This window comes from Bos indicus x Bos taurus, chromosome 6 (assembly GCF_003369695.1).
Source record: "Bos indicus x Bos taurus breed Angus x Brahman F1 hybrid chromosome 6, Bos_hybrid_MaternalHap_v2.0, whole genome shotgun sequence".
Lineage (NCBI taxonomy): Eukaryota > Metazoa > Chordata > Mammalia > Artiodactyla > Bovidae > Bos > Bos indicus x Bos taurus.
Genome location: NC_040081.1, coordinates 48,704,530 through 48,776,618, shown reverse-complemented (window position 1 = coordinate 48,776,618; position 72,089 = coordinate 48,704,530).

The window sequence follows — 72,089 nt, the reverse complement described above, 5'->3', positions numbered from 1 at the left end:
CTTTAAAGTATAAGTTAGAGGAATTCCTTCATATGGGAGAAAAGTTATGCCAGATGAAAATCTGTGTTTTACAAAGTAATAAAAAACACCACATAAAAGTAAGAATGTGTGGAAATACAGACTCTTTTTTTCCAGGGCTATTATCAATTTGAATATTAAAGAATGATAATTTCATTACTTGGAAATGTTTTAATTGGCCAACATCAATCCATTTATTCTCCTATATAAGTTCATTTTTAATGAATTCAACTTTCTTCAGGGATCAACAAATTTACTTAATTTAAGAGATTCTTAAAAGTCAAGCTTTGATGAAAATATATTTCACATTGCTAGCCATCTTAAATGTAAAGAAGACATATTAAATGTGATTCAAATCAACTATACTTCAATAAAAAATTGATTAAAAGTGATATCAGTCATATAAGCACCCCATTAACACCATAATTTATTTTTAAATGTCATAGGACTGACTTTCCATTAAGTGCATGTGCACGTGTGCTCAATTGCTCAGTCTTGTCTGACTCTTTTCAACCCTATGGACTGTGGCCCAGCAGGCTCCTCTGTCCATGGGATTTCCCAGGCAAGAATACTGGATTGGGTTGCCATTTTCTTCTCCAAGAGATTTTTCCAACCCAGGAATGGATTAAACTGGCATCTGCTGCATTGGAAGGCAGATTATTTACCACTGAGAAGCTCCCTTTACATTAAGATGTTAAAGTATACAAGTTTACTTGGATTTAGGTTAAATGCTCTAAGATTATTGAAGTATTTGTGTATTCTTTGAACAGTTTATTCCATACTTGTCTAATATTTTTTTTATTATGACTATTACCAATCTATAGAAAGTGAAAGTGTTACTCACTTAGTCATGTCCAACTCTTTGTGATCCCATAGACTGCAGCCCTTCAGGCTCCTTTTCCATGAGATTCTCCAGGTAAGAATACTGGAGTGGGTAGCCATTCCCTTTTCCAGGGGATCTTCCTGACCCAGGGATGGAACCCAGGTCTCCTGCTATGCAGGTAGATTCTTTATCCTATGAGGCACTGAGGAAAGCTAATATAGATCTAACAACTCTTCAGATCTCAAACCTCTTTCTTTTTCCTATGTACAATTTGCTTTTGACTTGAAAACAAACTAATCAGACATGTTAAAATTTTGTGAAAGATGAATCACCTTTAAGTATGTATGTTCTTACGAAGTCTTCAATGGTCAAAAATGCAGGGACTCTGCAAGACAGTCCTGACATTTAGAAACTTTTCTTTTGTAAGTATGTAATATTCTTGATCATAGTTCTGGGCTTTATAGAAATCTGAAAGAGTTAGAATTACATTATTTTGTATAAGCAAATTCTATACACAGAAGAAATCAGCATTTACAAGTTTTTATTTGTGTTCTACCCACTTTTATAATCCTTTAACCAGTTAATATTTCTGGAGTTAACAGAGGTTACATGTTGTTATTACCTAGCTAACATGAAAATACTACATTATGATACACTTAGCTTCTAAAAGAAATAAATGAAAATAAGAAGATTGTCCTTCTCTACAAAGATTAGATAATTTAGTACTGTTATTATTGTTTAGTTGAAGGCAAAAAATAGGTTACAGTGGTCCTAAGTTGAATCCATGTCTTCTAATTTTCCTAAATTTGTTTCCTAAGACATAGTTATCTACTTAATAAGTGTATGTTGATATACAGACATTTTTTCTAAGGCAAGGTTTTAAGCTTGGTTTTTATAGTCAGAAAGCCTGAGATTCCCTTTCTCAGTTTTAGTTTTCTTTAACTATACAATGGTTAAAGTAAATGGGAGAATCAGTATTGGATATTTTGATGTTACTGCCTGTGATGTACTTGACAGGGAACATGGAGCTGAGTTTGTTAGCATTAAGCTGGTAGAAGTGACTTTCAGAGGGATGCAACTACATGTGGAAACCCAGGGCTTCCCTGATGCCTCAGAAAGTAAAGAATCTGCTTGCAATGCAGGAAACCTGGATTTGATCCCTGGGTTGGAAAGACCCCTTGGAAAAGGAAATGGCAACCCCCTCCAGAATTCTTAACTGGAGAATTCCATGGACAGAGAAGCCTGGTGGGCTATAGTTCATGGGATTGCAAAGAGTCAAACAGGGCTGAAAGACTAACACTTTCAAAATAATTCTACTCATTGCTTTCCCATGAGTCTTAGTGTGTTTTTTTTTTTTTAATACAGAATTGTCTCTAATATGAATAATATATATAAATGCCTAATCAAAAATACAATCAAGCACAGTCTTTTCTCTCTGCTTATTTAGGATGCTGTCCAATTGGGAAAAGCAAATAATTTTATTCCTTTACTTCATTTTTACCTACACTTTTAAATTATTGTCTGAAAAGTTTATTGACTTTATTGAAATTATGGAGTTGAACAGGTCATAGCAAGAATTGCTCTTACTGCCTATAATAGCTTGAGGCTTAGGACATAATGATTTACAAAGACATGATTGGATCAAAGGTAAAATAATGACAAGTGAAAAAGTGAATGGGATTCAAGCATTGACTGAAACTCTTTTCTTTCTTTCGTTTTTTTTTTTTTTTCAAAATTATATGAGAGTTTCTGGTTTCTATGAAGTTGATTTCAGTAAATCCAGAAGGTCAAATTGGAGTGAGAGTAAAATAATTCTGGCTAGATAAATATCTTTGTACATGAATGTCTAGTTATCTTAGTGTAATATTACACTAAAGTGTTTTTTTTTTTTTTTCATTTTAACCTCAAATTGTAATATTGCTTCTTCAGTAACTTCCTGAGTACCTATCTATCACTATCATATCTGGCAAAGTAACATATGTAGGTTTTATTAAAATCTATAAGAGTTAAGTACATTATGAATAGACTCATTTTTGAAAAAATAACACTTTACTTCATGATTCCGAGATGCAGAATTTATGAAAACTAATGAAAAGACTTAGACTAAAGAATTGACAATGCTGGTCTAATCAGATTTTTTCACATGATAGAAACAGCAAATTATTATACAGAGAAGAGGCGTATATGCAAAGTTTACTTGTAAATGTTAAATGCATGTTATATATATTAAATACATTGTATAGGTTAGATACACACATACATGCCAAATTTCTAGTGACAGCATATATTACAAGCTTTAAAGCATTTTGTTGTGACAAATTTGATTTATTCAAAATAGACTTATATGCAAGTGTATGCAGTATTGTGCAAAATGTTTTTACCTTTTAGAATGAATGCTCATGAAATGTAAAGGGGGGAAAAAGGAGCACTGGAGTAAAGGTCCAGATACCTGGAATCATGAACAAGTTTACATATATTTTGACATTTTAAAAGGTGGCTTCCTTATTAGCCCTGTGTCTCTCAATAGATGATATTATTTGTGTCATTTTATTTTTTCATTGTTATTATTTACAATTTGGGTAATAATGAAAATACTTTTAAGAGTGTTCATAGGATTCTCCAGGCAAGAATACTGAGGTGGATAGCCATTTCCTCCTCCAGGGGATCCAGTAAATAGTTTGGAGAATCCAGAGACAGTGTTGTTAAAGCAAAAGTTAAGCTGGATAAAGTTAAACAGAATATTGAAATCTGGGAGAGAGAAGATATCTCAACTGGAACTCAGTTGAAACAGAGACTGGGAGAATTTTTAAGGTCCCGGGACAAGCAGAAACACAAGCCACCTGTTTGCTAATTAACATTCTGTACAGAAGAGGTACATTTTCTTGTATCTTTGTGACAGGAGGTAGTTTGCTGTACAATTTGGAACAAGATGCCCACAAAAGTTAGGCTCTTACATTTCAACACAAACTGAAAGATTAGGGGGTTATCTCCCTCAATATTTAGGTTTCCTTGATAGCTCAGTTGGTAAAGAATTCACCTGCAATGCAGGACATGCCTGTTTGATTCCTGGGTTGGGACGATCCACTGAAGAAAGGGAAGGCTACCCATTCCAATATAGTCCATGGGGTCGCAAAGAGTGGGACACGACTAAGTGACTTCCACTTTCCTTTAATATTTACATTCAAAGAAATGTATCTCAGATCCTTGTGGAAGGCATGTAGGGATTGTAAAACTCTAAGAGATCTTTAAAAAGAGGTCTCTCGAAGAGGGGGAAGGGAATTTACAATGACAATTTATTAGAGAAAACACTCTGTGAAAAGAGAGGTTAGGACTTTGAATCAGGAAGAAAGCTGTCCCAATTTTAATTACCTCAAGGGGAACTTTCAGTAATTATAACCAGTATTATTGGTGTAGACCATTGGCTAAGATTCTGCTGGTAGCTTTGCTGGTCGCTGGTAGAGACCACTCATAAGTTGAGGCTATATTAGGAGAGAGATAATAGTATGAATATACCCTGAGACTTTGTGTTGACAGACAATCTTTTAGACTAACAGTGAAACACTCTTTGGGTACTTCCAGGAATAAGTAGGGCAGAGAATTACTAACAACTCAACAATTAAACCAGACAAGAGCTGTGCTCATATACTTTGTGTCTAAAAAGAAAACCAAGTTATTTCACAGTCATAAGCTAGATAGGCCTGGAATTTATATAGTAAATCACACTGTTCTATGTTCTTCTATTAATGTTGGATTGTGTAAGGTGAATTATGCTCAGCAAAGCTGATTTCTTTATTATTAAATCATGGATTTCCAGTTACAATTATGTAAAGTGGGCTTCTCACATGGTGCAAGTGGTAGAGAATTCACCTGCCAATGTAGGAGCCTCAAGAAAGCTGGTTCAATTCCTGGGTAAGAACGATCCCCTGGAGTAAGAAATGGCAACCTACCCCAGTAATTCTTGCCTGGAAAATTCCATTGACAGAGGAGCTTGACAGGCTACAGTCCATGGGTTTGCAAAGAGTCAGACATGACTGAGCACGTGCACATGCGCAGACACACACGGACGTTATATAAAGAGTCTTCTTATATAGCTATTACTTGTCTGCTAGAGACTACATAGGGGTACTTGTATAAGTAACCCAACAATTGAACTTCCTCTATCATTTAAATCATTCTTTCTCAGTTATTCTAATCCTTTCTTAACATAGCATGAATTAGAAAAGAATTGTCTCTTTTTGTTAGAGAAGCAAGAACTAGACCAGATTTAAGGGACATTGTTAATTGCTGGGTAAAGAAATAAGCCGTTCTTAGTGGAAATGTCTTTCTTGTTTAAGAACTGAACAACAGTCTAAAATAGGTTTCTTTTGCACTGTGGAATTTCTCTGTGTATTTAACATACTCTTTAAATTTCCAAGAGAGAAATTTAAGATAAAATTTCTTAACTTATTTAATCACAACATTTGTTGTCTTAAAGGAGGCTTAATACACTGTAGAACCAGGATTATGTGGCCCACATTTAGGAAAATGATGTAGTTCAAATCCCTTAGCATCAATCCATAGAGAGAAATTTTTAAAGTTTAAGTAGTGGAGCTGACACAGCAAGTAACTTGCAAATAGAAAAAGCAAACCCCGACATATCAACGGCCAAGTGCTCTTGCCTCCTTCTGTATTAAAGAAGCTGGTCTGTAATATAAAAGAAAGAAAGATGCTTATGTTTGGAAAGGAAAGAAGCAAAAATCAGAACCCAAAGGACTCATTGATGGTCAAGTTCCTACTGATGGCCTTTTTTTTTTTTTTTCCTGTTTGGGGAACTTCTAAATTTGTTCTACATGTTGCTGATTTGAATTTCTGCAGCAAGAAATTACTTTTTTTTTCTGCCTCTGCTGATGGCTTAATTTTGCTACTATGTGTTCCTTGCATTTCCAACTCATTTTTTTAAATCCCTGAATCTCTTTGAATTCACACTGAATGTTTATAGATGATTTCAAGTACTATAATGTTTTGCCTTAAAATGTTTATAAGAAGTATCCATTGTCAGTTTGATCTCTTAGAGTTCAGGATACATTACAACAAAATAAAATAAATTCTACATTTTATTTATTCTAAGATGCACATTTTGCAGTTTATGATATACAATTGCTCTGCTCTGGTGGCAGTCAAATATAAATGGGTCTGTGAGTGTATGAATATCAAAACCATCTGTATCCAAATATTCAAATTACATTCCAATGGTTTCGAAAAAATCGTATGGTTAATAGTGGAATTGTCTTTCCTCACATAGGAATCATTGGTTTCTGGAGGTGATAAATCAGACCTATTTAGAAACATGTCAAGGTTGGAACCAAACGGTAATGAAATCTCCTTAAAGACAAAATTAGCTAAGGACACAGGAATAATGGCAGCAGCCCTTTTACGGATTATTTTAAGAAAAGCTTTATCCTAGTGGTCTTGATAGCATTCAGGATGGCATTATGTTTAAAAGTATGGATATGAAGTGCATGAGTTAAAGATTTTCAGAAATTTGTACGTTGATGGTGACAGTTTTCGGAAATCTTAATTAAGTTAATTTGCTTATATTGCCTTTTTAAAGCAAATGCAACAGTCTTATATGGTATGGTGCTGTGTGTTCAGTCATGTTCTACTCTTTGTGACCCCATGAACTGCAAGCCCATCGAGCTCCTCTGTCCATGGAATTTTCCAGGCAAGAATACCAGAGTGGATTGCCATTTCCTGCTCCAGGGGATCTTCCTAACACAGGGATTGAATCCATATCTCCCTGTGTCTACTGCATCGGTAGGCAGATTCTTTACCATTGCTCCACCATATGATAACTATATAATTAATTATCTTTCAGAAAATAAAATATATGATAAAAGAGACTATTTCATAGTTCAGTTGGCAGAAGTTTTTCCTTTGTTCAGTTGTTTTTAAAATAGTATTGGCCATTAAAGTTAATGTTTACTTTAAAGGCAATAAAATGTATAAATTGTAACAAAAATCAGCATGTTTATTTTTTATAAAATATGAATTAAAAAAATAATATATCTTCTCAGTTCTTAGAATATTGATCAAAATGAGAAAATCTTTAAAAATACATTAAATATTCTAATTTAGACTATTACAGGCTAAATAAACTTTTTTCCTGTTCAGTTACTATACAAATTAAATGCTTCATCAATCATACCTCCAAATTATTTTCTCTAGAACTCCAGTGCTTCTTATAACATTTAAAAATTTGTATGTATGAGCAAATATTTCTATGCAAAAGTAAATAACAAAATTGTACTCAAATACAATTTTTTTAAGAGGGGAAGCAAGAAGTAGGACTTGCATAAATGCATCATGCATCTATATAAAATTACTTAGTGTTATTCTGGTGGTAGGATAAATATAAAGATCAGTGAAGCAAAATTTAAAAAAAATTAAATATTATATGATAAAGTTGGTATCTTAAATTAGTGCAGAAGGAATATACTATCCAGTAAATTTTTTTTAATTACTGTATTTCTTATGTAAAAGTAATTCATATCAGTAGCTCATATTATTTTCAAAAAAAATTTGCAAGATCTCAGCATATAAAAATTATAAAAAATAAATATATAAAAATATATTTGGGGGGCAGGCCATCTAAAACAAAACAAAAGAAAACAATACATTCAAAAGCTAGAAAGGAGACAACAAAATTTAATAAATCAAAGCTTCAATCTTGTAAACAACCCAATTTTTGAGAAACTGTTTGCATTGTACATCAGGCAGAATACATAAAAAATTCTTATAAATCAAAATATAAATTGGAAGATGTTTGAAAAGCTTATCTTAAGAGGAAATGCAAATGACCAGTGAGAGAGTGAATGTTAGTAGCTCAGTCATGCCTGACTCTGTGACCCCATGGATTGCAGCCCACCAGGCTCCTCTGTCCATGGGATTTTGCAGGCAAGGATGCTGGAGTGGGTTGTCATTTTTTTCTCCAGGGGATCTTCCTAACCCAAGGATCGAACCCAGGTTTCCTTCACTGCAGGCAGATTCTTTACCGACTAACTTAGGAGGGAAGCCCCTAATGACCAGTAATGATATGAAAATAAGTTCAACCTAAATATTAATGGAGAAAGTATAATTAAAACTAAAGCAGTTGGAATTTTTCACCAGTCAGATTAGCAAATATTTTTAAACGTGATGATGTCAGATGCTGACTACAGTGTAGAAAAATCTGAACTTTCATATACTGCTATGGAATTTGCAATTTTTACCAATTTGGATTGCAATCTATTAGTATCTATAGTTTCTATGCTGCTGTAACAAATTACCAGGAACTTGGTGCTTTAAAACAACAGAAATTATCACACAGGTCTGGATGCTAGAAGTCCAAAATAAATATTACTGGGCAAAATCAAGGCCCCCAAATGGAGGAATGTGAAATTCCTTTTCCAGCATAGCACATATGATTCACCTAATTCTATATGGTTTATTGGCAGGGAAATATACCCTCTAGAGGCTCTCAGAGAAAACCATTTCTAGGTCTTTCAGCGTCTCTGGCTGCCAGCATTCCTTGGCTTGTAGGTGAATCTCTGCAGTCTTTCAAGGCTAGCATCTTCAAATTTCTCTCTGCTTCATCTTCACTTCCTCTCTGTGTGTTTGTGTGTAAAACTCTCCCCCTTTCCCCCCATTTTAACAATAGATGCCTTTAGGTCTCATCCAGAAAACCCAGGATAATTTTCTCATCTCAAGATTCTTAATGGAATATGTAAAATATACAAAACCTTTCCTTATATATGCTGACATTTATAGGTACCAGTTGAGTACCTATATATACCTATATATACCTCGAGTCACTAAATTTAAGACTGGAGTCACTGGAATCATCTTCAGTTTCCCTGTCTCTCATGTTTCACCTTTAGTGTGTTGGCAAATTATTTTGGCTCTACCTTCAAAATAATTCCAATCCTCTACTGCACTGGTTTAAGCCACTATCAATACTTACCTGGATTACTGCAGTAGCTTCTTAACTGAGCTTTCTGTTTGTATTCTTGTTTAGAGGTAATCAATTCTAATACACAAAGTCATCCTTTAAAGTTTTAAGGCAGGTTGTGGCAATATGCTAATTAAAAGTTTGCAAGAACTCCTCTTCCTAATGAGAATAAAAACAAAGTCACTACTGCTGCTGCTGCTAAGTCACTTCAGTCGTGTCTGACTGTGTGTGACCCCATAGACGTCAGCCCAGCAGGCTCTCCTGCCCCTGGGATTCTCCAGGCAAGGACACTGGAGTGGGTTGCCATTTCCTTCTCCAATGCATGAAAGTGAAAAAGTGAAAGTGAAGTCGCTCAGTTGTGCCCAACTCTTAGCGACCCCATGGACTGCAGCCTACCAGGCTCCTCCATCCATGATATTTTCCAGGTAAGAGTACTGGAGTGGGGTGCCATTGCCTTCTCTGAAAGTCACTACAGTGGTCCATAAATCTGACATAATCCTCTTCTCATTCCATAACTCTGATCTCCTTTCTTACCACCCTCCCCATTCATTCCACTCATTTCACTCTTAGCTACACGTCCTTGCTGATTCATTTCAGGCATATCCTTGATTTAGAGCTTTAAATTTTATACTCTTCTGCTCAGAATTTACTAACACCAGCTATCCACTTGAAAAACACCCTCACTTACGGAAGCCCTGACCCAATTGTCACTCTATGATGATATCAACCTATGGCATCATATTTAAATCTGAAATTCCTTTCCTGACATAGCACATATGATTCATATAGCGCTTCTTTTTTCACCTTTATCCCACCATTCTTTCCAGTTTCTAGCAACTGAAAATTTATATCTTTGTTATTTTAATTGTGGATCATCTAATTTCCACTAGCAGAATAAAATTTCCATTAGAGCAAGGATCAATTTTATTTTACTGGCGTATGCCCCCAAAGGAGAACAATGTTTCATATAGAGCAGATTTTTAATATGTGTATAAGTTAACAGATTGTTCAGTGTTACCATGTGACTTACAGTGGCATGTCATTTCATTTTGTGTCTTCTTATTAAAAATATTTGTACTTTTTAATTCACAGTTGTAGCTTCTTCTCACATTTGAACCATTCTTTGCTGTAAATCTCCAATGACTCAAGCTACACAGGAGCAGTACTCAGAGAAATGTATTTTCTTTTAAAGCTTCATAAGTGATTCTATAGTAAACTCAGATTAATTAGTTCTTTTAATTGTAAAATTCTAAGGTGATTTCCTCTTTAAACTGCTCTACTTTACATATATACATATCAAAAAGTACTTTGGAATTTCTGTTAGAGAAATAAACAAACATGTTTGGACAAGAATATCAGTGAAACTATAATTAGAAAGAAAATTCACAAAATTTTAAGATAAAAAATATAGACAAGGAGGCTTCCCTGATGGCTCAGATGGTAAAGAATCTGTCTACAAGGCAGGAGACCAGGAGACCTGGGTTGGGAAGATCCCCCAGAGAGGGGAATGGCAACCCACTCCAGTATTCTTGCTTGGAAAATCCGATGGACAGAGGAGCCTGGCAGGCTACAGTCCACCGGATCGCAAAGAGTCAGACACGACTGAGAAACTAACAATAAAGATATAGAAAACTAGTATGTGTAGACTTTCTTACTTAATACTTTTACTACTGATATTTTACTTAATATACTTACTTTATATATTTTCTGTAAGATAATTCAATATATCAAGGTGATATAAGTTAGATGAGCATATACCATTTCAGACATAAATAATGACAAGGAAGATTTGTTCCCTTTTCTCAAGGACATTATAATTCATTGGAGGGAAGTGCTTTAAATAGAAGCCTCATATGAAATAGGCGCTCTTACAATGTGGGCATATTCTGTTGTAATATCAAAGGTGACAGAATTGTTTTATGTAAGCTTACACATTAGGAAATTCATTGTTAAAATATATTAGTTACAAAAGAGGGCCAAAGGCATTCTGAGAGAAAATAATCTGAGTGCAATAATCATTGAACAGAGGTCAATATAGCTTAAAGATGGGATATATATATATATATATATAGGATACATGTTGACATATTGAGAGGAGAGAGAAAATTGGGACCAGGATTACCTAATTGGGAAGTGAATCTGCTATAAAACTCTGCAAGATTTTAGTTCTTTTGTTTACAGCTTTAGAAGCAATATTAAAAGTTGAATTTCAAAAACCTCTTAATTATAAATCTTTTCTTTTCTCCATAAACATATAATTATTTCTCTGAACAAAAGCTTAATAATTGCTGACAACTGTCAACCAAGCAGCACATTTTTCTATTCTGTTTTCTGTCAACAAAGAATGGAGATGTTTGAGCAATAATATTTCATATAAAATTATACTCTTTCAGAATTGCAGACTCAAATCCAGAGACAACCACCTTGAGTTAAGAAAATAAAGCATACATTGGAACCAATTTCAACTTATTTATTGCGCAAATTGTTTAGCATATTGCCCAAACATCAAGAAATATCAGTACACAAATATCAGTATATGTCCACATATGAATGTTCTGAGCATTTTCTACTGTTTGTAAAAATTAAGCAGTAGAGAACAATTACTGAGAGTAGGACATAGAAACCTGAAACAGTATTTCCACTGAAAAATACATAAATAATATTATAAAGACTCTCTCTTTCTCTTCCCTTCTTTCCCCTTCCAATCTAATGCTACTGTCATACTGACATCACAAAGATGTTCAAAATAGCAAAGTGTATTAGCAGTTTGTTCTTCTTCTTTTTTTTTTTTTACTTAAATGTTCTGTATTTTTGAGATCAAATGGTTTTACCTTTTTAAAATCATTGAGCTAAAGAATCTTTTGTTGAGCTCTTGTAAGTCAAAAAAGTTTTTGGTATAAAAGTGATAGCATTTGCTGGAGGGTAGCCACTGGGGATGGGGCTAGAAACCACAACACTAACTGATCCAACTCCTAAAAAATGGTTCTATAAGTTATCAAAAAAGTATTTTAAGAGCAACTGGGGATACAGTTTTATAGGCACAAAATTGTGTGCAAGAGGATCTTCTTAATCAAGACCCAGGGGGAGACGAAGACTAGTGAGAAGTTCTTTGCTAAAGGCACAAAGGACAGAAATATTACATCTCACCTTGCTGGAAGGCACAGGGAAGAGAAAATGTGGACACTGATACAGTGATTTTTATCATGAACATACTGGACTGTAGCAAAGCATGCAATTGTATTATTCAAGATTCTCCAGATAAACAGAAATATGATAGAAACAGAACCTATAGGAAAAAATTATACATATGGAGACAGAATTTATTTTAATATATTGGCTTAGTAATTATGGGGACTGGCAAGTATGAAATTCATAGGGAAGGCATATTTCCATCACAGGTTGGATATTCAGGAAATTATTAATGCTGCATTCTTAAATATGAAGCCAGAGGATGCCAGTCTGGAAACTCAGGAAGGGGTCCTATGTTACAGTCTTGGGAAAATTCCTTCTTTAGGAAACCTGTCTTTATTCTTCAGGTTTTTGACTGATTGGATGAGGCCCACCAATATTATGGAGGATAAGCTGATTTACCAAAGGCCACTATTGAAATGTTGTTGTTGTGGTTCAGTCACTCAGTAAGTCCACTCTTTGCAAGCTCATGGACTCCAGCACACCAGGCTTCCCTGTCTTTCACTAACTCCCTGAGTTTCCTCAAACTATGTCCGCTGAGTCAGTGATACTATCCAACCATCTCGTCCTCTGTCATCCCCTTCTCCTACTGCGTTCAATCTTTCCCAGCGAGTCACTTGTTCGCAACAGGTGGCCAAAATATTGGAGAGTCAGTCTCAACGTCAGTCCTGCCAATGAATGTTCAGGACTGATTTCCTTTAGAATTGGATGGTTTGACCTCCTTGCTGCCCAAGGGACTCTCAAGAGTCTTCTCCAACACCACAGTTCAAAAGCATCAATTCTTTGCTGCTCAGCCTTCTTTAAGGTCCAATTTGCACATCAGTACATGACTACTGGAAAAACCATAGCTTTGATTATATGGACTTCTTTTGGCAAAGTGTTGTCTCTGCTTTTTAATATGCTGTCAGGGTTGGTCATAGCTTTTCTTCCAAGGAGAAAGTATCTTTTAATTTTAGGACTGCAGTCACCATCTGCAGTCATTTTGGAGCCGAAGAAAATAAAGTCTGTCACTGTTTCCTTTTTTCCCCCATCTATTTTCCATGAAGTGATGGAACCAGATGCCATGATCTTAGTTTTTTGAATGTTGAGTTTAAACCAGCTTTTTTTCACTCTCTTCTTTCACCTTCATCAAGAGGCTTTTTAGTTCTTGTTTACTTTCTGTTATTAGGGTGGTCTCATTTGCATATATGAGAATATTGATATTTTTCCTGGCAACCCTTACTCCAGCTTGAACTTAATCCAGCCCGGTATTTTGGATGATGTACTTTGCATAGAATTTAAATAAGCAGGTTGACAATATATAGTCTTGACATACTACTTTCCCAATTTTGAACCAGTTTGTTGTTCTATGTCCAGTTCTGTTACTTCTTGACCTGCATACAGGTTTCTCAGGAGGCAGGTAAGTGGTCTGGTTTTCCCATCTCTTGAAGAATATTCCACAGTTTGTTGTGATCTAAACAGTCAAAGGCTTTAGCAAAGTCAATGAAGCAGAAGTAGATGTTTTTTCTGTAAATGTTTTTCTGGAATTCTCTTGCTTTTTCTGTGAACCAACTAATATTGGCAATTTTATCTCTGTTTCCTCTGCCTTTTCTAAATCCAGCTTGAACATCTGGAAGTTCTCAGTTCATGTACTACTGAAGCCTAGATTAAAGGATTTTGAGCATTATCTTGCTATCATGTGAAATGAGGGCAGTTGTGTGGCAATTTGAACATTATTTGGCATTGCCCTTCTTTGGAACTGGAATGAACTTTTCCAGTCCTGTGGCCACTGCTGAGTATTCCAAATTTGTTGCCATATTGAGTGAAGCACTTTAACAGCATCATCTTTTAGGATTTCAAATAGCTCAGCTGGAATTCCATCATCTTCTCTAGCTTTCTTTTTGTTTTTGTAATAATGTTTGAAATGTTAATTCTAACTGAAAACTAACTTCAGAGCAACATCCAGACTAATATTTGACCAAACAACTGAGCACACAGCCTAGCTAAGCTGACAAATTAAATTAACCATCATGGCACTAAAATTTAAAAGATCTAAGATTCAAACTAACATTTCCTGACTTATCCAGCTTGATATAACCAATTTATCTAATAATTCACCCATCATTCGAGTCAGCTAGTTCAACTTAACTCTTTCTGTGAGCCTCAGAGTAGTCAATAACTCAAACAAAGTTTCCACTATCAGTTATAAAAAGTCGGGTTATTTCTTCAACTTGATTCCCAAATTCTACTTTCTCACACTTGGATTTACATACTCCTTACACGTGGTCTCCTCAGATATGCAGATGACACCACCCTTATGGCAGAAAGTGAAGAGGAACTAAAAAGCCTCTTGATGAAAGTGAAAGAGGAGAGTGAAAAAGTTGGCTTAAAGATCAACATTCAGAAAACGAAGATCATGGCATCTGGTCTCATCACTTCATGGGAAATAGATGGGGAAACATTGGAAACAGTGTCAGACTTTATTTTGGGGGGCTCCAAAATCACTGCAGATGGTGATTGCAGCCATGAAATTAAAAGACGCTTACTCCTTGGAAGGAAAGTTATGACCAACCTAGACAGCATATTGAAAAGCAGAGACATTACTTTGCCAACAAAGGTCCATCTAGTCAAGTCTATGGTTTTTCCAGTGGTCATGCATGGATGTGAGAGTTGGACTGTGAAGAAGGCTGAGCGCTGAAGAATTGATGCTTTTGAACTGTGGTGTTAGAGAAGACTCTTGAGAGTGTCTTGGACTGCAAGGAGATCCAACCAGTCCATTCTAAAGGAGATCAGCCCTGGGATTTCTTTGGAAGGAATGATGCTAAAGCTGAAACTCCAGTACTTTGGCCACCTCATGCGGAGAGTTGACTCATTGGAAAAGACTCTGATGCTGGGAGGGATTCGGGGCAGGAGGGAAAGGGGACGACAAAAGATGAGATGTCTGGATGGCATCACCGACTCGATGGACGTGAGTTTGAGTGAAGTCCGGGAGTTGGTAATGGAGAGGGAGGCCTGGAGTGCTGAGATTCATGGGGTTGCAAAGAGTTGGACACGACTGAGTGACTGAACTGAACTGTACACGTGGTCTTCCCTCCTAGGTTTCTAATCACTGTTGCTTTAGCTGTATCTTGACCAGAGGACACACCATGAGCCTGATGAAGACCAGGCTTTTGCCTTTCTTAGATACAACTCCCACTCAAGTGTACTCATACCTCAGAATGAATGCTCAGTACATTTCCGGGTGAACATTTTGTGGTTTGCCTGAATTCTGAATCATTTGTGTACCTTTGCTACTGAATTATTATAACATTGCTTTTTATTTTGAAAACTTGTATTGAAATTATGCAGTAGCATCAGTTTGAATCCTTTTTCAAAAGCCACTTTCTTTAGCCTTTCAAATGTAAACTGAAGCCTACATGAGGCACTATTTACCATGTTTTGGGAACAGGATGTACTTTAAAATTTTGCTGCAGCCTTTCATTATGAACAATTTCCTCTAAGTAATGTTTTGAATCATAGGATAATTATTTGAAAAAGAGTTGGGAGAGAGGAAAAAGCTCTGTCTTTTTAAGAGCAATTCTCTTCATTTTAATTTTGAAATATCTCCCAAGCTCCAATTTTTATTGTGTATATTACATATATATATAATGAAATCTTATTTTTATATTATACATGTTAGGTTTATATCATAAATATTATATTTACAACTTATATGTGCACATATATGTACATTGTATAAAATATATTTGTTTTTAGTGCTAGGAGATGAATGTATGTTTCTTAGATAGCTAAAGAAATGCTTGTGCTTCAATTCACATTGATTTTACTCTAATTTTAAAAACATAATAGTATACAGTGACTATAGCACACATTACTATATTTAAAATGGATAACCAACAAGGACAGGAAAATATGTTCAATATTCTATAATAACCTAAATGGAACAATAATTTGAAAAAGAATATATATATATATATATATATATATATATATATATGTATATGTAACTGAATAACTTTGCTATACACCTACCTGAAACTAATACAACATTGTTAATCTATTATACTCCAATATAAAATAAAAATTTAAAAGCTGCTGATAAAATTCTTGTGATTTTACATTTCATTCAAACCTCTTAATAACTTTTGAACATTCCAGCTGTGAACATTTATATTTATCTGTCTCTGGCCTAGGCAAAAAATAAAATAAGTATAAACACCAAGATTTAGAGACATATTTTATTTCTTTTCTTGTGATACAAGTATTTAACACCGTGCTGAAATAGGGACTTTTCTACGACATGAGTTTGGAGAGGAATAAATGAGAAAAATCTTGGGAATATATTAGACTGTTGCTGGTCATTCAGTTAGTATTCGTTTAGTTTAGTTCAGTTCAGTCACTCAGCCGTGTCCAACTCTTTGTGACCCCATGGACTGAAGCACACCAGGCCTCTATGTCCATCACCAACTCCCAAAGATTACTCAAATTCATGTCCATTGAGTCAGTGATACCATTTAACCATCTAATCCTCTGTCATCCCCTTCTCCTCCTGCCCCCCATCATTCCCAGCATCAGGGTCTTTTCAAATGAGTCAGCTCTTCACATTACACAGCTAAAGTATTGAGGTTTCAGCTTCAACATCAGTCTTTCCAATGAGCATTCAGGAATGATCTCCTTTAGGATAGACTAGCTGGATCTCCTTGCAGTCCAAGGGACTCTCAGAGTCCTCTCCAACACCACAGTTCAAAAGCATCAATTCTTCAGTGCTCAGCTTTCTTTATAGTCCAACTCTCACATCCATACATGACTAGTGGAAAAAACATAGCATTGACTATATGCAACTTTGTTGGCAAAAAATGTCTCTGCTTTTTAATATGCTATTTAGGTTGGTCATAACTTTCCTTCCAAGGAATAAGTGTTTTTTAATTTTATGAATGCAGTCACCATCTACAGTGATTTTGGAGTCCCCAAAAATAAAGTCATCCACTGTTTCCACTGTTTCTCCACCTATTTGCCATGAAGTGATGGGATCAGATGCCATGATCTTAGTTTTCTGAGTGTTGAGCTTTAAGCCAATTTTTTCACTCTCCTCTTTCACTTTCATCAAGAAGTTCTTTAGTTCTTCACTTTCTGCCATAAGGGTGGTGTCATCTGCATATCTGAGGTTACTGATACTTCTCCGGACAATCTTTATTCCAGTTTGTGCTTCATCCAGCCCAGGGTTTCTCATGTTGTGCTCTGCATATAAGTTAAATAAGCAGGGTGACAATATATAGCCTTGACATTCCTTTTCCTATTTGGAACCAGTTTGTTGTTCCATGTCCACTTCTAACTGTTGCTTCCTGACCTGCATATAGGTTTCTCAAGGGGCAGGTCAGATGGTCTGGTATTCCCATCTCTTTCAGAATTTTCCACAGTTTATTGTGATCCACGCAGTCAAAGGCTTTGGCATAGTCAATAAAGCAGAAATAGTTTTTCTGGAATTCTCTTGCTTTTTTGATGATCCAGCAGATGTTGGCATTTTGATCTCTGATTCCTCTGCCTTTTCTAAAACAAACTTGAACATCTGGAAGTTCATGGTTCACATATTGCTGAAGCCTGGCTTGGAGAATTTGGAGCATTACTTTACGAGCATCCGAGATGAGTAAAATTGTGCGATAGTTTGAGCATTCTTTGGCATTGCCTTTCTTTGGGATTGGAATGAAAACTGACCTTTTCCAGTCCTGTGGCCACTGCTGAGTTTTCCAAATTGCTGACACATTGAGTGCAGCACTTTCACAGCATCATCTTTCAGAGTTTGAAATAGCTCAACTGGAATTCTGTCACTTCCACTTGCTTTGTTTGTAGTGATGCTTCCTAAGGCCCACTTGACTTCACATTCCAGGATGTCTGGCTCTTGGTGAATGATCACACCATCATGATTATCTGGGTCATGAAAATCTTTTTTGTACAGTTCTTCTGTGTATTCTTGCCACCTCTTCTTAATATCTTCTGCTTCTGTTAGGTCCCTACCATTTCTATCCTTTATTGAGCCCATCTTTCCATGAAATATTACCTTGTTATCTCTAATTTTCTTGAAGAGATCTCTAGTCTTTCACATCCTATTGTTTTCCTCTATTTCTTTGCAATGATCGCTGAAGAAGGATTTCTTATCTCTCCTTGCTATTCTTTGGAACTCTGCATTTAAGTAGGTATATCTTTCCTTTTCTACTTTGTTTTTGCTTCTCTTCTTTTCACAGCTATTTGTAAGGCCTCCTCAGATAGCCATTTTATTTTTTTGCATTTCTTTTTCTTGGGGATGTTCTTGCTCCCTGTGTCCTATACAATGTCATGAACCTCTGACCACAGTTTATCAGGCCATCTGTCTGTCACATCTAGTCCCTTAAATCTATTTGTCACTTCCACTGTATATTCATAAGGGATTTGATTTAGGTCATACCTGAATTGTCTGATGGTTTTCCCCACTTTCTTCAATTTAAGTCTGAATTTGGCAATAAGGAGTTCATGATCTGAGCCACAGTCAGCTCCTGGTCTTGTTTTTGCTGACTGTATAGAGCTTCTCCATCTTTGGCTGCAAGGAGTATAATCAATCTGATTTCAGTTTTGGTGATGTCCATGTGTAGAGTCTTCTCTTGTGTTGTTGGACGAGGGTGTTTGCTATGACCAATGCGTTCTCTTGGAAAAACTCTATTAGCCTTTGCCCTGCTTCATTCTGTACTCCATGGCCAAATTTGCCTGTTACTCCAGGTGTTTCTTGACTTCCTAGTTTTGCATTCCAGTTCCCTATAATAAAAATGACATCTTCTTTGAGTGTTAGTTCGAGAAGTCTTCTAGGTCTTCATAGAACCATTCAACTTCAGCTTCTTCAGCATTATTGGTCAAGGCATAGGCTTGGATTACCGTGATATTCAGTGGTTTGCCTTGGAAACGTTTTGGGACTGCATCCAAATACTGCATTTCGGCCTCTTGTTGACTATGATGGCTATTCCATTTCTTCTAAAGGATTCTTGCCCACAGTAGTAGATGGTCATCTGAGTAAATTCGCCCATTCCAGATCTTAGTTAGCTGATTCCTAAAATGTCAACATTCACTCTTGCCATCTCCTGTTTGACCACTTCCAGTTTGCCTTGATTCATCGACCTAACATTCCAGGTTCCTATGCAATATTGCTCTTTACAGCATCAGTCCTTGCTTCTATCACCAGTCACATCTACAACTGGGGGTTGATTTTGTTTTGGGTCTCTTCATTCTTTCTGGAGTTATTTCTCTGTTGATTTAAAGTAGCATATTGGGTACCTACCAACCTGGGGAGTTCATCTTTCAGTGTCCTATCTTTTTGTCTTTTCATACTGTTCATGGGGTTCTCAAGGCAAGAATACTGGAAGTGGTTTGCCATTCCCTTCTCTAGTGGACCACATTTTTTCAGAACTCTCCATCATGATCCATCTGTCTTGGGTGGTCCTATACCACATGGCTTATAGTTTCATTGAGTTTGACAAGGCTGTGGTCCATGTGATTAGATTGGTTAGTTTTCTGTGAAGGTGGTTTTCAGTCTGTCTGCCCTTTGATGGAGAAGGATAAGAGGCTTATGAAAGCTTCCTGATGTGATAGACTGACTGAGGGGGATACTGGGTCTTGTTCTGATAGGCGGGGCCATGCTCAGTAAATGTTAATCCAATTTTCTGTTGATGGGTAGAGCTCTGTTCCCTCCCTACTGTTTACCTGGGGCCAAACTATGGTGGAGGTAATGAAGATAATGGTGATCTCCCTCAAAATATCCCAGGCATGTACTGCTACATTCCATGCCCCCAACCCTGTAACAGGCCACCACCGACCCACGCCTTCACCAGAGACTCCCGGACACCCACAAGGAAGTCTTCTGTGGGGTCATTGTTCCTTTCTCCTGCGTCCTGGTGTACAAGGTTCTGTTTTGCCCTCCAAGTGTCTATTTCGCAGTTCTATGTAAGTTCTGGCAGCTCTATAGTGGGGTTAATGGCAACCTCCTGCAAGATGACTTATGCCATACCCACACCCAGAGCCCCTGTCCCTGCATCAGACCACTGCTGACCTGTACCTCCACAGGAGATGCTCAAACACAGTTTTGTCTCAGTATCTGTGGGGTCCCTGGGTCCTGGTGCACACAAGGTTTGTTTGAACCCTCTGAGTGTCTCTGGCAGGAATGCGGATTGATTCTAAACACGAATTCGCCCCTGCTAGCATCTTGCTGGGTTTCTCCTTTGCCTTTGGACATGGGGTGTCTCCTCACAGCCACTCCAGTGCCTACCATCTTACTGGGGTTTTTCTGACCTTGGACATTGGGTATCTCCACATGGCTGGTACAGTGAAGTGCAGGCGCTGCTCCTGACATTGGACGTAGGGTATCTCCTCTCGGTTGCTCGCCGCTCCAGTGCCACACAGCTGACACTAAATATTATCATTCACTAAATATTATCATTTGTTAAATATTATCATTAACTTTGTTATTGTAGACTTTATTAAATTTTTTTTGTTAGAAAGTAGCATAAAATATCATGGTCTAACTTAAACGCTGAAGTAACATTGTTATAAAGATTTAAAGGATTTCATTGGAAAATAAAGCAGGTGCACTCATCTGGCTTCAGAAACCACAAGAACCCACAAGTGTTAAGGACATTTTCCTTTATTGCTTTTTTCTGTTTATCCCCTTGGGCCTTCTTCAGTCTTTTCTCTTTGGGCATTTTCTCAGCTCCTATACATGTTTTTTTGGTTATTCTGTGTCACTACTACAAACTCTCACTTAAGAAGCACTGATTGGCCCTATGTGGCTTAAAAATTTAGTCCTTGACTAAGAGCTACTGTGGCCTCCTGCTTAGGGTGTTTGTGAGGATCATTTAAGCAGATGAAATAGATGCATAAAGTACTCAAAGACATATATTTTTTGGCATTTGTACTATAGACACTGAAAGCTCCTGAGCTTCAAAATTCCTGTCCTTCAAAATCTTTACTTCTTTCCATGCCAAACAAAGCTAATTGTCATAGGAGATGGGTGAAGGTTATACCACTTTAAATTTAATAATGAAGACAGGTAAGGAAAAAATTCAGTGTAGTATAACAACACAGTACCAGTGACATTAAACCGCATTTTAAATAAAAATCTAGGTAGTTATGCATTTCTATAATCCATGGCAAAGTCCCAAGCCTGGATTTCAGATCAGGAATATGCCTTTATCATCAAAGTTTATCTCAGAATAGAATAATAAGTTGCTCTTTCTCTCTCTTCATGCAAACAAGACATATTTCCCCTCTATTAATTGTATATTTGTGTGCAATTTTGAATTGTCAGCTTAATCTTGCTCTCTCTTTTTTTTTTTTCAGTTTACTCAAAGAGGAGATAGAAGGAAAATGAATTGCATTTTTGTAAATAAAGACTAATCTTGATTTTTTCCAAGTAACTACATCCTTATTCATAAATTGGATTTTGATAAAAGAGAGGAGGGCAACTTGACTTTTTTGTGGTTTAAATAAATCATCTATCCTATAAAAGTTAAAAATCACACACACCATGTAATCACACAGAAAAGAAAAGCAAATAAAAAATGCAAACAGTGGTAGCAGACAGCACAATTATTCATTGCCAACCCACAGAAAGAAAATGTTAGACACTCAGTCATGTCCAGTTATTTGCAACTCCATGACTATAGCCCATCAAGTGCCTCTGTTCATGGAATTTTTCTGGCAAGAATATTGGAGTGGGTTGCCACTCCCTTCTCTGGGGCATTTTCCTGGATTGAACCCAGTCTCCTGCATGGCAGGCAGTTTCTTCACCATCTGAGTTACTAGGGACCCACAGAAAGTAAATACTTATTCCAAAAGGGTGAGGTCTTATTTCCATTCTTCAGGTTGTCTTCACAGCTAAGACCCAGGGTCATTACATATATCATAATGGTCAGGGAAATTAGAAAGGATAAAGTAGCATGACTAATCAGCTCATCATAAGTTGATGCTAATGCAAGAATATACAGAAAGGATAGTTTTAAATGAGATTTTAAATTTTATCATGCTTGTAGACTGTGTTGAGTGTGATACTCTTGATCAGACTTTAAACATTGGCACTATTGACATTTAGAGATAGATATTTCTCTAGTATGAGGAAATGTCCTATTCATTATAGGATGTTTAGCAGCATCCCTGGCCTCCACACATAGATGGCAATAGCAACCACCCCTTTCCTCCCTCCACACTTGTTATAACAACCAAAATTTTCTGTATACATTACTAAACTAACCCTAGGGGGAAAAATTAATCCATTGTAGAATCACTTTTTTAGAATAATTCCAAAATTAATCTTAAAAGTTAAGCCATGTGACTAAGGATAAAATTATGAAATTAATGTTATCATTAAATAAGAAATTATGATGAAATTAATGTTATGTTAGATTTGTCAGAAAACAGATATGATATATACTTCTTCAACAATCATTTTTTGAGACGATTAATATACAGGTCTAAATCTACCATGGGCTTCTCAGGTGACTCAGTGTTAAAGAACCCACATGCCATGCAAGAGACACAGGAGATAAGAGTTTGATGAGTTTGATGCCTGAGTCGCAAAGATCCCCTGGAAGAAGAATTGGCAACCTACACCAATATTCATACCTGAAAAATCCCACGGATAGAGGAGCCTGGCAGGCTACAGTTCATGGGGTTGCAAAGGAGTGGGACGCAACTGAGCATGCACCATGCAACATCCACATAAAACCTGCCAAAAATCTCTGAAAAACACTACAATAAAAATTTTCAAAATTTGTATGAATGTTTCACTAGCATATGAAAAGCTGAAAAACTTCTGTAAGTAAACTTTAAAACCCAGAGAACGTGCTTTCTCCAAAATATAAAAGAGCTTGTCAAATATTTCAAGAAAGAGAATGCAAAGAAGCTACACATTTTTCACAGTATTATCAGTTTAGAAAGATAAATGACAAAATATACTCTAATTATATCAATTAACCACAAATTGAATGATGAGTCTTGTTTGAAACCATTTATTTTCTACTTTATATAAAGGGCAGTGGTTAAACAATAACTATTCTGACATGAAAACCATGAAGAAAAGCTTGTTTATAATTACAACTCTGGACTTAAAAAAATAATCAATAAATTATATGTTGAGAGAGTTCGTGTTTATGGACAGATTGGGAAGAAGTTCATTTATGAGGGACATGGTGAGGAAGACATTGTAAGTTATTATTTGCAACATTTTTAAGGATTTTTCCATTCCCAGCCAATATAATGACCAATCCAGTTAACAGAGATTGAAGACATATTATTAATTTCAGATATACATATATATGTTTACATAGCCAAGTTAGCATTTTCATTCTGAAAAAAAAGTTTTTTTAAAAAAAAGCAATACAAGCTTTGTTTATCTGTTTTTTAATCTAATAACAAATAGTTTTAATGGATTGACATTACAAAGAATCAAGGAAAAAGAATTTTTGTTTCATATATGATGTTCATCAGCAAGTAAATTATTTTGAATAGAACTATTCAAAAGATAACCTATTTCTCTAACTGTAAAAAGTTCAAAGAAAGTGGATAAAAGACAGTAAAATCCTTTCCAAAGAATTTATAATCCATGTACTGATTTCTTATTTCTTTTATGCAAGCCACATGTCAAGTCAATTCTTCAATATGTTCTTCTCTGGTTAGATCTTAAAAAAAAAAAAAAAAAAAAAAACTTTATATAAGCCTTTAACAAAACTAAAGATAGTTCAACTTGGTCATGACTTGAAGAATTCTTCAACAATAAGAACGGTGTCTAGTATGGTCATGTATTTTTGCTATTAACATAACTAATCATAAGAGATCATAACAAGGGGGGATGGTTGCTCATCGTAGAACAAAAAAATATCAGTCAATTATTTATGACTAGATTGAAAGATTTTTCAATTTATATAAAACCTGAAGTTTGCCTTTCACCAAAAATTCATGGGCTATAAACCCCTTCTACCGGTCCAGCACTACAAAGATCAATTCCTTCAAATCATACTTCAGACCAGAAAAATATTTTTGAAAAAGATGGAAAAACACTCTGAAGTTGGCATTTTGAAGAGTACAAACTAAAAATTTTACCATGGATAATAACTGTGTTAATACAGAAGATGAATAATTAGAACTATCAAAACAAAATTCACATTTGAAATATAAAAGAATAACAACTGAAGAAAGAGGAAGATAACTCTGCAATCAAATAAAAAAATATCTTATAAAAATAAGAAGGGAATGAGGCAGGAAAAACAATAAAGAGATCATTACATTTTTAAGTAGCTACTCAGATCATGACATCAATGTATTATCCAGAACCAGATGAGAAAATGAAAACTGATTAGCTTATAGGCACAACTTAAATCACATCTAACTGAGCTTACAATTGAAATAAATTGCACCAATTTTAGATTTGATAATTTTTGAAAAACATGCACGTGTTTTTCATATATAAATATATGAAATTATATTTATAAATATTATACATATATATGCATATGCAATACATATATACATACACACATACATATATATATATATATACAATATAAGTTCTTAAACAGATAAATCATACATTCTAACTCGATTGTGAGGATTTGACAATATGTGAAGAACCCATTTGAAATTTTATAGATATTTGAATGAAGTACACTAGTTGAGGCTATTGCACCAAAGACTGTGGTACTCAGAATGGAAAATTCAAGGATATTATCCCACAGAATTATTGCATAATAAAATAATCTTTATGTGTTTTCTGTATTATATCAATGTTTCTCCAATTGTGCCACCACAAGCAACAGTGGCACCTGGGGAATTGTTAGATATATAAATATCAGGATTCACTCTGGTCCTGCTAAATCAGTAACTCTGTGGTCAAGGTCCAGTGATCTGGGATTTAATGAACACTTAGGATGACTTTGATACATGCTACAGTTGGATGGTATGATCACTAACCTAGAGCCAGACATCCTGGAATGTGAAGTCAAGTGGGCCTTAGAAAGCATCACTACAACCAAAGCTAGTGGAAGTGATAGAAATCCAGTGGAGCTATTTCAAATCCTGAGAGATGATGCAGTGAAAGTGATGCACTCAATATGCCAGCAAATTTGGAAACCTCAGCAGTGGCCACAGGACTGGAAAAGGTCAGTTTTCATTCCAATCCCAATGAAAGGCAATGCCAAAGAATGCTCAAACTACCACACAATTGCAGTCATCTCACACGCTAGTAAAGTAATGCTCAAAATTCTCCAAGCCAGGCTTCAGCAATATGTGAACCATGAACGTCCAGATGTTCAAGCTGGTTTTAGAAAAGGCAGAAGAACCAGAGATCAAATTGCCAACATCTGCTGGATCATCGAAAAAGCAAGAGAGTTGCAGAAAAACATCTATTTCTGCTTTATTGACTATGCCAAAGCCTTGGACTGTGTGGATCACAATAAACTGTGGAAAATTCTGAAAGAGATGGGAATACCAGACCACCTGACCTGCCTCTTGAGAAACCTGCATATTGCAGGTCAGGAAGCAACAGTTAGAACTGGACATGGAACAACAGACTGGTTCCAAATTGGAAAAGGAGTTTGTCAAGGCTGTATATTGTCACCCTGCTTATTTAACTTCTATGCAGAGTACATCATGAGAAACACTGGGCTGGAAGAAGCACAAGCTGAAATTAAGATTGCCGGGAGAAATATCAATAACCTCAGATATGCAGATGGCAGCACCCTTATGGCAGAAAGTGAAGAGGAACTAAAAAGCCTCTTGATGAAAGTGAAAGAGGAGAGTGCAAAGGTTGGCATAAAGCTCAGCATTCAGAAAACGAAGATCATGGTATCTGGTCCCATCACTTCATGGGAAATAGATGGGGAAACAGTGCAAACAGTGTCAGACTTTATTTTGAGGGGGCTTCAAAATCACTGTAGATGGTGACTGCATCCATGAAATTAAAAGACACTTATTCCTTGGAAGGAAAGTTATGACCAACCTAGATAGCATATTGAAAAGCAGAGACATTACTTTGCCAACAAAGGTCCATTTAGTCAAGGCTATGGTTTTTCCAGTGGTCATGTATGGATGTGAGAGTTGGAGTGTGAAGAAAGCCGAGTGCCGAAGAATTGATGCTTTTGAACTGTAGTGTTGGAGAAGATTCTTGAGAGTCCTTTGGACTGCAAGGAGATCCAACCAGTCCATTCTGAAGGAGATCAGCCCTGGGATTTCTTTGGAAGGAATGATGCTAAAGCTGAAACTCCAGTACTTTGGCCACCTCATGCAAAGAGTTGACTCATTGGAAAAGACTCTGATGCTGGGAGGGATTGGGGGCAGGAGGAGAAGGGGACGACAGAGGATGAGATGGCTGGATGGCATCACTGACTCGAGGGACATGAGTCTGAGTGACCTCCGGGAATTGGCAATGAACAGGGAGGCCTAGCATGCTGTGATTCATGGGGTTGCAAAGAGTCGGACACGACTGAGCGACTGAACTAAACTGAACAGTTGGAAACCAAAGTTTTATAAAATAGTTTGGGACATACTAATCCCCCAAAACATATTATAAAGAAGCTTGATGCAAAACGTGCAGTATCACATAAAGTAACCTGCAATAAACATAATAGTTCTGCCCTTCTGTAATGCTCTAGTTCATGGTTTTTAGCATATTTAAACTAAAGAGCTCCTCCTCAGTAACAAGGGTTCTTAAAATTTCCTACAGAAAGATGTTTTTGGGTGGAATCTTTATAAAGTACCCCAAAGGTAACACATGACATAGGTTGGGCATCACTTCCATTGAGTAGATGGCTGGGTCAAAGAACAGTTTGACTAAACAAATGAGTTTTCCACTCACAACAAGAAGAGGCATTTAGTGCCATTCTATTAGATTCCAGGCAAGTTAATTTTCCATGTTTTTTAGTATAAGGAGATTAGCTGGAATGGATGCTGAGCCAGCAAGGTTCAAGCAGTGGTTACTCTTCTTGGCAGCTTAACTGGATGAGATCCCAGGCTGAGATCTCCTAATATTGGGGCAGTTCATTTCTTTTTTATTTATCCCTTGAATACCTATAATTTCCATTACATACATCTATCAGAAAAGCCCTTCATGTTCAGTCAAAGAGCTCCTTAATGGCCCACTAAAATCAGGGCATTTTAACACACTGAATCTTTAAGAACAGCCAAAACAAAACAAAAAAACCTATATTTCCCTCCTTGTATTATTGGAAGTATTAAGTCTTCATATTACACATTTGGTTATTCAGTGTGGATTCATTCTGCACTAGAAAAAGTCACTTTTATTATAAATTGGGCAAAGTCAGTCTTTTGAATGAAACAAAGGAAAAGGAAAAGTGCCTTTATATATATATATATATATATATATATATATATATATATATAATTGTGCAAAAGTAGTTTTGTACACAGTACTGTATAAAGTACGGAGAGGGTAATGGCACCCCACTCCAGTACTCTTGCCTGGAAAATCCCATGGATGAAGGAGCCTGGAAGGCTGCAGTCCATGGGGTCGCGAAGAGTCGGACACGACTGAGCGACTTCACTTTCACTTTTCACTTTCATGCATTGGAGAAGGAAATGGCAACCCACTCCAGTGTTCTTGCCTGGAGAATCCCAGGGACAGGGGAGCCTGGTGGGCTGCCGTCTATGGGGTCGCACAGAGTCGGACACGACTGAAGCGACTTAGCAGCAGCAGCAGCATATAAAATAGATATGTAGTATGCGGGATGTTCTTGGAGATCTACTGTATAGCACAGAGGGCTATAGTCAATATTTTATAATAACCCATAAGGGAAAAGAATCCAAAACGGTATGCGTGTATATATATATATATATATGTAACTTTATTGTCTGCCTGAAACTAACACAACATTGTATATGAACTAAACTTCCAGTTAAAAAAAAATAATGGCTCTTCATATTATGCATGAATAAAAGCACATATTATAATTAAATACAGTCATTTAAAGTTAGCTTTGGCATGAACTTGGGCAAATTCTTGAAGTTGGTGAGGGACAGGGAAGTCTGGCCTGCTGCAGTCCATGGGGTCATGAAGAGTCAGACAGGTCATGGTGACTGAACACCAAAGTTAGCTAGAAGAGGAAAGAGAATGGAAACAATAGAAGGATATCCAGTTAGTTGTTACAAAGTTCCAGACTTGAGGTATTTGTGCCATGAGATTGTCTATTGTGAACAATACAAAAGAACATTAAGTTAATTAAATAACACTTTCTAAGTGTCCATTATGTACCACACTGTGGTGTTTGGATTCTTGCACACATTCTCTTATTTAGTGTTCATAGCAATTCTTTTAGATAATATTATTGCCACTGTATACAGAGATCAAGCAAAGTTCAGAAAAGTTAAATGAAATAGAAAGGGTTTTAGTATTTATTAGAAGCAAATTTTTTGTTTTGTTTTGTTTTTTAACCGTAATGGCCTGACTTGAAAGATTATACTCTTCCTCTAAATTAGAGTTCTGCAGACGTTTCCTATAGAGGGTGAGATAATGAATACTTAGACTTTACAAACTATATTGTAAACTATATAAAACAAGCTGTAAGCCATATTTGACCAATGCAGCACAGTTTTCAACCCTGCTTCAAAAAATATTGTATATATCAAGCTTGGAGTGAAAACAACCAGTACCCTATCTAGATTTCCATCACCAGCCACTGCACTCATCTCCCAATTCTTAATTGGTCACAACTTCATCCTTCCTTGGGGTATTTCTCTGTTGGAACACTTCAAACTTTAAGTTCAAGAAGTACTGTGAATGCCAAGTAAGCTCATCATTATGCCAAAAATCAAAAGCAGAGGGAAAAATCATAAAAGGCATTTTATTAGCAAGGAGAATCAGTAATATTAATAGCTGGCATCAATAGAAATGATGAAAATGGGCAAATGATAGAGTAAAATGTTTTAAATATGGAAAGAAAATATGCATCAAACTAAAATTTTACATCTACAACAAATAATGCTGAAAAGTGAAGTCAAAATAAGGATGCATGTATGTAAACACAAACTTAGGGAATCACTTACCTGCAAAGCTTCACCTACAGAAATATTGAGACAAATTTATTTTTAAATTAAACATCTGAACAAATCAGGAAATGAGTCACGCAAATATCTTGGGAATAGAACTCTAGGCACTGGAACCTAGCCAGTACAAAAGCCTTAAGGTGAGTTTATGAAAGATTATGGTTTGAATGGAATAAACAATTGGGAGATTAATGAAAGATGAGGTTACAGGAGAATTTTGCCACCATGATGTTTGCTCCAATTACATGGAAGCCAGAAGAGGGTTTTGATCAAAGGGATCAAACAATCTGGCTTATGTTTTAAAAAATTTTCCTTTATTATTGGAACTAAAAGTGAGATGTATCTTTCAAAATTTTAAACTGATATGGATAAAATGTAGCTTGTTAATAAGACTACACCCATATCATCACATGCAAACCACACATATTATACAAACACACACAAAACATAGTACTTAGTAGTCACAGCTGGTAAACTGACATGCAAATTCATGTAATACCTAATATTTCAAATAATTCCATGCGTACTGATCTATTTTTCCAAGTAAGTTTTACTATGTTAATTTAATAAGGTAAAATGGAGAGTTTTAATGTGATCTGTTAGAGACAACCAAACTAATGGAAAGACAAAATGTAATATTTGTTATGAATGTTGTCTAATTCTATTTCCACAAAGTCATATTGCCATATATTTGATATTTATAAAATGTTAAACTATATTATGTAAGTTGAAAGAAATGAGGAAATATATAGTCAACCATATTTGAGTTTTAAAACCTTTTTGAAGACTTTACTATTTAATCATACAATGAGAATGCACATATGATAAAATCTGAACCAATGTTTTATAACTGACATTACATTTAAATTTTACAAAGAACTACTAAAGTTTGCAGTATAATTACACAAAAGTGAAAAATATCAAATTATTAATTATGTTTCAAAGTAGCCATTTATTTTTCTCTTTAAATTTCAGAGACTGAATTTAAAATCCCTTGTTTGATTTTCATTTTTAAACATATTGATGTATGTGGTCATACATTATTAAACAAGTTACAAAGTAATAATAATTGTAGAGATACTCATAAGGCAGGGCTCAGCAAACATTTTCTGTGAAGGATCAGTTATAAGGTAGCTATTTCAATGACTCAATTCTGCTTTTATAGCACAAAGCATCATAAAATAGGTGTAAATAAAAAACATTGCTGGTTTTGACTACAAATTATTTTAAACACCAGATGACAGGTTGAATTTGACCAGTGGGTATAATTTGCAAATTGTACCATGTAGCATTAAGAAATAACCAATCAGTGTACTTGACGAGAACTCTTATTGTGCAATAGGGATTTGTTTTTGCAATAATTGTGATACAATTTGATGGAGATTGAACATTTTATGGTCATTGACTTCAGAAAAACCTTTTAAAAATGAAATTAATTTAAATATTTTATTTTTGAATTTTAATCATGAAATTTTTGTAATATTTTATCAACAACATCAAGCATTAACCACCAAAATATTTTCCATATATTTGTCTAGCATTCAAAAGGAAGATACACACAAAAGTAAGCTGGAAAACAAAGTAATTGAATTAATATTCATGTTAAATAAATTTGTATTAATCAGATATATGATATCTTGACCAAACCTAGCCTAAATAGATTATTAGCAATGATTAAGAAGGAATGGGTTAATACTATAAAAATATTCACTCACAATCAGTTTATACATGATTCAATGCCATTCTCTCAAATCTTCCCACCCTCTCCCTCTCCCACAGAGTCCATAAGACTGTTCTATACATCAGTGTCTCTTTTGCTGTCTCCTACACAGGGTTATTGTATTGGTGTTTTTCTTTCTGGCTTACTTCACCCAGTATAATAGGCTCCAGTTTCATCCACCTCATTAGAACTGATTCAAATGTATTCTTTTTAATGGCTGAGTAATACTCCATTGTGTATATGTACCATGGCTTTCTTATCCATTCATCTGCTGGTGGACATCTAGGTTGCTTCCATGTCCTGGCTATTATAAACAGTGCTGCGATGAACACTTGGGTACATGTGTCTCTTTCCCTTCTGGTTTCCTCAGTGTGTATGCCCAGCAGTGGGATTGCTGGATCATAAGGCAGTTCTATTTCCAGTTTTTTAAGGAATCTCCACACTGTTCTCCATAGTGGCTGTACTAGTTTGCATTCCCACCAACAGTGGAAGAGGGTTCCCTTTTCTCCACACCCTTTCCAGCATTTATTGCTTGTAGACTTTTGGATCGCAGCCATCCTGACTGGTGTGAAATGGTACCTCATAGTGGTTTTGATTTGCATTTCTCTGATAATGAGTGATGTTGAGCATCTTTTCATGTGTTTGTTAGCCATCTGTATTTCTTCTTTGGAGAATTGTCTATTCAGTTCTTTGGCCCATTTTTTGATTGGGTCATTTATTTTTCTGGAATTGAGCTGTAGGAGTTGCTTGTATATTTTTGAGATTAGTTGTTTGTCAGTTGCTTCATTTGCTATTATTTCTCCCATTCTGAAGGCTGTCTTTTCACCTTGCTTATAGTTTCTTTTGTTTTTCAGAAGCTTTTAAGTTTAATTAGGTCCCATTTGTTTATTTTTGCTTTTATTTCCAATATTCTGGGAGGTGGGTCATAGAGGATCCTGCTGTGATGTATGTTAGAGAGTGTTTTGCCTATGTTCTCCTCTAGGAGTTTTATAGTTTCTGGTCTTACGTTTAGATCTTTAATCCATTTTGAGTTTATTTTTGTGTATGGTGTTAGAAAGTGTTCTAGTTTCATTCTTTTATGAGTGGTTGACCAGTTTTCCCAGCACCACTCGTTAAAGAGACTGTCTTTAATCCATTGTATATTCTTGCCTCCTTTGTCAAAATAAGGTGTTCATATGCGTGTAGACTTATCGCTGGGCTTTCTATTTTGTTCCATTGATCTATATTTCTGTCTTTGTGCCAGTACCATACTGTCTTGATAACTGTCACTTTGTAGTAGAGCCTGAAGTCAGGCAGGTTTATTCCTCCAGTTCCATTCTTCTTTCTCAAGATTGCTTTGGCTATTCGAGGTCTTTTGTATTTCCATACAAATTGTGAAATTATTTGTTCTAGCTCTGTGAAGAATACTGTTGGTAGCTTGATAGGGATTGCATTGAATCTATAAATTGCTTTGGGTAGTATACTCATTTTCACTATATTGATTCTTTCAATCCATGAACATGGTATATTTCTCCATCTATTAGTGTCCTCTTTGATTTCTTTCACCAGTGTTTTATAGTTTTCTATATGTAGATCTTTAGTTTCTTTAGGTAGATATATTCCTAAGTATTTTATTCTTTTCATTGCAATGGTGAATGGAATTGTTTCCTTCATTTCTCTTTCTATTTTCTCATTATTAGTGTATAGGAATGCAAGGGACTTCTGTGTGTTGATTTTATATCCTGCAACTTTACTATATTCATTGATTAGTTCTAGTAATCAATGGTGGAGCAGGGTTTTCTATGTAGAGGATCATGTCATCTGCAAACAGTGAGAGTTTTACTTCTTCTTTTCCAATTTGGATTCCTTTTATTTATTTTTCTGCTCTGATTGCTGTGGCCAAAACTTCCCAAACTATGTTGAATAGTAATGGTTAAAGTGGGCACCCTTGTCTTGTTTCTGACTTTAGAGGAAATGCTTTCAATTTTTCACCATTGAGGATAATGTTTGTTGTGGGTTTGTCATATATAGCTTTTATTATGTTGAGGTATGTTCCTTCTATTCCTGCTTTCTGGAGAGTTTTTATCATAAATGGATGTTGAATTTTGTCAAAGGCTTTCTCTGCATCTATTGAGATAATCATATGGTTTTTATTTTTCAATTTGTTGATGTGGTGTATTATATTGATTGATTTGCAGATATTGAAGAATCCTTGCATCCCTGGGATAAAACCCACTTGGTCATGGTGTATGATCTTTTTAATGTGTTGTTGGATTCTGACTGCTAGAATTTTGTTAAGGATTTTTGCATCTATGTTCATCAGTGATATTGGCCTGTAGTTTTCTTTTTTTGTGGGATCTTTGTCAGGTTTTGGTATTAGGGTGATGGTGGCTTCATAGTATGACTTTGGAAGTTTACCTTCCTCTGAAATTTTCTGGAAGAGTTTGAGTAGGATAGGTGCTAGCTCTTCTCTAAATTTTTGGTAGAATTCAGCTGTGAAGCTGTTGGGACATGGGCTTTTGTTTGCTGGAAGATTTCTGATTACAGTTTCAATTTCCATGCTTGTGATGGGTCTGTTAAGATTTTCTATTTCTTCCTGGTCCAGTTTTGGAAAGTCGTACTTTTTAAGAATTTGTCCATTTCTTCCACGTTGTCCATTTTATTGGCATATAATTGCTGATAGTAGTCTCTTATGCTCCTTTGTATTTCTGTGTTGTCTGTTGTGATCTCTCCATTTTCATTTCTAATTTTATTGATTTGATTTTTCTCCCTTTGTTTCTGATGAGTCTGGCTAATGGTTTGTCAATTTTATTTATCCTTTCAAAGAACCAGCTTTTGGCTTTGTTGATTTTTGCTATGGTCTCTTTTGTTTCTTTTGCATTTATTTCTGCCCTGATTTTTAAGATTTCTTTCCTTCTACTAACCCTGGGGTTCTTTATTTCTTCCTTTTCTAGTTGCTTTAGATGTAGAGTTAGGTTATTTATTTGACTTTTTTCTTGTTTCTTGAGATATGCCTGTATTGCTATGAATTTTCCCCTTAGGACTGCTTTTACAGTGTCCCACAGGTTTTGGGTTGTTGTGTTTTCATTTTCATTCATTTCTATGCAAATTTTGATTTCTTTTTTGATTTCTTCTATGATTTGTTGGTTATTCATCAGCGTGTTGTTCAGCCTCCATATGTTAGAATTTTTAATAGTATTTCTCCTGTAATTGAGATCTAATCTTACTGCATTGTGGTCAGAAAAGATGCTTGGAATGATTTCAATTTTTTTGAATTTACCAAGGCTAGACTTATGGCCCAGGATGTGATCTATCCTGGAGAAGGTTCCATGTGAGCTTGAGAAAAAGGTGAAATTCATTGTTTTGGGATGAAATGACCAATAGATATCAATTAGGTCTAACTCATCTATTGTATCACTTAAAGTTTGTATTTTCTTGTTAATTTTCTGTTTAGTTGATCTATCCATAGGTGTGAGTGGGGTATTAAAGTCTCCCACTATTATTGTGTTATTGTTAATTTCTCCTTTCATACTTATTAGCATTTGTCTTACATATTGTTTTGCTCCTATGTTGGGTGCATATATACTTATAATTGTTATATCTTATTTTTGGATTGATCCTTTGATCATTATGTAGTGACCTTCTTTGTCTTTTTTCACAGCCTTTGTTTTAAAGTCTATTTTATATGATATAAGTATTGCTACTCCTGTTTTCTTTTGGTCCCTATTTGCATGGAAAATCTTTTTCCAGCCCTTCACTTTCAGTCTGTATGTGTCCTCTGTTTTGAGGTGGGTCTCTTGTAGACAACATATGTAGGGGTCTTGTTTTTGTATCCATTCAGCCAGTCTTTGTCTTTTGGTTGGGGCATTCAACCCATTTACATTATTAATTATTGATAAGTATGATCCCATTGCTATTCACTCTATTGTTTTGGGTTCAAATTTATATACTCTTTTTGTGTTTCCTGTCTAGAGAATATCTTTTAGTATTTTTTGGAGAGCTGGTTTGGTGGTGCTTAATTCTCTCAGCTTTTGCTTGTCTGTAAAGCTTTTGATTTCTCCTTTGTATTTGAATGAGATCCTTGCTGGGTACAATAATCTGGGCTGTAGGTTATTTTCTTTCATCACTTTAAGTATGTCTTGCCGTTCCCTCCTGTCTTGAAGAGTTTCTATTGAAAGATCAGCTGTTATCCTTATGGGAATTCCCTTGTGTGTTATTTGTTGTTTTTCTCTTGCTGCTTTTAATATTTGTTCTTTGTGTTTGATCTTTGTTAATTTGATTAATATGTGTCTTGGGGTGTTTCACCTTGGGTTTATCCTGTTCAGGACTCTCTGGGTTTCTTGGACTTGAGTGATTATTTCCTTCCCCATTTTAGGGAAGTTTTCAACTATTATCTCCTCAAGTATTTTCTCATGGTCTTTCTTTTTGTCTTCTTCTTTGGGACTCCTATGACTCGAATGTTGTAGTGTTTATATGTTGTCCTGGAGGTCTCTGAGATTGTCCTCATTTCTTTTAATTCATTTTTCTTTTTCCCTTTCTGGTTCATTTGTTTCTACCATTCTGTCTTCTAATTCACTAATCCTATCTTCTGCCTCTGTTATTCTACTATTTTTTGCCTCCAGAGTGTTTTTGATCTCATTTATTGCATTATTCATTATATATTGACTCTTTTTTATTTCTTCTAGGTCCTTGTTAAACCTTTCTTGCATCTTCTCAATCCTTGTCTCCAGGCTATTTATCTGTGATTTCATTTTGATTTCAAAATTTTGGGTCAATTTCACTATCATTATTTGGAATTCTTTATCAGGTAGATTCCCTATCTCTTCCTGTTTGGTTTGGCGGGCATTTATGCTTTTACTTTACCTGTTGGGTATTCCTCTGTCTCTTCATCTTGTTTATATTGCTGAGTTTGGGGTGTCCTTTCTGTATTCTGGCAGTTTGTGGAGTTCTCTTTATTGTGGAGTTTCCTCGCTGTGTGTGGGTTTGTACAGGTGGCTTGTCAAGGTCTCTTGGTTAGGCAAGCTTGTTTCAGTGTTCTGGTGGGTGGAGCTGCTGGATTTCTTCTCTCTGTAGTGCAATGAAGTGTCCAGTAATGAGTTATGAGATGTCTATGGTTTTGTAGTAACTTTGGGCAGCCTGTGTGTTGGAGCTCAGGGCTGTGTTCCTGTGTTGCTGGAGAATTTGCTTCGTATGTCTTGCCCTGGAGCTTGTTGGCCCTTGTGTGGTGCTTGATTTCAGTGTAGGTATGGAGGTGTTTGATGAGCTCCTGTAAGTTAATGTTTCCTGGAGTCAGGAGTTCCCTGGATTTAGGGTTTGGACTTAAGCCTCCTGCTTTCAGTTATTGGTCTTATTTTTACAGTAGTCTCAAAACTTCTCCTTCTATACAGCACCATCAATAAAACATCTAGGTTAAAGATGAAAAGTTTCTCCACCATGTGGGTCACCCAGAGAGGTTCACAGTGTTACACGGAGAAGAGAAGAGGGAGGAGGGGGTTAGAAGTGACCAGAATGAAATGAGGTGGAATCAGTAGAGGAGAAAGTGGGCTAGCCAGTAATCACTTCCTTATGTGCACTCCACAACTGGACCGCTCAGAGATGTTCACGGAGTTATACAGAGAAGAGAAGAGGAAGGAAGGAGACAGAGGTGGCCAGGAGGATAAAAGAGGGGAATGAAAAGGGGGGAGACAGATCCAGCCAGTAATCAGTTCCCTAAGTGTTCTCCACTGTCTGGAACACACAGAAATTCAGAGTTGGGTAGAGTAGAGAGGAGTTAGGGAGGAGACACAGGTGACCTGGTGGAGAAAAAGGAGAGTCCAAAGCGGGAGAGAGCAGTCAAGTCAGTAATCTCGCTCCCAAGTGAAAAATGGGTATTGAAGGTTGGGTTCTTAAAGGTACAAAATTGGTAACAAATACCTAAAAGCAAAAATTAAAAATCTAGAGTAGAGTTTGCAATTTCAAAAATACAATGTTAAAGAAAGGAAGAAGGAAAAGAATGAGAGAAAAAAAAAACAAAGTCACAAAAATTATAAAGAAAACATAGGTAGAAAACTGATAACAAATATGAAAAAGCATAAATTAAAAATCTAGAGTAGAGTTTAGAATTTCAGAAATACAATATTAAAGAAAAGAAAAAGAGAAAGAAGGAAAAAAGTCCCAAAATTATTTTAAAAAAATATAGGTACAAAATTGATAACAAATACCAAAAAGCTCAAATTAAAAATCTAGAGTAGAGTTTGGAATTTCAAAAATACAATGTTAAAGAAGAGAAGAAAAAAAAAGAGAGAGAGAGAGAGAAAGAAAAAAAAAAAAAAACAAGGTTACAAAAATTATAAAGAATATATATGAAGTTTGCTTTAAAAAAAAATAGGGTCTTTCTTTTTTTTTTTTTTTTTGCATAGTAATAGTAGGTTATAAAAGTGAAAATTAAAGGAGTAATAGAGGACTTAAAATTTTTTAAAAAATTTAAAAAAGAAAGAAAGAATGATTGTAAAAATAGTAAAAATATATCTAGGACTTTCTCTGGTGTTGTGGATATTGTGGGGTCAGTTCATTTTCAGCCAGTTCCTTGGTCCAGCTTATATTTCTCAAGATCTATAGGCCCCTTCCTATGTAGTCGGTACTAACAACAGGTTTTTAATCTATTTCCTGTGGCTTCCAAGGCGGTTCCCTCTGTTATAGCTTCTTCTGTTTGCTGGTCTCTTCAGTGTCTGATTTCTGCCCTGATACAAAGGGGGCGGTGGTGGACACTTTTTTTTTTAGGCTCACTTGTTCAGTCGCGCTGTGGGGAGGGAGGGACGCTGCAAACAAGTAACACTGGCATGTGCTCACAGTGCCTCACCCACACTGGGCCTGCCCCCACTCACTGCACGTGTAGCCTCCCTGCCCACACTGCTCAGGCTCTAGGTTGCTCTGCCGGGAACCGTCCGAGGCCGGCCCTGGGCTGCTTGCACCTCCCAGGTCTAAGCCGCTCAGGTTCAGGCACTCGGGTAGTCCTCAGAGGCGCAGACTTGGTTGGGCCTGCTTTTTGTGCCCTTCCCAGGTCTGAGCAGCTCAGGTGATGAGGTGTTTGGCGAGTGCGGGTGCTGCGACTTATCGCCTCCCTGCCACTCGGTTTTCTGGGTGTACAACCGGCACACCTTCTCAGGTGGATGTTGACTGTCCAGAACCCCAAGAAGTCTTAGCAAAGAAGCCTGCTTACAGTTTTGTGGATAATGTCTCTCTGGGGCTGCGATTGCCCCCTTCTGGCTCTGGCTGCCTGTCACCGGAGGGGGATGACCTGCAGCTGGCTATCTCTGTTCAGTCCTTTGTTCCGTGTGCGGGCCTGGCAGTGTCTCAGGTTAGGGCTGGCTTTTCGCATGGTAGTTATCCCACAGTCTGGTTTGGTAGCCCAAATTAGTTTGCTCAGGTAGTGCTTGGGGCATTCAGGCCAGATCCTTACTCTAAGCGATGCATCCCACGCCTCCCTGCCCAGTTCCCACTTGCTAGTGGTGGGTGCCGGCATCTGCGCTGCTTCTCCGCTAGGGGAGTTACTGTGGGGCTCGTAATCTGTGGGTTTTAATTGTTTATTTATTTTTCCTCCCTGTTATGTTGCCCTCTGTGCTTCCAAGGCTCAGCACAGACCTGGCCGTGAAAGTGTTTCCTGGTATTTGGAAACTTCTCTCTTTTTAAGACTCCCTTCCTAGGACTGAACTCCGGCCCTCCCTCTTTTGTCTCTTTTTTGTCCTTTATATTTTTTCCTACCTCCTTTCAAAGACAATGGGTTGCTTTTCTGGGTGCCTGATGTCCTCTACCAGCATTCAGAAGTTGTTTTGTGGTATTTACTTGGCGTTTAAATGTTCTTTTGATGAATTTGTGGGGGGAGAAAGTGGTCTCCCTATCCTATTCCTCTGCCGTCTTCCATGCAAGGACCTCCTCTTTCACTTTCATCAAGAGGCTCTTTAGTTCTTCACTTTCTGCCATAAGGGTGGTGTCATCTGTATATTTGAGGTTATTGATATTTCTCCCAGCAATCTTGATTCCAGCTTGTGCTTCAGCCCAGCGTTTCTCATGATGTATTCTGCATATAAGTTAAATAAGCAGGGTGACAATATACAGCCTTGACAGACTCCTTTTCCTATTTGGAACAAGTCTGTTGTTCCATGTCCAGTTTGAACTGTTGCTTCCTGACCTGCATGCGGGTTTCTCAGAAGGTGGTCTGGTATTCCCATCTCTTTCAGAATTTTCCACAGTTTATTGTAATCTACAGAGTCAAAGGCTTTGGCATAGTCAATAAAGAAGAAATAGACGTTTTTCTGAAACTCTTACTCCTTCGATGATCCAGCAGATGTTGGCAATTTGATCTCTTCTTCCTCTGCCTTTTCTAAAACCAGCTTGAACATCTGAAAGTTTACAGTTCATGTATTTTTGAAGCCTGGCTTGGAGAATTTAAAGTGTTACTTTACTAGCGTGTGAGATGAGTGCAATTGTGTGGTAGTTTGAGCATTCTTTGGCATTGCCTTTCTTAGGGATTGGAATGAAAACTGACCTTTTCCAGTCTTGTGACCACGGCTGAGTTTTCCAAATTTGCTGACATATTGAGTGCAGCACTTTCACACCATCATCTTTTAGGTTTTGAAAAAAAGCTCAACTGGAATTCCATCACTCCACTAGCTTTGTTTGTAGTGTTGCTTCCTAAGGCCCACTTGACTTCACATTCCAGGATGTGAAATTATGGAGCCACAAAACAGAAGCATTCTGAATTGCTGGAGGAATATTACCCTATAGACTCCCTTGGACAAGCAGTGCAATTTGCACAAGTGAGAACTAAATTTTCCTTATATTGTGATCATGGTCTGCCTGCTACCACGTTATAGTCTCTTCCATCATAACTAGTACGGTGTAGACATTGAAGAAAAGATTTTTAAAGCAGTGAAACAGAATTAAAAAAGAAAAAATAAAACACCCTAAACATGTGATACATATGAATTAAATGACATTTTTGTTTACACAGTAATATTTAATCTGCTTCTTTGGTTAACATTGACTCCTGATCATTTTCCAAGCCATTAAATATCATTCTACAATATAATGTTTGATAATTGCATAGTCTTATATAGAACAGTCTATGAAAATTTATTCAATCATTTTCTATTCTTAGACAGTTAGGTGGTTCACAAAAATTTTCCATTGCAAACTGTATTGGGATGAACAATATGGTTAGATCTTATATCCACAATCACTTCTATGAAATAAATGCCTAGAAATAAAATTTCTGACATGAATGCTAAAGAAATCGTGACTTTTATGTAGACTATTTGTCATAAATGTACTAATTTAGACCACCACTTATAATTAAGAGCAATTTTTGTCACTACTTTAAGTCAATTTAAAAAATTTAATTTCAATAATGCTAATTATGTAAGAAACTGAGCACTTTATTTTTTCCATGTGCAAACATTTTTAACTCTGCATCTTATATGTATTTTTAATTATTTTTATTTTTAATTGATTGATGATTGTTTTACAATACTGGTTTGATTTCTGTTGTACATCAACATGTATTAGTCATAGGTATACATATGTCTCCTCCCTACCTGAACCTCCCACCTTCCACCCTTTCCCACTCCTCTATGCTGTTACAGAGCCCTGGTTTGCATTCCCTGTGTCATACAACAAATTTCTGCTGTCTACATATTTTACATATGGTAATGTATATGCTTCCATGCTACTCTCTCCATTCACCTCACCCTCTTCTTCCTCTCCCCCACTCTTGTTCATAGGTCTGTTCTCTATGTCTGCATCTCCATTGCTGCCTTGCAAATAGGTTCATCAGTATCATCTTTCTAGATTCCATATATATGCATTTATATATGATAATTGTTTTTCTCTTTCTGACTTACTTCACTCTGTATAATAGGCTCATAGTTCAACCACCTCATTAGAACTGACACAAATGTGTTCCTTTTCATGGTTGAGTAGTTTTCCATTGTATATATGTACCACGGTTTCTTAATCATAGGCATATAGGTTACTTCCATGTTATAGCTATTGTAAGCAGTGTTGCAATGAACATTGAGATGCATGTATTTTTTTCAGTTTTGGTTTCATCCAGGTATATACCTAGAAGTGGTATTGCTAGGTTATATGGTGGTTTTATTCCTAGTTTTTAAAGGAATCTCCATACTGTCTTCCATAGTGGCTTTATCAATTTACATTACCACCAGAAGTGCAAGAAGGTTCCCTATGCATCACACCCTCTCCTGCACTTGTTGCTTGTAGATTTTTTATGCATACTTTAAAATTCAAATAAACATGCCAAAAATTTTTCAGGAATGTTGGGAATTGGCTTCAATTTAATTCAACTCAATATCTGTATATTAAGTACTTACCAATGTTTGGTCATCTCCAAAGCACTGAGTGACTCAGTGTTAGAGTATTGTATGAAAATTTCAACTCAAAATCTTCAAGTAAACTTTCTTAAAATAGATATTTTTAAAATTGGGTCAATCAAGTTCTAAGTCATTTACAATTCAATTTGCTCTTAAAATTATATATTAGAATCTGTAACCAAGCAATTATATGTATAATGCCTATAAAATTTTTTGAAAACTCCTTTTTTTATATATTTAAGTTATATGACTGTCAATACATTTATTTTTATTTTTATCTACATGTACTAGGCTTCTCAGGTAGCTCAGTGGTAAAGAATCTGCCTGCCAATGCAGGAGATGCAAGTTCAGTTCCTGAGATAGGAAGATCCCCTGGAGAAGAAAATGGCAATCCACTCCAGTACTCTTGTCTGGAAAATCCCATGGACAGAGGAGCCTGGTTGGCTACAGTTCCATGGGATCAGAAAAGAGTCAGATAGACTTGGCAACTAAACAATAAAAACAACTAATCTCAAAAATATACAAGCAACTCCTACAGCTCAACTCCAGAAAAATAAATGACCCAATCAAAAAATGGGCCAAAGAACTAAATAGACATTTCTCCAAAGAAGAAATACAGATGGCTAACAAACACATGAAAAGATGCTCAACATCACTCATTATCAGAGAAATGCAAATCAAAACCACTATGAGGTACCATTTCATGCCAGTCAGAATGGCTGCGATCCAAAAGTCTACAAGCAATAAATGCTGGAGAGGGTGTGGAGAAAAGGGAACCCTCTTCCACTGTTGGTGGGAATGCAAACTAGTACAGCCGCTATGGAGAACAATGTGGAGATTCCTTAAAAAACTGGAAATAGAACTGCCTTATGATTCAGCAATCCCACTGCTGGGCATACACACTGAGGAAACCAGAAGGGAAAGAGACACGTGTACCCCAATGTTCATCGCAGCACTGTTTATAATAGCCAGGACATGGAAGCAATCTAGATGCCCATCAGCAGATGAATGGATAAGAAAGCCATGGTACGTATACACAATGGAGTATTACTCAGCCATTAAAAAAATACATTTGAATCAATTCTAATGAGGTGGATGAAACTGGAACCTATTATACAGAGTGAAGTAAGCCAGAAGGAAAAACATAAATACAGTATTCTAACGCATATATATGGAATTTAGAAAGATGGTAACAATAACCCTGTGTACGAGACAGCAAAAGAGACACTGATGTATAGAACAGTCTTATGGACTCTGTGGGAGAAGGAGAGGGTGGGAAGATTTGGGAGAATGACATTGAAACACGTAAAATATCATGTAGGAAACGAGTCGCCAGTCCAGGTTCGATGCGCGATACTGGATGCTTGGGGCTGGTGCACTGGGACGACCCAGAGGGATGGTATGGAGAGGGAGGAGGGAGGAGGGTCTAGGATGGGGAACACATGTATACCTGTGGCGGATTCATTTTGATGTTTGGCAAAACTAATACAATTATATAAAGTTTAAAAATAAAATACAATTAAAAAATAAATAAATAAATAAACAAGAAAAAAATCAGGTGTCTAGTATTGTCAACTTCATTTCAGAAACTGAATACTTGAACAAAATCTGTAATCAATGTTCAGGGAAAAGTTTTTGATTGTCTCAGGTTGTATCAAGTTTCTGTCTCTGATGGTATCAACTGTGGCTACAAAGCTGGGTTGTATTGTATGAAAGCAACTTTCCTTGAGGTGTTTTTCTCAAAACTGATGCATGCACAATGAGCAAGAGAAAGCATTCCTGACCATGTGCCACAAAACCCAGCACCATGGATGTTTAATGATCATCCTTCTAATGTATTATATATCTTTCCTCTCATTACAAACACCATGTTTTGTATTATTAAGAATACACAGAAGAACTGTGCAAAAAAGATCTTCATGACCCAGATAATCACGATGGTGTGATCATTCACCTAGAGCCAGACATCCTGGAATGTGAAGTCAAAGGGCCTTAGGAAGCATCACTACAAACAAAGCTAGTGGAGATTATGGAATTCCAGTTGAGTTCTTTCAAATCCTAAAAGATGATGCTGTGAAAGTGCTGCACTCAATATGTCAGCAATTTGGAAACTCAGCCATGGTCACAGGACTGGAAAATGTCAGTTTTCATTCCAATCCTTATGAAAGACAATGCCAAAGAATGCTCAAACTACAGCACAATTGCACTTATCTCACATGCTAGTAAAGTAATGCTCAGAATTCTCCAAGCCAGGCTTCAGTAATACATGAACTGTGAACTTCCAGATGTTCAACCTGGTTTTAGAAAAGGCAGCGGAAGAAAAGACCAAATTGCCAACATCTCTTGGATCATCAAAAAAGCAAGAGAGTTCCAGAAAAACATATATTTCTTCTTTATTGATTATGCCAAAGCCTTTGACTGTGTGCATTACAATAAACTGTGGAAAATTCTGAAAGAGATGGGAATACCAGACTACCTCTTGATAAACCTGTATGTAGGTCAGGAAACAACAGTTAGAACCGGAAATGGAACAACAGACTGGTTCCAAATAGGTAAGGGAGTCTGTCAAGGCTGTATATTTTCACCCTGCTTATTTAACTTATATGCAGAGTACATCATGAGAAATGTTGGGCTGGAACAAGCACAAGCTGGAATCAAGATTGCTGGGAGAAACATCAGTAACCCAGATATGCAGATGACACCAACCTTATGGCAGAAAGTGAAGAAGAACTAAAGAGCCTCTTGATGAAAATGAAAGAGGAGAGTGAAAAAGTTGGCTTAAAGCTTAACATTCATAAAACTAATTTCATGGCATCTGGTCCCATCACTTCATGGCAAATAGATGGGAAACAGTGGAAACAGTGGCTGACTTTATTTTTTTGAGTTCCAAAATCACTGCAGATGGTGATTGCAGCCATGAAATTAAAAGACACTTACTCCTTGGAAGGAAAGTTATGACCAACCTAGACAGCATATTAAAAAGCAGAGACATTCCTTTGTCAACAAAGGTCTGTTTAGTCAAGGCTATGGTTTTTCCATAAGTCATGTATGGATATGAGAGCTGGATTATAAAGAAAGCTGAGCACAGAAGAGTTGATGCTTTTGAACTGTGGTGTTGGAGAAGACTCTTGAGATTCCCTTGGACTGCAAGGATATCCAACCAGTCCATCCTGAAGGAGATCAGTCCTGGGTGTTCATTGGAAGGACTGATGCTGAAGCTGAAACTCCAATACTTTGGACACCTAATGTGAAGAGCTGACTCATCTGAAAAGATCCTTATGCTGGGAAAGATTGGGGGCAGGAGGAGAAGGGGATAACAGGATGAGATGGTTTGATGACATCACCAACTCAATGGACATACCTTTGGGTAAACTCCAGGAGTTTGTGATGGACAGGGGGGCCTGGTCTGCTGTTGTTCATGTGTTCGCAGAGTCAGACACGACTGAGTGACTGAACTCAACTGATCCTTGTCATTTAACTTCTTTATGCCTTATCTAGCCAACAATCATCTACCTGATGGTGTCACCTGTGGACGTCTTTTTTACTAATATATCTCTTAAGCCAGGTATGCATGTGTTCTCAGTTGCTCAGTCATGTCCAATTCTTTACAGCTCCATGGACTGTAGCCTACCAGACTCCTCTATCCATGGAATTTCCCAGGCAAAAATATTGAAGTTAGTTGCCATTTCCTACTCCAGAGGATCTTCCCAATTCAGGGATTGAACCCTTATTTCCTGTATTGCAGGTGGATTCTTTACCACTGTGCCACCTGGGAAGCCCAAAGCCAAACATACCATCTGACAAATGGTAAGTTCTTGATAAATATATGTCAAATGGATGAGTAAATAATTGTTGGATATCATTATAGTAAAGCATATAGGTGCCTGCATTTTTTACATTTTCTCATTAGCATATTTTGACAGTAAGTAGTATTCAAATAATTCAAATAGATTAAGTGTATATTTAATGAGTACTCACTATACATAATATTAGAGCCTTACATACTAAGGATATAGAACTAAATAGATACTTTCTCTGCTCTTAGGAGGGGAATAGCCCAGTAGGGGATAGAAACTTTTAGATACACATACTGTATGTGGTGATAAGGAAAGTTGAAGGATGCTGTGCCAGATAATCAAAAAGAAGTTCAACTCAAAAATGGTTTATTCAATGAGCTAGTCCAATCAGCCAAGTAAAAGACATGGTCTTATAATAATTTTTATTTTAAAAAATGATTTTAACGTGTCAACTTAGCTTCCAAGTTCTTTGCGGTGAAGCTACACAGAAAAAGTAATATACCAAGAGTACCACATATGTCTATATCCGTCACTCTGCATTTTTTATGTCCAAAATATATGTATTTTTGAGGAACTGTATTTTAGTTCTTGAGATGACCTTGCCAATTGTTCTCATTTTTGTCAGACTTTGCATTTTGATGAAATATGTATAACTCTGCCCAATTCCGGACCACTATACTGCATATAAAGTGACTGAGGGCAAGTTTGTATACAGAGAACAAAATTTTCTTCTGTTCAAAGTTATCTAACCCTCTGAGTTTGAAGTAAGTTTATATTCAGCAAAACTATAACTGATCCAAATTATCTACTACATTACAGATGTCCACTGTCAGAATTCAGTTAATCAAAGCAAGGTGTTTTACTCTCCTCCCTCATCAGTGGAGTGTGTGTGTGTGTGTATATATATATATATTATATATATAATATCAAAGCAATCAGCAATCACGAAAGGAGAAATAGAGTGGTTTCATAAGAATCTGAGGGTCTCTAATTCTGAGACTCATTCACTAAACAGATTTCTGTATGCTTTTTAAATAGTGTATAAGTTTTGTCTGTAAATCAAATACAGCAGGCACAGTAGGTTTGAATCTTGATATAAGATGTAAACTAGGAACAAACATTGCTTTAGCTTTAGTTAACAGGAAGTTCTCATCCTCTCCCTTTACTTTTCCTTCCCCTATCCACCTCTTCCCTCTACTTCCCCTTCTTTTTCCCCTCCACTCCTCTCCTCTCCTCTTTCTTCCTCCTCCTCTTCTTCCTCCTACACTTCCCCTTGTCTAATAATTTTTCTAAATCCTAGCCAAATAAATTATTTAAAACAATTTCTTTTTTAATTAGGAAAATATATCCACAAATCCATAATCATCACCACACCATGACAAAAGTATCTATTTAATACTTTAACATTTGTTCATTAGAACAGAGACTATTTTGTGGTGAGAAAAAGATTTTTAACCCAAAGCTCTGGATTCAGAAACTGCCTCTATTAGTTGTTGGCTCTTATTTAGGAAATTCTAATATCTCCATACTACAGTTATCCAGCTCTAAATAATATCTATATTATAAGATTGTTTTGCGAATTAAAGTTAATAGACAGTAGACATCTAGAGACTTCATATCATATTTACAAAAAAATGCTTTACCATACTTATATAAACAGTTAGGAAAGGATTTTATTTTTTTTGAGCATGTAAGTAAAATATCTACAAATTATTCTACATAACATTGATGATTCACAGTAAAAAGAGCCCAAAGGACAAATGATTACTCAAAAAGAGAAAAAGCTATGAAGTAGACAAAATTCTACAGTATTCTAGAGGACTTCTTTCCTTATCCTTTCCTCACAAATGTGAATTCTGAGGTCAGAATATTAATCTCCTGATTTAATAGATTAGTGCTTTCATGAAAATGTTAAAATATTAATTTCAGAGACACTGTGATAAGGGTGTCAATAATTTTTTACCATGTGAATCAATATTCTCTAGTACAACAGAGAGATAGGAATCAATACATATTAGTTTAATGTCAAAGCTAGACATGCAGTTTTAAAAATAGGAAATTGCCTTCTGAGTGCAAAATAAATTTATTTTTTCTTAAAGTGAAAGATCTTTTCAGAGCCCAAGTCATGCCCTGGTGATTCTCTCAGTATTAACATTTTGAATTGTTAGTATTTTTGTTTCTGTCATTTATAATATTCATTTATTAAGATTTTTATTCTTCCTTTGTCACAGAACTTTCTTTTTCACAAGAAGCTCCCAGTGATAAAATGTGTATAATTGTTTGTTATATTTGTGACATCATAATGTGATAAATTAACTGATTATATAAGCCACATTTTCCTTTAAGGTAATTTGCATTACAAGTAATCTCACACTTTACCATTATAAAAAGATATTCGATGGAGGTTTGACACTAATTTGGACTACTACTTAAAGAGAAAAAAGGAAAATAATAGTCTTCCAAACTGAGCCCATACAGACTTGCCAACATCAAGGCCAGATGACTTTCTCTAAGAATTAGCAACATGTGTATGAAGAGACTATCACTGGTCACCAATTCAAAGCCCACCCTCCCTGTTCATGTAGAGAAATACGCAAGGGAAGGGCAGTTCTGTAGCAATATTTCACTCTTTCCCCATCCAGCTGGAGGTGGGTGGCTCTGAAAGGCAGTCGACATGATGATCTATGTTTGTACTTAACTATGAATTGAAGAGAAATAGCAAACTGAATGTAGCTGCCTGAGCCTGAAAGGTTGATATCCCTCCATTTGAGATATACCAAGAATGTGTGGAAATTCTGTGAATCAATAGTTATTACTGCAGAATCTTGTTTTGTTGTTGTTGTTCAGTCACTAAGTCATGTCTGTGGAGTCAATTGTTACTCCATTGACTGCAGCATGCCAGGCTTCCCTATTCTTCACCATCTCCTGGAGCTTGCTCAAACTCATGTCCATTGAGTCAGTGATGCTATCCAACCATCTAATCCTCTGTCATTCCCTTCTCCTTCTACCTTCAATCTTTCCCAGCATCAGGGTCTTTTCTAATGAGTCGGCTCTTCGAAACAGGTGGCCAAAGTATTGGAGCTTCAGTCTCAGCATCAGTCCTTCCGATGAATATTCAGGACTAACTGATTTGATTTCTTTGTAGTTCAAGGGACTCTTAAGAGTCTTTTCTAACACCACAATTCAAAAGCATCAATTCTTTGACTTAGTTGGAAACTTATATCAGTACCTGTCTCAGAATTTTGAAAATTAGTCTTACTTAGTTGGAACCTTTTATCAGTACCTGTCTCAGGACCACTGTCTACTTGCCCAAGAGACAAATACATACATATACAAAGATGATGCTTGTAGCTGAGACAGTAACACTGATTGGAAGAATAAATCAGACCTCGACAAAGACATTGAGACTGGGGAAGCCTTGAAGAACTTACACGTACTTCTAAAAATATTCCAGCATTTGGACACTTGCCTCACAGAGGGTTCTGACAGTGAATCATTATTAACCAGAGATTCAAAGAAAAAAAAAACTGAACGAGAGAATTGCAAGGTTTTCTAGTTAAATAAAGAAATAGTGCACCTATAAATGCCCCTCAAATCTTCAAGTAGGGGGAAAGGTCAAAAATAAACAGCCAAATAAAACACATATAAGTGTTATCAAGTCATAAACCAGGGTTGTTGCTGTTCAGTCACCAAGTCATGTCTGACTCTTCATGACCCCGTGGACTGCAGCATGCCAAGCCAGGGTAACAAATTGTTAAATATCATTTGTCCTATTTTTCTACCTGATAGGTATACCTTCATAATGATAAAATTTTAAAATATGGATGAGGCTATGTATTTCACAAAAGAAACTGAATTTAATCATTATTGTGCCTGTCTAAATAGTCTATAAATGGCAAGTTATGTTTAGTATAATAAATTACACACATAATTCATAATTTCTGTATTTATTTCACATGTTCTGTCATTTGCCTCTTTTCAAAACAACAGTAAATATGTTATTATAATCAAAATTTTCCCACTTATTTTAAAATAATAATAAAAGTATAAAATAATTTAAAAATAATATGTGATTGTATGAAGAGTATAAAATGTGAATAAGTATACAAATGAAAATTAGGCTAAAAGTGAGTAATTAAATCACATGTATATGTTTCAAAAGGTTGTTTTTCTTTAAACTTGTTCACAATTTTCTATTATTGTTAAAAAACTAAATATCAGTAATGAATATGAAAATGTTTTATTTTAAAACATTAATTATAAATTTAAAAAATTCCTCTCAAATATTTCAAATAATTAAAACATATAGCAAACTAGCAATGCATTGCCAAGTTTAATAAATTGACATTTTATAAATAATGCTTATTTTTAGACACACACATAAATATAAACAAATGTAAAGGCAATATGTATTTTTAATATTAAAATGTTTCTAACTATTTGTTATCTTTGAATGTATCTTGTTAATTCTGAATAGAATTCTATTCACAAGTCTATTCACAAATAGAAACACCAAGAGAACCTAGAAAACAGAAATTTTTCACTGTTGGGGAAGGATTCATTAAGCAATAATCTATTGCACTCATGCTATTTGAAACAAAGAGTGTGACAGGTTAATAAGTCTTTTTTGCTTACCGAAGCATTTCCATTATGCAAATATCTGAAATTCAAACTATTCATTGAATAACTCTGACACTGGAAATAGAATATATAAACTTTAAAGGCACTGGAATGTAGGTACCTTTACCTTGAAAGATACACAGCAAGAGAGATGGAGAAGTGTTTCTTTGAGTTCTCAGCAGTGATAGAAGTGTAAATGCCTTGAGATACAGGTTTTGCCAAGTCAATATTGAGCCAGATCTTGCATAAGCAGGCTGTATATATTCTGTAATATGTTTGTTGCATTTTTAAATTATTTTGTGTATATTTTGTATGGTATGCAAGGCACAGGACAGTTGTCCTAATTGTTAAGTCCTGATTGTGAAAATGGTGTTGGTTGCCCCCTTTTCCTTTATTCTTGCTCTCTGCTCCTTACGCTATAGTGGAGATTGAGAAATGGAATGAGTGGAAGAACGGTCAGGTTCCTCCCTCCTCCCCAAGTCTATCAGGGCACAATCTCAGCTGATAATTGGCCAAATAGAAGCAAAGTTGAAGTATTTTGTTATAAAGGTGTAAGAAATAAGATGTAATAAGTCATGGTTCAAAGCAGGAACTAGTGCACTGTAGAGAGAAATCTTCTGAAGGCTCTCTGAAGAACTCACTTATGAACCCTCCTAGACAGCCAACATTCAGACCAGCACCTGGACAGATTGCATGTGATAAGCAGAAGAGAAATGTTATTAACCTCTACTAAGTAAAAATCAAAATGAAATAAAACACCTGGTTGACATTTTCACTTTCATTCTTGCTTTCCTAACCCCAACTCTCTTCACTCTAAAAGAAACAGAATTGAAGGGTTTTGAAAAAGAATAATGTCAGGACTAGGCAGACATCAGATGACATCCTTTTCTTCTCTTGTTGGCTGATCTTGAATCCATGATCAGACTTGAATTTGAGGAGAGGCAAAAACTTAATGCTGAGTTTGAATTTAAAGTTGAAATTTAAGCAAACTGTTCTTTTCCACAGTATGAAATATTTTGAAATTTAAAAATAAAAGTTATTCCACTTAACAGCAAGAGGAATCTGATATATCATGTTTGAATAATTCTAGATAAATGTGTTTTTCTTATTATGCCCATTCAATAAAGCAGTGACATACTTAGTTAACTCCCAGACAGTTATACTTTTCTCAATGTTTTACCATTACTATGATGATATGATGAATATCTCTTTTACTCAGTGTGTTTTCCTTGATAATCAAAAAAAAATTCTGAAATAATTTTCTATAACATTTAACTATCTTGATGATATTACCAAAAGGATTCTGATGAACTAAGGGAAGAAAAAAATTAACATAAGGTTAAAAGTAAGCAAAAAATAAATGAAATATCCAAAGAGAGAGAGCTAGAAGAAACATGGAGTGGATGAATGGTGATAGATTTTGAAATTCCACATAGGTAGCTCACTCTACAGTTTTTGCTTCAAGAAAAAAACTAATATTTTAAAGATGTTTCTCTCTTAAATACATAGGGATACATACCAAATTGTGTGCAAACCTATAGTAACACACACACGAACACACGCACACACACACACACACACATATATATATATACACACACACACATATGTATACACAAACACATACATACACATAGTGGGCTATTAAAGATAATAACAAATACTGGGGATAGCACCTCAGGGGGAAGTACAGTAAGTTTCCATTTAAATAAGATCTGCATTTTTCACTTATCCATAGGGAAATCCCAGAAGTATCAGTTTTCTTTTAATGAGACATATACCCTTCTACAGAGAAAAGAATAATCAGCTAATGAGAACCATTCTATAAATCTGACTCAGTGCTTCCATATATGACTTCCTACAAGGGGTGAAAGAACAGGTCAGCTGCTTGACTTGCAATCAAGTGACCAAGACACATTTGTCTCTCTACTATTAATTCTGTGTGGAACTTTGGTTGCACATTAGCTACTTTGAACCCAATTTCACTTAAAATGAATTTGATTTTATGGAAAAGTTAGAAATTACATATAGTACTAATTGTTTCCGTGAGGGATATTTGGTAAACAGGATTTAGTCCCTGCCAATTAGGAAGGTAGACATGAAAAATAGATAGAGAGTAATACTAAAACATTTTTCTATGTCTATACCCCGAGCAGTAACGCTGAAGAAGCTGAAGTTGAACAGTTCTATGAAGACCTATGACCTTCTAGAACTAATACCAAAAAAAGATGTCCTTTTCATTATAGGGAACTGGAATGCAAAAGTAGGAAGTCAAGAAACACCTGGAGTAACAGGCAAATTTGGCCTTGGAGTACAGAATGAAGCAGGGCAAAGGCTAATAGAGTTCTGCCAAGAGAATGGATTAGTCATAACAAACACCCTCTTCCAACAACACAAGAGAAGACTCTACACATGGACATCACCAGATGGTAGACACTGAAATCAGACTGATTATATACTTTGCAGCCAAAGATGGAGAAGCTCTATACAGTCAGCAAAAACAAGACTGATAGATGACTGTGCCTCAGATCATGAACTCCTTAATGCCAAATTAAGACTTATATTCAAGAAAGTGGTGTAAACCTCTAGAGCATTCAGGTATGACCTAAATCAAATCCCTTATGACTATACAGTGGAAATGACACATAGATTTAAGGGACTAGATGTGATAAACAGAGTGCCTGATGAACTATGGATGGAGGTTTGTGACATTGTACAGCAGACAGGGATCAAGACGATTCCCAAGAAAACAGGAATGCAAAACAGCAAAATGGCTGTCTGAGGAGGCCTTACAAATAGCTGTGAAAAGAAGAGAAGCTAAAAGCAAAGGAGAAAAGGAAAGACATAAGCGTCTGAATGCAGAGTTCCAAAGAATAGCAAGGAGAGATAAGAAAGCCTTCCTCAGCAATTAATGCAAAGAAATAGACCAAAAGAACAGAATGGGAAAGACTAGAAATCTCTTCAGGAAAATTAGAGATACCAAGGGAATATTTCATGCAAAGATAAGTTAGATAAAGGACAGAAATGGTATGGACCTAACAGAAGCAGAAGATATTAAGAGGGGTGGCAAGAATACACAGAAGAATTATACAAAAAAGATCTTCACTACCCAGATAATCACAATGGTGTGATCACTGACCTAGAGCCAGACATCCTGCAATGTGAAGTCAAGTGGACCTTAGAAAGCATCACTACAAACAAAGCTAGTGAAGGTGATGGAATTCCAGTTCAGCTATTTCAAATCCAAAAGATGATGCTGTGAAAGTGCTGCACTCAATATGCCAGCAAATCTGGAAAACTCAGCAGTGGCCACAGGACTGGAAAAGGTCAGTTTTCATTCCAATCCCAAAGAAAGGCAATGCCAAAGAATGCTCCAACTACCACACAATTGCACTCATCTCACAGACTAGTAAAGTAATGCTTAAAATTCTCCAAGCCAAGCTTCAGCAATACGTGAACCATGAACTTCCAGATGTTCAAGCTTGTTTTAGAAAAGGCAAAGGAACTAGAGATTAAATTGCCAACATACTCTGGATCATCAAAAAAGCAAGAGAGTTTCAGAAAAACATCTATTTCTGCTTTATTGACTATGCCAAAGCCTTTGACTGTGTGGATCACAACAAACTGTGGAAAATTCTTCAAGAGATGGGAATACCAGACCACCTGACCTGCCTCTTGAGAAATCTGGATGCAGGTCAAGAAGCAACAGTTAGAACTGGACATGGAGCAACAGACTGGTTCCAAATAAGAAAAGGAGTACATCAAGCCTGTATATTGTCACCCTGTTTATGTAACTTATATGCAGAGTACATCATGAGAAATGCTGGGCTGGAGGAAGAACAAGCTGCAATCGAGATTGCTGGGAGAAATATCAATAACCTCAGATATGCAGATGACACCACCCTTATGGCAGAAAGTGAAGAAGAATTAAAGAGCCTCTTGATGAAAGTGAAAGAGGAGAGTGAAAAAGTTGGCTTAAAGCTCAGCATTCAGAAAATGAAGATCATGGCATCCAGTCCCATCACTTCATGGCAAATAGATGGTGAAACAGTGGAAACAGTGGCTGACTTTATTTTTTGGGCTCCAAAATCACTGCAGATGGTGATTGCAGCCATAAAATTAAAAGATGCTTACTCCTTGGAAGGAAAGTTATGACCAACCTAGATAGCATATTCAAAAGCAGAGACATTACTTTGCCAACAAAGGTCCGTCTAATCAAGGCTATGGTTTTCCAGTGGTCATGTATGGATGTGAGAGTTGGACTGTGAAGAAAGCTGAGCACGGAAGAATTGATGCTTTTGAACTGTGGTGTTGGAGAAGACTCTTGAGAGCCCCTTGGACTGCATGGAGATCCAACCAATCCATCCTAAAGGAGATCAGTCCTGGGTGTTCATTGGAAGGACTGATGTTGAAGCTGAAACTCCAATAATTTGGCCACCTGATGTGATGAGCTGACTCATTGTAAAAGATCCTGATGCTGGGAAAGACTGAGGGCAGGAGGAGAAGTGAATGACAGAGGATGAGATCGTTGCATAGCATCACAGACTCAATGGATATGGGTTTGGCTGGACCCCCAGAGTTGTTGATGGACAGGGAGGCCTGGTATGCTGTGGTCCATGGGGTCACAAAGAGTCAAACATGACTGAGATGACTGAATACTAGAATTAGAAAAAGCAGTAGCATAGGCCTCAAATTCCCTAAAGTGTGACTAAACCAGCCTGAATACAAATATGCAGGAAATGCAGTGTTACTAAATATAAGAGAGTAAGGAAGAAGAGGGGCAGATGGGAAGGTCAAAGAGGGGAATAGCATCAGTTCATATTGGGGATGAGACAGTAAAGAATTCACTTGTAGTGAAGGAGTTCAGTTCAGTCATTCAGTCGTGTCCTACTCTTTGCAACTCCATGAATAGCAGCACGCCAGGCCTCCCTGTCCATCACCAACTCCCAGAGTTCACTCAGACTCATGTCCATCGAGTCAGTGATGCCATCCAGCCATCTCATCCTCTGTCATCCCCTTCTCCTCCTGCCCCCAATCCCTCCCAGCATCAGAGTCTTTTCCAATGAGTCAACTCTTCGCATGAGGTGGCCAAAGTACTGGAGTTTCAGCTTTAGCATCATTCCTTCCAAAGAAATCCCAGGGCTGATCTCCTTCAGAATGGACTGGTTGGATCACCTTGCAGTCCAAGGGACTCTCAAGAGTCTTCTCCAAAACCACAGTTCAAAAGCATCAATTCTTTGGCACTCAGCCTTCTACACAGTCCAACTCTCACATCCATACATGACCACAGGAAAAACCACAGCCTTGACTAGATGGACCCATGTTGGCAAAGTAATGTCTCTGCTTTTGAATATGCTATCTAGGTTAGTCATAACTTTCCTTCCAAGGAGTAAGCATCTTTTAATTTCATGGCTGCAGTCACCATCTGCAGTGATTTTGGAGCCCCAAAAATAAAGTCTGACATTGTTTCCACTGTTTCCCCATCTGTTTCCCATGAAGTGACGGGACCAGATGCCATGATCTTCATTTTCTGAATGCTGAGCTTTAAGCCAACTTTTTCACTCTCCTCTTTCACTTTCATCAAGAGGCTTTTGAGTTCCTCTTCACTTTCTGCCATAAGGTGGTGTCATCTGCATATCTGAGGTTATTAATATTTCTCCCGGCAATCTTGATTCCAGCTTGTGCTTCGTCCAGCCCAGCGTTTCTCATGATGTACTCTGCATATAAGCGGGGTGACAATATACAGCCTTGACGTATTCCTTTTCCTATTTGGAAGCAGTCTGTTGTTCCATATCCAGTTCTAACTGTTGCCTCCTGAGCTGTATATAGGTTTCTCAAGAGGCAGATCAGGTAGTCTGGTGTTCCCATCTCTTTCAGAATTTTCCACAGTTATTGTGATCCACACAGTCTAAGGCTTTGGCATAGTCAATAAAGCAGAAATAGATGTTTTTCTGGAACTCTCTTGATTTTTCCATGATCCAGCAGATGTTGGCAATATGATCTCTGGTTCCTCTGCCTTTTCGAAAACCAGCTTGAACATCTGGAAGTTCACGGTTGACACATTGCTGAAGCCTGGCTTGGAGAATTTTGAGTATTACTTTACTAGCATGTGAGATGAGTGCAATTGTGTGGTAATTGGGGCATTCTTTGGCATTGTCTTTCTTTGGGATTGGAATGAAAACTGACCTTTTCCAGTCCTGTGGCCACTGCTGAGTTTTCCATATTTGCTGGCATATTGAGTGCAGCACTTTCAAAGCATCATCTTTTGGATTTGAAATAGCTCAACTGGAATTCCATCACCTCCACTAGCTTTGTTTGTAGTGATGCTTTCTAAGGCCCACTTGATTTCACATTGGAGGATGTCTGGCTCTAGGTCAATGATCACACCATCATGATTATCTGAGTCAGGAAGATCTTTTTTGTACAGTTCATCTGTGTATTCTTGCCACCTCTTCTTAATATCTTCTGTTTCTGTTAGAGACCCTGTTTCTATTCCTGGGCAGGAAAGTTGCCCTGGAAAAGGGTGCAGTTACCCCCTCCAGTATTCTTGCCTAGAGCATTCCATGGACAGAAAAGCCTGATGGGCTACAGTCCATGGAGTCACAAAAAGTGGGTCATGACTGAATGAGTAACAGTTTCATTTTCAAGCCTTATTCAAACATTGGTCTTTGTTGTCATTGTTGTTGGGTGAAGTAGGCATGTATTTGAAGGCTTTAAAAGAATGCTGCTGCTGCTACTAAGTCGCTTCAGTCGTGTCTAACCATTTGCGACCCCGTAGACGGCAGCCCACCAAGCTCCCCGTCCCTGGGATTCTCCAGGCAAGGACACTGGAGTGGGTTGCCATTTCCTTCACCAATGCGTGAAAGTGAAAAGTGAAAGTGAAGTCACTTAGTCACATCCGACTCTTTGTGACCCCATGGACTGCAGCCCACCAGGCTCCTCCGTCCGTGGGATTTTTCAGGCAAGAATACTGGAGTGGGGTACCACTAACATGCTCTAATCTATGTTTTATCAGTCTTATTCTTTCCGCCACCAAGGGCTAAATTGAACAGTAAAAAAAAAAAAAAAAAAAGACACATTAAGAGGTATATTTAATAGTATAGTTAAGAGATGATGGTAGCTTAGACCAGCATTATCAGAAGTGGTGGCTGTGAGCTGTGGTCAGATTCAGAATCCACTTTGAAGTCAGGGTGACAGGATTTGCTGATACATTGGATTTACTTATTGACAGAAAAGAGTGAAGAATACATTCAAGAGTTTTTGATCTGCTATATTAAAAGGATGGAATGGTCATTAACTGAGATGGTACAAACTGTGGGAAGCTTGTTTCAATTGACAAAAAAAAAAAAAATCAGAAGGGGGAGAAAGAAATGGATACAAAAAAGGAGATTCTAGGCAAAGAGAAAAATAGAGTAAATATGGAATAAATGGTAGCATGGTAGGAAAGATAAAAATACAGCTTATTTTAAAATCTAAGTGAGATGTTATATCAGGAATGCATAATGCATGTGGAATGATAGTGTCTGATACTGATAGTACATTATGAAGAACCCAGAATATTTCCAAAGGACTTTCCACTTTTTGAAAGCCACTGAGAGCAATTGGCTTTTTGAGAATGAATGATCATGGTTTGAATTTCAGAGAGACAGTCTCTCAATATCCTGTCTGAAACAGGCCAAATGTTTTTGATGACTAAGATTCTAAATGTTAAAAGATTCAATAAATGCTATAAATAATTTTAAACACTGATGAGTATTGATAAATTGACTCTCTGTGATTATCCAATAAAAATGTGTACATGGTACCCTTGAATATTGGACAAGATTTTTTTAAATCACAATTCATTGTCATCTTTTATACAAATTGTGTAAGTGCTCATACAATTGAGTGTCAGCATATAGCCATATATCTGAATTAGACACTTTCCAATTATTGTAAATTGTTTTGATATATATTTTAATCTCTTTTTCTGCTGGTATGATTAATCATTTTCTTTTTTTGTTTGCTTTTTAATATACATTTATTTATTTTAATTGGAGGTTAATTACAATATATGAATATATCGTACATATGGAATATATTTTCTGATTAATTTTTTCTTTCAATTTTTCAAATGTTCATAGTCAAATCTACTAATTTGTTGCTAAGGACATTTTTTTGTCTTTAGGGTTATGCTTATTGTTACTAAAATAGATGTGTGTTTAATAGTAATTAACCCAGAAAAAATTCAGTTAAAGAGAACAAAGAAATGCCTACAAAAATACCTCTATAGAGGTATACACGCAAACATAGAAAGAAGAAAAAAAGAAAGAAAAATGAAAAAAGAAGGGAAGGGTAAAAGAAAGGGTAAGAAAAAGTCTTTATATTCAGTCTTCCCAGGTGACTCAGTGTTTAAAAATCTGCCTGCCAATGCAGAAGATGCAAGAGTGGTTGGGAAGGAAATGGCAACCCACTCCAGTATTCTTGCCTGGAAAATCCCATGGACAGAGGAGCCTTGTGGGCTGTCATAAAGAATTGGACATGACTGATGTGAATGAGCATGAAGCAAATATGCAACATAATATTTTTTAAGTTAAACCTTATAGGAATATGAGGAAGCATAGAAAAACATTGCAGGAAAATCCAATTCAGCTGTCTCAGCCACATAGCAAGTGAACAAAAAGTGTTGAGAAGATATACGTAGCATAAAAATAAATTTAGACCCTTTCACATTCTAAATCCTGAGAAGCTACCATGCATTGGACACAACTTTGTACCATATTTTAAATCCTAAGCAAACCTAGGAGGTAATTGAGGCTTATAGCAATTATGTAAATTACTCAACATTCTTAATAAGTGCAATAATATGAACACCAATCTGAGTCTTCTCAGTCAATTGCACACAATCCTCTGTCTTGCCTTTGGATGGAGTAAAGCAAAGAAATGCATTTTACTCACATGGATAAAGATAAAACATATTAACTTATACTCTCTTAAAGAAAAAAATATAGAGAGTTTTGAGTTTGAGTCATTTTTTCAGTAAGTTACTCCTAGCATATTTTAACCCTAAAACAGTACATGAAAGAGTTCTACTTAGTTTTTTTTCTAAATTTATTTTCAAAAATACACAAGTTTCATTTAGGATGAGGTATTTCTTAGCATATGTAATTTAAACACAAATATATTAGATATTAAGTTGCCATTTCTAACAGAATACTACATGTAAGGTATAAGGAAATTATACTCTAATATTTTCCTGATGAAAGGTTGAGGAGAAATAGTAAATTGAAAAAAAACAAATCTTTGTTCAGTTCAATTCAGTTCAGTTGCTCAGTTCTGTCTGACTCTTTGCTACCCCAGCCGCAAATTGCAGCACTCCAGGCGTCCCTGTCCATTACCAACTCCCGGAGTTTACTCAGACTCACGTCCATCGAGTTGGTGATGCCATCCAGTCATCTTATCGTCTGTCTTCTCCTTCTCCTCCTGCCCCCAATCTCTCCCAGCATCAGATTCTTTTCCAATGAGTCAACTCTTCACATGAGGTGGCCAAAGTACTGGAGTTTCAGCTGTAGCATCATTCCTTCCAAAGAACACCCAGGGCTGATCTCCTTCAGAATGGACTGGTTGGATCTCCTTGCAGTCCAAGGGACTCTCAAGAGTCTTCTCCAGTACCACAGTTCAAAAGCATCAATTCTTCCGCACTCAGCTTTCTTCACAGTCCAACTCTCACATCCATACATGACCACTGGAAAAACCATAGCCTTGATTAGACGGACCTTTGTTGGCAAAGTAATGTCTCTGCTTTTGAATATGCTATCTAGGTTGGTCATAACTTTCCTAAAAAGTTTTCCATAAAAGAGTAAGCATCTTTTAATTTTATGGCTGCAATCACCATTTGCAGTGATTTTGGAGCCCAAAAAATAAAGTCAGCCACTGTTTCCACTGTTTCACCATCTATTTGCCATGAAGTGTTGGGACTGGATGCCATGATCTTAGTTTTCTGAATGTTGAGCTTTAAGCCAACTTTTCCACTCTCCTCTTTCACTTTCATCAAGAGGCTCTTTAGTTCTTCTTCACTTTCTGCCATAAGGGTGGTGTCATCTGCGTATCTGAGGTTACTGATATTTCTCCCAGCAATCTCGATTGCAGCTTGTTCTTCCTCCAGCCCAGCATTTCTCATGATGTACTCTGCATATAAGTTACATAAACAGGGTGACAATATACAGGCTTGATGTACTCCTTTTCTTATTTGGAACCAGTCTGTTGCTCCATGTCCAGTTCTAACTGTTGCTTCCTGACCTGCATCCAGATTTCTCAAGAGGCAGGTCAGGTGGTCTGGTATTCCCATCTCTTGAAGAATTTTCCACAGTTTCTTGTGATCCACACAGTCAAAGGCTTTGGCATAGTCAATAAAGCAGAAATAGATGTTTTTCTGAAACTCTCTTGCTTTTTTGATGATCCAGAGTATGTTGGCAATTTAATCTCTAGTTCCTTTGCCTTTTCTAAAACAAGCTTGAACATCTGGAAGTTCATGGTTCACGTATTGCTGAAGCTTGGCTTGGAGAATTTTAAGCATTACTTTACTAGTCTGTGAGATGAGTGCAATTGTGTGGTAGTTGGAGCATTCTTTGGCATTGCCTTTCTTTGGGATTGGAATGAAAACTGACTTTTTCCAGTCCTGTAGCCACTGCTGAGTTTTCCAGATTTGCTGGCATATTGAGTGCAGCACTTTCACAGCATCATCTTTTGGATTTGAAATAGCTTAACTGGAATTCCATCACCTTCACTAGCTTTGTTTGTAGTGATGCTTTCTAAGGCCCACTTGACTTCACATTGCAGGATGTTTGGCTCTAGGTCAGTGACCACACCATTGTGATTATCTGGGTAGTGAAGATCTTTTTTGTATAGTTCTTCTGTGTATTCTTGCCACCCCTCTTAATATCTTCTGCTTCTGTTAGGTCCATACCATTTCTGTCCTTTATCGAGCCCATCTTTGTATGAAATGTTCCCTTGGTATCTCTAATTTTCTTGAAGAGATTTCTAGTCTTTCCCATTCTGTTCTTTTGGTCTGTTTCTTTGCATTGATCGCTGAGGAAGGCTTTCTTATCTCTCCTTGCTATTCTTTGGAACTCTGCATTCAGACGCTTACGTCTTTCCTTTTCTCCTTTGCTTTTCACTTGTCTTCTTTTCATGGCTATTTGTAAGGCCTCCCAAGACAGCCATGTTGCTTTTTGCATTTCTTTTCCCAGGGGATGGTCTTGATCCCTGTCTCCTGTACAATGTCAAGAACCTCAGTCCATTATTCATCAGGCACTCTGTCTATCAGATCTAGTCCCTTAAATCTATTCCTCACTTCCACTGTATAATCATAAGGGATTTGATTTAGTTCATAGCTGAATGGCCTAGTGGTTTTGCTGAATCTTTGTAGAAGTTTACTAATTCTGTAATTTCCAAGTAAGAGAATGCTGATACAATATAGGATTTTTTAACTTTTCCAACCTAATAGTGAAAAGGAGTTATTTTATTTAGTTTTATTAAAATTAAAATCCAGTCTATAAATTTTCCAGTGAGTACTGGTATGTCTGTATGCTGCATGCTTTTCTTATTATTTAAAATATGACTTTATGAAATTTTCAGTTTAACAATTAGTGATTACAATTTCTTTGGAACATTTCTCTTGAGAGCTTTCCAAGTAAGTAGAAGCATGAATCAAAGATTTAGTAGTTCTCCATGTGCTAATGTCCATAAATCTTCATAACATATTAATGAATCTTGAAAATCACCAAGTAGATCTCCCATCATATTTAATGTGTGGTAGAGTATAGACAAAAATCCAAGAGCTATATTTCTGGACTTTTGTTCATACATATTGCATGATTTGGATGGTCTGGAATCTGATTCATTTATTTTATTCTCTTACAGAGGCAATTGGGTGTCTGGTAAGTGAATTTTTCTATGGAAATATTTATTGTGAAACAGAAGCATGAAAAATATCCAAAAAATCATCCAGATTGGTATTTGCATGTGGGCAGGCTTAATCCCTTCAGTCCTGTCGACTTTTTGCAATCCTATGGACCACAGCATGCCAGCCTCCTCTGTCCATGGGATTCTCCAGGCAAGAATACTGGAGTGGGTTGCCATGCCCTCCTCCAGGAGATCTTTCAGACCCAGAGAACCGAACCTGCATCTTCTGCATCTCCTGCATTGGCAGGCAGGTTCTTTACCACCACCACCACCTGGGAAGCCCAGATTGGTATTTACAATCAATTAAATCATTTCCTACAATTTCAGGCTGATGCTTAACAAAGGAAGGAAACTCCATATTTTTATGGACATTATATTGGCAGTTGAGATGGAAAATATGTTAGCAGTGTATGGCTAAATTCATGTTTTCTTATTAAGACTGACAGACATTTCTAACTATAATTTGCATTGATTAGTTATTTAAAAGGAAAGTGTTGCTGGGTTTAATTATTACATGTATAATTGGAAGTTGCATGAAAGACACCATATATCAAACTTCGAGTTCAATTTGGCAATTTTTTCTCATTTCATCAGGTTTTCTTATTTAAATCTCCATTTTCTTTCAGGTATCTAATTAGCTATAATTGGAGTCATCACCATTCAAATACTCTCAGAAGACCTTGAATATGCACAGTAGAAAGAAAATAGTTTCAACTTGACAGTTCTAACATAGTGTAAATTAAAATACATGTTGCAGCCACCTTATCTGGGAGTGGGAAGTAGGGAATTCATTCGTCCTGTAAAGATATTACTTATAGGAAATTATATAATTATAGGCATAATAAAATAATGTAAATATAGGAAAATAATTTTCAACCAGTCCATACTAAAGGAGATCAGCCCTGGGTGTTCTTTGGAAGGAGTGATGCTAAAGCTGAAAGTCCAGTACTTTGGCCACCTCATGTGAAGAGTTGACTCATTGAAAAAGACTCCGATGCTGGGAGGGATTGGGGGCAGGAGGAAAAGGGGATGACAGAGGATGAGATGGCTGGATGGCATCATCGACTAGATGGACGTGAGTCTCAGTGAACTCCGGGAATTGGTGATGGACAGGGAGGCCTGGCTGCTGTGATTCATGGGGTCGCAAAGAGTCGGACACAACTGAGCAACTGAACTGAACTGAATTTTTAATAAACACAGCTTCTAGATACATCTAGTCTGTTCAGAAAAGAAAAGAGTATCCTGTCAACTTTTATAATTGCTGTTCAAACTGTGATTAGTTTTATATTCAAACTCATCTCTAATAATTTGTATGTAATTACTCCTGTTATTTATGGTCAAATTTTTACATACATATTGTATCAAATGTCTCATTATTTTAATTTTCACATCTAGGAGATGGTATAGGTGTCAGAACTGTGTAAAACTTTTTGAAATCTCTCCTGTTTCTCAAAAGTCCAAATTCCGAATATGGAGGTGAAAACTTCAATTCATACAGATCAACATCACAAAAGCAATGTTATGAGCCATTTATATTTATCTTTTCTTCAGATTATTTTTTAAATTTAGTTGTGGAATTTCTGGATATTCTCTTGTGAAACTAGGGTGAATGTATGAAATCCTTAGGCCAGTTTCCATTGCTCTGTGTTTACTTTGAAGCAGAAGTTCCTTAAGTGAGTTATGGGACCACATTAGAATCATGGTTTCTAGATGGAACAATCTTCTGAAACATAATCCAGTAATTTCCACCCTGAAGACAAAAGACAGGATAACAATGGGGGACATAGCCAGACTTTAATGGTTTTAGAAATCTGGATCACTTTCATCCAGACATAAATTTTCTTGTTTTCACTTGCCTCTCTGTTTTACCTCTCTATACACACTATTCACTCTATTGTCTTCTTAAGATCTCTGTTTTAATTTTTGCTCTCTAGTGTTTTCCCCTCCTAACATAAGAAATCTGATTGTATGCCATTTTTCTTGGTTATTGGTATAAATAGGGATCATATTCACCTCTAAACTTTTCATCAAGATTTTTAAAAATTATCAGACTGCAGAGTAAAAGAAGTAAAATCCCCTTCAAGCTTAAATTTTCATTGGTTCAGTATGATAAATTGCTATGAAGCTACTGGGTCAGAGTTGAATTTAGAAAAAAAAAAAAAAATATATATATATATATGTTTTTTTTTTTTTTATTATATAAATGTGGCACGCTGGTAAAGAGTCTGCCTGCCAGTTCAGGAGATGTAAGAGACTTGAATTTTGATCCCTGGTTGGGAAGATCTCCTGGAGTAGGAAATGGCAACCCACTCCTATATTCTCGCCTGGAAAATTCCATGACAGAGGAGCCTGGCATGTTACAGTCCATAGGATTGCAAAGAGCTAGACACAACTGAGCACATACACACACACTTACATAAATATATAAATAGAAATACATTTAATTTCCAACTTAATTGTCCTCATTTAACAAAAAACAATTATATTCAAGTATTTAAGAGGATGTGTAAAATTGAGAAGTAGGCATAACCCAGCATTGAGAGAATTTTTTATGATTCCTCAGTTTCAAGCTATGATCTTTCTCTCGTTTCATGTAGCTTTGGCTGAATAACTTACCCTGAAGCTTCATCACTTTTCTTGGCTAAAGAAGAAATACATCTAAGGAGGAAATACATACCATCCTTGTATATTTCACCTATTAAGAAAACATAACATTGTAGAGCCAAAATAACTATATTCAGCATCCTATAATAAACCATAATGGAAAAGAAAAAAAAAAAAAGAAAATGCAACATAAATTTATATAGTCTATAATTTTATATGTTATTCAAATATTTTCAAATTATAAGTTAATCTTTTTTCCCCCAAAGAAAAAACTGTTTCTTCAGAGTCACAGTGACTGAATCTTCAAGGAGGAGCAGAGAATTAGAACTTGTACAAAATTATCTCTTTCCTACTCAGACATCAAAGAGATAATGTCTTTCCCAACTAAAGAATGAGAGAGAGGAAGAGAAACATAGAAAGAAAAAATGAAGAGAGAAAAGAAGGAGAAAGAGAGAACAGTGAATTGGGCTATAATATAGTCAAAGTTTTTTGAAAAAAAAAGTAACACATCTTGGTTTGAGAGAAACCTGCTAACAAAATAATAGGTTCTATTCAGAAATGATTTATCTATTGTACAAATACTTTATTTCTTATGAAAAAACTGTATTTTCTTTTTATTCATATAAAATATACTTGTTATTTTGAAGTTGTCATTATATGCTGATTATTTGACCCCATTTCAAAAAGGCAATTTAGAAAGATATTCTTTATACAATAGTCTAATTAATCCAATTGACATAGCCATGTTAAAATATTAAGGTGGAATACATAGAGCAGAAAAATGAAATATTAAACTAAGGGATTTACATAATCTTGGGCACAGATGCCAGATTTCAAAAGCCAACATCACCTTTCATAATTGAAAGCAGAATACCTTTGTGAAGAATCATCTATTAAAACCAAAGTACTATTTCAATAAAGCATTAAGATTGCTGCATAGAAAGCCCCTTGAGCAGCTCTCTGAAATAACAGTGGATTGCTATTCTAATCCACAGTGGAACATGTTAATAAGTGTGATAAATGACTCACAGGGAGCTTCAGATTTCAATGTCATTGGAATTAGAATCAAGCAAAGGCTGGCCCTGGGTGATGGATGTAGAGGATTTTCGTGGTAAACACTTGCAATGTCAGGACAATACCGGCTTATGGAACACTCAGAGGCAAAATTCATGTCCATTTGTCAACTTGTTGCCTAAGGATAAAAATGTAGACAGAAAACTAGTCTTAAACAAGTAATACACTCCCTCACATTTCATAATCCTTCAAAATGATACAAAACAGAGAAATTAAAGGACATAATTTATCAAGTTAAACCACTTTACACTTAGAGACATAACCTTGATAATAGAGTGGATTAGGAAGATACAGTACAATCAACTGAATTGATATTATTGCCATATTTTCCTTCTTACTTTTTTTTTTCTTTAGTTGTGCAAGCTTTATGAAGGTGTAAATGTATGTGCTGTGCTGAGTTGCTTCAGTCATGCCCAACTCTTTGAGACCCTATGGACTGTAGCCTACCAGACTCATGTCCATGGGATTTTCCAGGCAAGAATACTTGAGTGGGTTGCTGTGTCCTCCTGTATGAGATCTTCCCAACCCAGGGACTGAACCTGTGTCTCTTACATCTCCTGCATTGGCAAGCAGGTTCTTTACCACAAGTGCCACCTGGGAAGTCCATATACATGTATATGTGATGCTATTTTTGGTTTTATTTTCTAAAGAGATACAGATCACATATATACAGACAAAATTTCTTTTGACTGTTTCAACTGAGACAGATGCAGAGTAAGGATATTATGAAATTTTTAAAAATTCATGACACTCTATAGAATAGTGGAGTATTGTACTTTAGTATTTAAATAAAAGGAAGACTTGCATTATGTATATTATATTTTCAATGATGTACTTGGATATTATTGAATGTTCCTTAGGAGACATGCTTCTGATTTATACTTCATTTTCTAAGTTAACATTTTCCTCACTATTTTTCCAACATGTAGTCTATATCACAGAAATACACAAAGTACCTAGATCTGTATGAAACTGAAAACAAACAAACAAATGTAGAGGGCTAAACCGAACAACAACAACAAAAAAAGGGTTGATAAAACTAAATAGAGAAAATGCCTTCTCAAATGTTGTTATTCATGAAATCACAAAACACCACCAATTTCAAAAATAGTATGACGAAAATATTATTTACCTTTATAAATAACATTCACAAAATTGATCAAAATAAAATAACTTTAAAATATTTTCTTTAATATATGGGCAGTTTTCAACATTGTTTTTGGTCATTGCCATTTCACCAAGGCAGTGCTTTCCAAACTGTCACATGCATAGAATCTTAGTCAAATAAAGATTGTGATGCAGTTTATCTGCTTGATGGGAACCCAGGTGCTAATTTCCACACAAGATTTTTCGGTAAAACTGTTTTTCCTATAGTGCTGGTCTCATCTTGGTGAGCTAGTCACTAACGGCACATCCTTGAATTCAATCAGAAGGTAATATTCAAGAGAGTTTTCAAGGAGAGAAAAGCTATTGCTCTATGGTGGCTACAATTACATGAATAAAGAATATACTAATGCTGAGTCCCTTTTGGTTTCAATTAATGTCCAAAAGTGACAGAAAGTGGGGGTCATGGTTATAGGTATTGACTGCACAATCAGACATTTGGATTTGAGTCCCATCTTCTCTCTTAACTAGCCTTTGGACTCATGCTTATGATTCCTCTTCTGTAAGCCTATAATACCATTAAAAGTTATTTAATTTAGTGTTTGTGATGGTTAAATGAGGCAAAACCTATAAAATACTTAACTCCTGGCATATGATAAACCCTTATTATTATTTGTATTAAGAGGTAATGCTACTGACTTTGTAAAAAGAAAACTTGTATTTTAATTTTTGCTATTCCACTTAAGGATTAAAAGACCCTTAATCCTTTAAAAGTATTTTAAGTCTTCTGATCTCAATTTCATCAGTTATAGAATGTGAATAATTATATGCATTTTAAGGTGACTGCCACCTGACATTAGTTGTAAAGAACCCAGCTGCGAATGCAGGAGATGTAAGCAACATGAGTTTGATCACTGAGTCAGGAACACTCCCTGGAGGAGGGCAAGGTAACTCTCTCCAGTACATTCTTGCCTTGGAAATACCATGGACAGAGTGGCCTGGCAGACTACAGTCCATAGGTTTGTGAAGAGTTGGACCTACCTGAAGAGACTTAGCACACACGTGCATTTTAAAGGGCTAATGAGATGAATCAGTTCAGTGGAGTAGGTCAGTTGTGTCCAACTCTTTGTGACCCCATGAGTTGCTGCATGCCAGGCCTCCCTGCCCATCACCAACTCCCGGAATTCATTCAAACTCACGTCCATTGAATCAGTGATGCCATCCAGCCATGTCATCCTCTGTCTTCCCCTTCTCCTCCTGCCCCCAATCCCTCCCAGCCTCAGAGTCTTTTCCAATGAGTCGACTCTTCACATGAGGTGGCCAAAGTACTGGACTTTCAGCTTTAGCATCAGTCCTTCCAAAGAACACAGAGGACTGATCTCCTTCAGAAGGGACTGGTTGGAACTCCTTGCAGTCCAAGGGGCTCTCAGGAGTCTTATCCAATACCACAGTTCAAAAGCATCAATTCTTCAGCACTTAGCCTTCTTCACAGTCCAACTCTCACATCCATACATGACCACAGGAAAAACCATAGCCTTGACTAGATGGACCCATGTTGGCAAAGTAATGTCTCTGCTTTTGAATATTCTATCTGGGTTGGTCATAACTTTTCTTCCAAGGAGTAACCGTCTTTTAATTTCATGGCTGCAGTAACCATCTGCAGTGATTTTGGATCCCCAAAAAATAAAGTCTGACACTGTTTCCACTGTTTCCCCATTTTTTCCCATGAAGTGATGAGACCAGATGCCATGATCTTAGTTTTCTGAATGTTGAGCTTTAAGCCAACTTTTTCACTCTCCTCTTTCACTTTCATCAAGAGGCTTTTGAGTTCCTCTTCACTTTCTGCCATAAGGGTGTTGCCATCTGCATATCTGAGGTTATTGATATTTCTCCCGGCAATCTTGATTCCAGCTTGTGCTTCTTCCAGTCCAGCGTTTCTCATGATGTACTCTGCATAGAAGTTAAATAAGCAGGGTGATAATATACAGCCTTGATGTATTCCTTTTCCTATTTGGAAACAGTTTGTTGTTCCATGTCCAGTTCTAGCTGTTGCCTTCTGACTTGCATATAGGTTTCTCAAGAGGCAGATCAGGTGGTCTGGTATTCCCATCTCTTTCAGAATTTTCCACAGTTTATTGTGATCCACACGGTCAAAGGCTTTAGCATATAGAACACTACATATGAAAATATTTTATAAACCCTAAAATTATGAAACTTTTAAGTATAATTTCTACTCCTTGAGTATTAAAGTTTTTGAAAGAATTGTTTAAATTCATTAAGTGTTGGTAGAAACAAAGTAACACCATGTAATTTTATTGATACAATATATAAAGATGGGCTTGATAAAGGACAGAAATGGTATGGACCTAACAGAAGCAGAAGATATTAAGAAGAGATGGCAAGAATACACAGAAAAACTATACAAAAAAGATTTTCACCACCCAGATAATCACGATGGTCTGATCACTGACCTACAGCCAGACATCCTGGAATGTGAAGTCAAGTGGGCCTTAGAAAACATCACTACGAACAAAGCTAGTGAAGGTGATAAAATTCCAGTTGAGCTATTCCAAATCCTGAAAGATGATGCTGTGAAAGTGCTTCACTCAATATGCCAGCAAATCTGGAAAACTCAGCAGTGGCTACAGGACTGGAAAAAGTCAGTTTTCATTCCAATCCCAAAGAAAGGCAATGCCAAAGAATGCCCCAACTACCGCACAATTGCACTCATCTCACATGCTAGTAAAGTAATGCTCAAAATTCTCCAAGCCAGGCTTCAGCAATATGTGAACCATGAACTTCCTGAAGTTCAAACTGGTTTTAGAAAAGGCAGAGGAACCAGAGACCAAATTGCCAACATCTGCTGGATCATGGAAAAGCAAGAGAGTTCCAGAAAAACATCTATTTCTGCTTTATTGACTATGCCAAAGCCTTTGACTGTGTGGATCACAACAAACTGCGGAAAATTCTGAAAGAGATGGGAATACCAGACCACCTGACCTGCCTCTTGAGAAATCTGTATGCAGGTCAGGAAGCAACAGTTAGAACTGGACATGGAACAACAGACTGGTTCCAAACAGGAAAAGGAGTAGGTCAAGGCTGTGTATTGTCACCCTGTTTATTTAACTTCTATGCAGAGTACATCATGAGAAACGCTGGACTGGAAGAAGCACAAGCTGGAATCGAGATTGTCGGGAGAAATATCAATAACCTCAGATATGCAGATGACACCACCCTTATGGCAGAAAGTGAAGAGGAACTCAAAAGCCTCTTGATGAAAGTGAAAGTGGAGAGTGAAAAAGTTGACTGAAAGCTCAACATTCAGAAAATGAAGATCATGGCATCCGGTCCCATCACTTCCTGGGAAATAAATGGGGAAACAGTGGAAACAGTGTCAGACTTTATATTTTGGGTCTCCAAAATCACTGCATATGGTGATTCCAGCCATGAAATTAAAAGACGCTTACTCCTTGGAAGGGAAGTTATGACCAACCTAGATAGCATATTCAAAAGCAGAGACATTACTTTGTCAACAAAGGTCCGTCTAGTCAAAGCTATGGTTTTTCCTGTGGTCATGTATGGATGTGAGAGTTGGACTGTGAAGAAGGCTGAGTGCCAAAGAATTGATGCTTTTGAACTGTGGTGTTGGAGAAGACTCTTGAGAGTCCCTTGGACTGCAAGGATATCCAACCAGTCCATTCTGAAGGAGATCAGCCCTGGGATTTCTTTGGAAGGAATGATGCTAAAGCTGAAATTCCAGTACTTTGGCCACTTAATGCGAAGAGTTGACTCATTGGAAAATACTCTGATGCTGGGAGGGATTGGGGCCAGGAGGAGAAGGGGATGACAGAGGATGAGATGGCTGGATGGCATCACTGACTCGATGGACGTGAGTCTGAGTGAACTCCGGGTGTTGGTGATGGACAGGGAGGCCTGGCATGCTGTGATTCATGGGGTCACAAAGAGTCGGACACGACTGAGCTATTGATCTGATCTGATATATATATTTTGTCTCACCCTATTAGAGTTCCCTAATAAAATTGTGACAAAATATAGGCAAATGAGAAACTAGCAAATATTACACATATTTTATTGCTAATTAGAAATCGATATTGGAGAAGGCAATGGCACCCCACTCCAGTACTCTTGCCTGGAATATCCCATGAATGGAGGAGCCTGTAGGCTACAGTCCATGCGATCGCAAAGAGTCGGACACGACAGAGTGACTTCACTTTCACTTTTCACTTTCATGCGTTGGAGAAGGACATGGCTACCCACTCCAGTGTTCTTGCCTGGAGAATCCCGGGGATTGAGGAGCCTGGTGGGCTGCTGTCTAGGGGGTCCCACAGGAGTCAGACATGACTGAAGCAACATAGCAGTAGCAGAAATAGATATAGAAGCAAAAACATGCCCAAGTAAATGTCTTTACTCATAAATAAAAATAAATCTATGCTAGTAATACTAGATGTCTCTTTATGTGATTACAAATATACCATGCATTTATTTGGGAAAAATAAAGGAAATTGTTTTTTTCATATTTGAGCCCTGACAAAGGAGACACTCAGTAAATAGCTATTGAAGAATGAGTTCAAAAGTACAAACTTCAGTTCAGATCAGTTGCTCTGTCATGAGCAACTTTGTGACCCCATGGATTGCAGCACGCCAGACTTCCCTGTCCGTCACCAGCTCCTGGAGCCTACTCAAACTAATGTCCATCGTGTCGATGATGCCATCCAACCATCTCATCGTCTGTTGTCCCCTTCTCCTCCTGTTCGATCTTTCCCAGCATCAGGGTTTTCTTCCAGTGAGTCAATTCTTCACATCAGGTGGCTAAAGTTTTGGAGTTTCAGCTTCATCATCAGTCCTCCCAATGGATAGTCATGACTGATTTCCTTTAGGATGGACTGGTTGGATCTCCTTGCTGTCCAAGGGACTCTCAAGATTCTTCTCCAACACCACAGTTCAAAAGCATCAATTCTTCGGTGCTCAGATTTCTTTATAGTCCAACTCTCACATCTATACATGACTACTGGAAAAATAATAGCTTTGACTAGATGGACCATTGTTGGTAAAGTAATGACTCTGCCTTTTAATATGCTGTCTAGGTTGGTCAGTACATCATGAGAAACTCTGGGCTAGAAGAAGCTCAAGCTGGAATCAAGATTGCCAGGAGAAATATCAATAACCTCAGATATGCAGATGACACCACCCTTATGGCAGAAAGTGAAGAGGAATTAAAAAGCCTCTTGATGAAAGTGAAAGATGAGAGTGAGAGAGTTGGCTTAAAGCTAAACATTCAGAAAACGAAGATCATGGCATCTGGTCCATCACTTCATGGGAAATAGATGGGGAAACAGTGGAAACAGTGTCAGACTTTATTTTTTGGGTCTCCAAAATCACTGCAGATGGTGATTGCAGCCATGAAATTAAAAGATGGTTACTCCTTGGAAGAAAAGTTATGACCAACCTGGATAGCATATTGAAAGGCAGAAACATTACTTTGCCAACAAAGGTCTGTCCAGTCAAGGCTATGGTTTTTCCATTGGTCATGTATGGATGCAAGAGTTGGACTGTGAAGAAAGCCGAGCACCAAAGAATTGATGCTTTTGAACTCTGGTGTTGGAGAAGACTTTTTTTTTTTTTGGAGGAATTTGTTTTATCTTTGTGTTTTAAAAGAGCATGTTGACATACAATAAAATAAAACAAGTAATAGGGAAGGGATTGAATGATAAACAGGTAAAGGTGGTAAATTTATAATAAGAAGCACAGACTTGCTTTCAACTGTGGTGAGAGTCCCTTGGAATGCAAGGAGATCCAACCAGTCCATTCTGACGGAGATTAG